Genomic DNA, 71,713 nt, shown 5'->3' on the forward strand with positions numbered 1-71,713 from the left:
AATAAGGCAGTTAATAAATTAGTTATATATAAAATTACCATATAGAAATCAATAGCTTTTCTACAGATCAGTGATAATTTATTAGAATATGTCATGGGAAAAAAATCAATTCACAATTGCTGCAAAATCTATAAAGAAGCAAGAAATAAACTTGACAAGAAACATGAAAATCCTATATGAATAAAATTACGGAGTTTTACTCTAAGATATAAAAGAAGAGCCAAATAAATGAAGACATGTGGGAGACCATTTATTTTAAAGATGTCATTTCTACGCAGATTAATCTATTTTTAAATGAAATTTGGCAGGTTGACCAAAAAATGTCAGGATAGCCAAGAATATTGACCAAGTAGGAGGAAGGACTTACCTTATCAGATATCAAAATATGCTTTAAAGTATTATTGACTTCAAAATATACGAGCATTAAAAAAAATAGGGAGTCTAGCTCTGGCTGGTGTGGCTCAGTGGATTGAGCGCTGGCCTGCAAACCAAAGGGTTGCTGGTTCAATTCCCAGTCAGGGCACATGCCTGGGTTGAAGGCTAGGTCCCCAGTGGAGAGTGCAAGAGAAGCAACCACACACTGATATTTTTCTCCCTCTTCACCTTTCTCTAAAAATAAATAAATAATTAATTAATTAATTAAAAACAATAGAATCCACGGCCAGATTCCTTTTTTAAAAATTTATTTATTTATCTTTAGAAGGGAAGGGAAAGAGAGGAGAGAAACATCAATGTATGGTTGCCTCTGGTGCATCCCCTGCTGGGATCTGGCCCACAACCCAGGCGTGTGCCCCAGTGGGGAATCAAACCGCCATCCTTCAGTTCACAGACCCGTGCTCAATCCACTGACCTACACCAGCCAGGGCTAGGGCCAGATTCTTTCTCTCTCTCCCTCACATATCTCATCTCTCTCTATGTATATATTTTATTTATCTATCAGAATTTAACACATGAAAAAAAGATGACATTTTAAATTAAAGAAGGAAATAATGACTAGAACAAATGTTGGGACAACTGGCTATCCATTTGGGAAAAATAATATATTCTAACGCCACAGCATTTGTCTTTCTCTCTCTGAGTTATTTCAGTTAGCATAATACCCTCAATGTATTATGAGGTATTGACATAATACCTTTACAGTCCATGTTGGTGCAAACGGTGGGTTTCATTCTTTTTTAGAGCTGAGTAGTATTCCATTCTGTTTATACATATCTTTTTGAATTACCATTTTCATTTTCTTCAGATAAATACCCAGAAGTGGAATTGCTGGATTGTATGGTAGTTCTATTTTAAATTTTGATTTATTTTTAGAGAAGGAAAGAGAGGAAGAGAAACACTGGTCAGTTGCCTCTTGCACACACCCCAACTGGGGACCTGGCCTGAAATCGAGGCATGTGCCTTGAGGAACCAGGAATCAAACTGGCGACCTTTTGTTTTATGGGACAACGCCCAACTAACTGAACCTTGGCAGTCAGGGCCTATTTTTAATTTTTCTGATGAACCTCCATACTGGTTTCCGTAGTGGCTATACCAATTTACATTCCCACCAAGAGTGTGCAAGGGTTCCCTTTTCTCTCATCCTCACCAACGCATGTGATCTCTTGTCTTCTTGATAGTCAGTCTAACAGGTGTGAAGTGATATCTCACTGGGGTTTCGAGTTTATAGGCTTTTCCCTTGACTTATTCAGTTTTCCTGGGAAAGATTTTCCACTCTACAGACTGGGAGATATAAACTTGGCTGCCAGCATTCTCAAAACTGAGTGAGAAAAGGAGGCAGAGGGTATCATCATTCAGTATACAGACATTCACCTAATCTTCTGCTGGAGCCTAGTTTGCCAGAGGATTGCAAGAAACAGGACAAAGGACTATAAGCTGGAATTGATTGAACAAGGTGGGTGTTAAAAGATGGAGTCAGAGTCGGTGATGGGCATGCAGACAATCAGGATTTGTAGACGTGTCAGGAACTCTGAATAAGCTGGAAAACCATTAAAGTTACTGAGCTGAAGTAATAGAGCCTTGAGCTTTAAAAGAATCACCATAGACTATGGGGCGGTGAGAGTGATTTAGGTTGAATTGTGTCCACCTCCCCCCCCAAAAAGAGATGTTGAAATCCTAACCCCCAGTATATCAGATTGTGACTTCATTTGGAAATAGAGTATTTGCAGATGGAGTCAGGTTAAGAGGAGGTCATTAGAATGAGTTCTAATCCAGTATGACTGATGTCCTTATGCAAAGGGGAAAATCAGACACATACACAGACATAGGTGGATGAAAGACTGTAAAGTGACACTGGGAAAACACCTGGTGGAGACGGAGGTTGGAGTGCTGCATCTACAGGCCCAGGGACATCAAAGGATGCCCACAAAATGCCTGAAGCTAGGAAGAGGCAGCGATGGCTTCCCCTGCGGGCTTCAGACGGAGCATGGCCCCGAGGACACCTTCCGGTCTCCAGAACCGTGAGACAATAAATTTCTGTAGTTTTCAGCCTCCCAGTTTTTGACATTTCGTTACAGTCACCCCAGAAAACTAATACAGGGAGCAGAGGCAGGACTAGGAAACAGCAAACAAGCTATTGCAGTGACCCAGGTGAATGCTGACGTTGGCCTAGGTGAAGGCAGTAGCTGTGGACTCTGGGTATGTTTTGAAGACAAAATCTGCTGATGGGTTGAATATGGGGCTATGTTTAAAAAGGAGAGGCATTAAGGATAATTGCAAACTTTTAGTGCTGTTAGTGCCCCAGACTGCATCTCTGTGCCTGGGGCCTTTCCCAGAAGTTTAAAAGGAAAGCCATGCCAACAATTTCTACTTTAGACTGGAAGTGCTGGGAAAATAACCCTACCTAAGGGAAGCCCTCCACCAGAGATTTGCAGGAGTTGGTGTATAAATACCTTAGCTCCCTTGTCCCTTGGATAGGATAATTCTTACACATTGTTTTACACTGTTTCCCACAGGATAAACTGCAAACAATCAGCTGGTTTAATAACACATCTTTATTGGATGCCTTGTCTTTTAACATATTTTTTATTTTTTAATTGATTTGAGAGAGAAAGAAAGGGAGGGGGAGAGAGACAGATTGATTGTTTTTGTTCTGCTTACGTATGCATTCACTGGCATTCATTTTTCTGTGGCTGTTCCCTTACTCCAGAGAACAATCCCTCATTTTCATGCCTAGGGGAGGTATAGCCTAGCCACCAAATACACTATGCAGAATGGGCGAATGTGGATAGAGAAGTGTGCTTTCTCCTTGTTCAATAGGCAGACTTCCAATGAATCTTCCTTTTTCTGGTAAGGCACCTCTCTGGTCCATTGCTCCACAGAATAAACCTCCAGACTCCTGCCAGGGAGGTGCAATCCCCTTACAGGTTCAAGATTGTAGAGGGGACCTGAAGGCTAATGAAACTTTGTAGAGCCTTTTATCCAATCCCCTGCCTTCATCCCATTCTTCTCCCTGGATCTTCTTCCTTCCTGGGCTTCTGGGTCCTCTAGAACTAGAGCTTAGCTGGAGTTTCGTGGCAGGAAGTGGCTTGCTTCTCATTAGCACCACCTCTGCAGACACTTGGTATGCAGCTTTCTCAGCTCTGCTAATTTCTCCACTTGGCTTTCCATCTTATCCTCTGATGTCTCCTCTCCCACTCTCTTTATCCTTGTGGGTTCATTTACTTGCTCTTATTTTTGTGGGGCTCCGAGAAGGAAAAGAGATAAACCTACATGTTCAAACTACTACTTTTCCTTCTCAACAAAGATATTTGGAGACCATCAAATGGATAGCACTATTCTAGGCTCTGGGACCAGAATCTCAGGGGACCTTCAGGAGAACTCCAAGCCACCTTCCTTGGAGTTCTTGGTGTCTCCAGGGTATCTCATTTTCTTTTTCCCAGAGGCTAGAACTGGGCCAGAACCATTTCTGCCTGATCCATTCATCCAATTTTCCAGCTACCTGACTGTGGAGGCATTTTCTATTTGCCAAGGAGCCCACTCAGGTCGACTCCTCCCTGTTGTTAAGCCTTATATGCCCATGATAGCCGCACAGGAGGATGTATCCATAACTGTGTTAAGTCCCAAAAGGCTGGCAGTTATGAAAAGGACTCTCTAAGTTCTACGGGGAAAATATTTGGAAACACTGGGCTGACAGTATGTGTATGGAGTGGGTAGGGGTGATCTGGGCCACAAATTTTAATTTATATTTTCCACACATCCTGTTGTTTCTGAATCTGCCAAAGATAGTGCTAATGATAATTGAAAACATTTTAATATTGTTTCTTTGGAGCCAGTACTTTCTATATGAACTTTTAAATAAATAATTATATATTAACTGCCTAATCCTTAGCCATCCTACGAAGTAGGTAGTACCATTATCTCCAATTTACCATTAAAGAACCTGAAGCACAAAGGAGTTCATTACAAGCCTAACACGAAGGGAGGTGAATCTAGGCTGTCTGACTCCAGAGTCCAAATGCTTAGCCACGACACATGCAACCGCTTTTAGAGCCAGGCTGTATTTCACTTTCTTTAACTCATTAGATGAAGATTTTAGGATACCAAGCCTCAGAATCCAATCAGAGTCTTCCCATACAATTTATTTGTTTATTTATTTATTTATCTATCTGTTTATTTATTTATGATTTGAGAGAGAGAGAGAGAAATGTCAGTTTGTTGTTACACTTGGTTGCACATTCATTGGCTGCTCCTTGCATGTTCCGTGACTGGAGACCGAACCCACAACCTTGGTGTGTCAGGATGAGGCTCTAACCAACTGAGCTACCTGGCCAGGGCCTCCATACCATTTACTTATTATTAGGTTGAACGCCCAGACCATATGTCGATGGTAACCTCACTGAGGTTAGCCTTCTGTTTAAAAATAGGATCCTCTAACCATCTAACCAGTCCTGAATCCCAAGGTGGTGCTGCTTCTCTGCAGTTGGGGTCGGCGATGTGGCCGAGGCCTGCGACCTTGCAGCAGACTCTCTGGGTCCTGAGGCACTAGGACTGGGTTGCAGTTCCAACAATAGGGAAGGGTCATTCTGGTCACTTTCTTTTTTTTTTTTTAAGGAATTTTCATTGCCTTAGTGTTTTTTTTTTAAGATTTTATTTATTTATCTTTAGAGGGAAAGGGAAGGAGAGAAGGAGAGAAATATCAATGTATGGTTGCACTTGTGAGTCCCCTGCTGGGAACTGGCCTGCAACTCAGGCATGTGCCCTGACTGGGAATCGAACCGCGATCGTGTGGTTCGCAGGCCCGTGCTCAGTCCACTGAGCTACACCAGCCAGGGCTGGTCACTTTCATTATTTTCCCAGGGGCAGAGTTTGTGGGCCCATAGTGAAATCTATCACAATTCCTTTTTTCCTATTTGGGATATAGAGGGAAAAGTCTTTTATTCATCTATTTATGGATGTGTCCATTAAAAAAAATGGTGAGCAGGGGTACGGCCAACCTTACTTGAAGATACCATAGCCAGCTTGCAAAAACTGGAGCAGGGCAGCAGGGTGGAAGGAGATCTCTGCAGGCAAAGAAAATCTGGCCTGAGACTAAATCTCCAGTAACTCCCAGATCTAGCAGCCAAATTCTAAAGTGGAGAGAGATCTTTCACAGTTTAGAAATCTGGGAACTGGCTTGAAGCACAGTGTTTACTAAAACATTGCTGATGCTCAGAGTCTAAGCTCTGCTGAAGGGAAAGTCCTTATCCACCCCCAAACTGTTTGAAACCAACCAACCAAACAAGCAAAAACAAACAAACAAAAAAAACACTTGAAACCAGTAGTGAAGTGATTCCGACTAAAACTGCAACAAAGCTCAAACCCCACTCAGCTACAGGGTAGGGTGACTAATTTCCACCATGCTAATGACCTGACAAACACAGGTTTGCTCTTTTCTATTTATGTTGGTTTCTGCAGGTCTTTTTTACAAACACATATAATTATATATTCTGAGATACATGTAGAACCGAAAAAAAAAAGAACCATGGTTAAGAATGGAAAATTGCTAGAAGCAGATAAAGTAGTAGCTCAGATTTAAAATAATCAAACTCTTTTTTATATTATTTTTAATTATATTTTATTGATTATACTATTAAAATTGCCCCGATTTTTCCTCCTTCCCTCCCTCAACCCAGCACCCCCATCTCCCTCAGTCCATGTCCACACCATTGTTCATGTCCATGGGTCATGTGTATAACATAATCAAACTCATTTTTTTAAGGATTTTATTTATATATTTTTAGAGAGAGAGGAAGGGAGGGAAAAAGGAAGGGAGAGAAACATCAATGTGTGGCTGCTTCTCACACACCCCCTACTGGCGACTTGGCCCACAACCCAGGCACGTGTCCTAACTGGGATTCAAACCAGTAACCCATTGGTTTTCAGGCTGGTATGCAATCCACTGAGCCACACTAGACAGGGCAGAATGATCAAACTTTTTTAAAACAGTTATTATAAATATGTAAAAGTTCTAGTGGAATAGGTGTATAAAATGCATGCCCGGGTGGGGATTTCTACAGAGAGGTGGAAACTTTAAAAAAGAATCAAATGGAAGTTCTAGGAATGAAAAATAAAATGTAAGAAATGAATGATTTTCAGTGGGCTAAACAGCACACTGAACCCCACAGAGGAAGGAGTCAGCTGCCTGAAGACAGGCCAGTATTATCCAAATTAAATTATCCAAATTATCCAAATTAAAATACATTGAAAAAAAGGTTAAAAGTATAAGATAGAGTGTCCAAGAACCGAGACAATATTAATGTTCTAACATATGTGTAACTGGAGTCCCAGACGGAGAAAATCAACAACAAAAAAAGTACTTGAAAAAATAATATCCGAGAGTTTTCTAAAATAGATAAAAGATAAAAGACACAGATCCAAGAAGTGTGCTATAACCCTTCAGATCGCTGGCAGGATAAATATATATGAAACCACACTTAGACACAATGATGTCAAACGACTGACAACCGAAGATAAAGACAACCTTGTAAAAGCAGACAGAGAAAAGGCATTGCAGGCAGGGGCAAGGATGCAAAGGATGGATGCCATCAGAAATGGGGGCCAAAGACCATAACCCCAGCTTTAAAGTGACAGAAGAGCAAAACGTCCTTCAACAATGAAGATAAAAATAAAAACATTTGCAGGTAGACAAGAGCTGAGAGAATCTGTTTCAGGAAGACCTGCATTGCAAGAAAGTCTAGGAGCTGATGGAAAATGATACCAGACAAAAATTCAGATCTGCAGGAAGAAATGAAGAGCAGAAACAGTAAGTGTCTGGATTCAGTATTAAAGACCTTTTCAGACATGCTCTCTGACTATATTTATAGATGTGTATGTTATGGGTTGTGTATAATGTATTGTGGGACTTATAACTATATAACAAGGACTCTAAGGTCAGGGGTGTGTAAATGAAATTATACTCTAGCAAGTTTTCTTACATTATTCATAAATGAGTACAATACCTGGCTGGTGTAGCTCAGTGGATTGAACGTGGGCCTATGAACCACATGATCGCGGTTCAATTCCCAGTCAGGGCACATGCCTGGGTTGCAGGCCAGTTCCCAGCAGGGGACTCACGAGAGGCAACCACACATTGATATTCCTCTCCCTCTCTCCTTCCCTTCCCCTCTAAAAATAAATAAATAAGTAAAATTTTAAAAAATTTAAAAAAAATAAATGAGTACAATATTGTTTGGAGGTAGACTGGGATAGCCATTCCTTGATTAGTAGTGATAATGCATAAGTCTCACTTGCTTCCATGGGAGGGAAATATTAAAGCACATCTGTGACACGTGTTTCATGTTGTGATTCTTCCAAGTATTGCTGGTAGCATCTGCCTTGTTTATCAAATACATATCCTTATGTTGGGAGCTCACATCTAACAGCCTCCTAAAAACTTGGCATTTCTAACAGAGTTGATAACTTTTTTAAAAAGATTTTATTTATTTATCTTTAGAGGGGAAGGGAAGGAGAGAGGGAGAGAAATATCAATGTATCGGTGCCTCTCGTGCATCCCCTGCCGGGAACTGGCCTGCAACCCAGGCATGTGCCCCGACTGGGAATTGAACTGCGATCGTGTGGTTCACAGGCCCGCACTCAATCCACTGAGCCACACCAGCCAGGGCCAGAGTTGATATCTTTTAATAAGATAACAAGGTCACACATCTTCAAACATAAAAAAGAGATATCCAAGAACAGTGAAAATAACACTGGACTTGGAGTCAGAAAGACTAGAGCTGAATCTCAGCTAAACTAGTTAGTTAGCTATACGATCCTAAATAATAAACCTCTCTTCCTTCTTTGGGTCTTAGTTTCCCTCTATAAACATGGGGATTATAATAGTATTGACTTTGTAGCTTTGTTGTGCTCATTAAATATTGTATAAGAAGGGTCTAGTCTCGTGCCTGGCATATCAATTCCTTCTCAGAAGTAATAGCTGAATCTGATCTGGTGTTATGCACTGGGAAAGCAAGAGGTAGCAGGGAAAACCCTGTAGCTCAGAGGGAGGAAACAAAAGTATTAATAGACAGAAAAGAAGGATTAAGACTGAGAGCTCCTTGAAGACAGACATCTTTATTTCTTTATCACCTCTGTTCTTTGACTATAACTAAATGCTGTGCTTAGAAAAAGTTTGTTGATTTAAAATGGTCTTGGCAGGCGGGAAGAGCAAGAGAATTCTAGTAAGTAGTAGCCCAAATGTTGCTCCTAGTGTTTGGTGACTGGAAGAGGGGAAGCCCTTGTTTAGGCTCGGACCAGTCTTTCTGCGTCCATTTCATCATTCCATCTTCTGGTTTAATGGTGGTAAAGGAATTAGCACTTTTCAGTGCCCACTACATGCCAATCAGTGAGTTACCATGTCAGTTCATCATTGTTTCATTTGGGGAAAATTCAGTCTGAGAAGGGACAGTGACTTCCCCACAGTTAAGAGACGGACAAATGGGTCTCTTGATCCCAGGGTTGAAGCAGGTTCCCTGGCGCCATGTTGTGCCTCTGACTTGCGCCTCACCTGGACCGTAGCGACAATCTCCTCACTGGTGCTCCCGTCCCCAATGCTTCTCTCCCCAACCCATTTCCAGACGGCAGTAAGCTAACTTCCTAAAACATCACATCGTCTGCCTTGACTCAACATCAGGTGGCTCCTCTTTTAATTAATATGAGTGCCGATGATTGGTTTTGCATTTAATAGTGGCAAGAATCAAATTGCTATGTGATCTTAGGAAATTATCTTTTGTTGCAAACTGACTCAAGACAATTTGCTCATTTACTAATCATATTGCATTAATAAGCACTTATTGAGTGGCGGTTTTGAATTATTTTATATTATTTTTTATCACCGTTTATCCCCTCTATACCTTCTTCCACCCCCTCTCACCCCCTCTCCTCCCACAACCACCACACTGTTTGTTGTCCATGTGGACGAGTTCCTTCTCTTTTGTCTTCTTTCTGCTCAATCCCTCTACCCCTCCAGCTCCCACCGAGTGGGTTTTTGTTTGGTTGTTGTTATTGCAGGGGTGAGGGTCAGAGAGCAGCAGCTTCCAAAGTGAGGGATGGGCCACATCTTCCTTCCCCAAGCCTTACTACCAAGCCGTGTGTAGTGTTACAGAGAAGGCAAGTCCCACACGGAAATCTGCCACATGCTCAAATAGTTATAAACCAGCGGGCAAAACCAGTCATACAATTTGTAAGCCCAATGAAATCCCAGCTCTCGGAATTTTTAGACACTTTGCCAAGTATTTTGCATGAAAGGTTTACTTTAGGTAAATAAGACAATGTTCTAGCAGCAGGGTTTTAGTCAGAATATTTGTAACGCACAGGCTAGTCGGAATCAGGTAACAGGACCCTCCACTAAACGGGGAGGAAAGGACGGAATAGATTTTAGCCCATAACATCTCTCTGAAGAGCCTCGTTGCTGGGCTCACTAGATTCTCTTCTCTCAGTCAGACAATTCAATATGGTTCTTCCAGCCAAATCACATATGTTGAATCCATTTGTTTCACCCATACCTAACACCTAACCATATTTAAGAGCTTTCTAGTGTAGGCTGGGGATAAAAACAGTTGAAGTTCTTGCTGTAGTTGCTACTGGAATATGGATGATTGATTGGAATTTCTCAGATACTAACAAACCACTTCTAGAGTGTATATTTCTTATTAGGTACTTCATACGTTAACTAGCCTCTAAGGTTTACACTAAAAGTAGTTAACCAACACGTATATAAAACTTTTTAGTCCCACCCTGACCATCGTGGCTCAGTTGGTTGGGTGTTGCACTGGAACACCAAAGGTCCCGGGGTTGATTCCTGGTCAGGGCACATGCCTGGGGTGCAGGTTCGGTCCTGGTCGAGGTGTGTTGAGAGGCAACCAATCGACGTTTCTCTCTCACATCAATGTTTTTCTCCCTCTCATTCTCCCTCCCTTCCTCTATCTCTAAAAATAAATAAATAGAATCTTAAAAAAATACTTTCTAGTCTGAAATATTTTAATATATATGGTTAACATATAATTATACATTGTTATAATATTTAATATAAGTAAATTATAGACAACACAACACCTTCTTCAAGNTCGGTTGGGTGTTGCACTGGAAAGCCAAAGGTCCCGGGGTTGATTCCTGGTCAGGGCACATGCCTGGGGTGCAGGTTCGGTCCTGGTCGAGGTGTGTCGAGAGGCAACCAATCGACGTTTCTCTCTCACATCAATGTTTTTCTCCCTCTCATTCTCCCTCCCTTCCTCTATCTCTAAAAATAAATAAATAGAATCTTAAAAAAATACTTTCTAGTCTGAAATATTTTAATATATATGGTTAACATATAATTATACATTGTTATAATATTTAATATAAGTAAATTATAGACAACACAACACCTTCTTCAAGGTTTTATTTTATGGGAAAAGATAGGGTGAGCTGACTTCTAAAGTTTGTCCCATGATCCTATTAAGGCAACTATAAGGATCTGGGTTAGGATCATGGAAAAACTTACCGATAGTTGCTAGAATGTTATCAAGCATAAAAATCACTTTTTTCTTAGGATACTCTAATATTTTCTTTAAAGAATTTTTCTAAAATAGCAGCTCTTCTCTTTAGTTCCTAATCACAACTGCCATCCTCTATCCCTCTTTTTAAAAATAAACATGTTTTAAATTATTGAGGTGGAGTTGACATATAACACATTAGTTTCAAGTACATAACATAATCACTCAATATTTGTACATATTGTGATATGGTTGCCACAACAAGTCTAGGTAACATCTGTCACCATAGAGTTACAGAATGTCTGTCTTGTAATGAGAACATGTAAGATCTACTGTCTTAGCAACTTTGACATATGCAGTACAGTATTATTACCCATAGTCACCAGGCTGTACAGTACATCCCCACGACTTGTTCTATGACTGGATGTTTGCACTTTTGACCCCCTTCGCCCATTTTGCCCACACGCCATCCCCTGCCTCTGGCAACATCAATCTACTCCCAGTATCTGTGTGCTCAGTTTGTTTTTAGATTCCACGTATAAGTCAAGTCATGTGGTATTTGTCTTAATCTGTCTGACTTATTTCGTTTAGCACAATGTCCTCAAGGTTCATCCCTGGTGTTGCAAATGGCAAGATTTCATTCTTTTTTATGGCTGAAAACATTACACACACATGTATATGTATACATCACATGTACATATGATACATCACATATATGATACACATGTATATAACACATCTTCTTTATTCACACATATGCATATATCATACATGTATATACCATATGTACACACATATATGTATATATCATATCTTCTTTATTCACTCATCAATTGATGGATAATTAGATTGTTTTCATATCTTGGCTATTATAAATAATACTGCAATGAAATAGGGGTGCACATATCTTTTCAAGTTAATGTTTTTCTTATCTTCTGATATATACCCAGAGATGAAATTGCTGGATCATATGGTAGTCCTATTTTCAATTTTTTGAGAAACTTCCAACTGTTTTCCACAGTGGCTGCACCGATTTACATTCCCATCAACAGTACAAAAGGGCTCCCTTTTCTCCACATCCTCACCCACACTCCTTATTTCTTGTCTTTCAATCATAGCCATTTTAACAGGTGTGAGGTGATTTCTCATTGTGGTTCTGATTTGCATTTTCCTCATAATTAGCGAATTTGAGCACTTTTTCAGGTAAGTACTTATTGGCCACCTGTATGTCTTCTTTAGAAAAATTTCTATTCCATTCTTCTGCCCATTTTTAAATTTGATTTTATTTTGCTATTGAGTTGTAGGAGGTCCTTCAATATTTTAGATACTATTTGAAAATATTTTCTCCCATTAAGTGGCTTGGCTTTTCATTTTGTTGATGGTTCCTTTGCTTTGCAGAAGCTTTTTAGTTTGATGTAATTCCACTTGCTTATTTTTGCTTTTGTTGCCTTTGGGTTAGGTGTCAGATTAAGAAAAAAAAAACATTGCCAAGACTGATGTCAAGGAGCTTACTGCCTGTTTTCTTCTAGAAATTTTATGGTTTCAGGTCTAATGTTCAAGTCTTCAATCCATTTTGACTTAATTTTTTGGTGTGGTGTATAGTAGTACAGTTTTATTCTTATGTATTTAGCTGTCCAGCTTTCCAAACACCACTTATTGAAGAGACTGTTCTTTTCCCATTGTATATTCCTAGCTTGTTTATTGTAAATTAATTGACCCTATGTACATGAGTTAGTTTTTGGGCTCTATACTCATTTTTTTAAACATTTATTTTCTTTAAAAAAAGTCCTCACAGAAGATATGTTATTTTTATAATTGATTTTAGAGGAAGGGAAGGAGAGAAACATTAATGTGAGGGAGAAACCTTAATTGGTTGCCTCTTATGAGCACCACAACCAGGGATTGAACCCACAACCTAGATATGTGTCCTGACCAGGGATCAAACACACAACCTTTTGGTGTACAGAACAATGCTTAACCAACTAAGCCACCTAGCTAGGGCTTGGCCCTCTATTCTGTTCCATTTATCTATGTGTCTGTTTTTATGCCAATACCATACTGCTTTCATTACTGTAACTTTGTAGTATAGTTTCAAATCAGGGACTATTATGCCTCCAGCTTTGTTATTCTTTCTCTAGATAGCTTTGGCTATTTGAGGTCTATACGCAAACCCCTTAACATTCTTTATTTTTCTTCAAAACATTTACTTGTTTACTTGCTTATTGTCTGTCCTCTGCTACAAGAATATAATCTCCATAAGAGTAGAAACTTTGTTTAAAACTGTATCTTCTATGCCTGACCCATGGTAGGAGCTTGTTTCACTGGTCTATTGCTGCTTAGCAAACCACACTGAAATGTAGTGGCTCATTCATTTACCCACAATCCCATAATTTAGCTAGGCTTAGTTGGTCAGTTCTTCCCTTTGTGTCGCCTTCAGTCACTCACATGGCTGCATTCATCTGGAGGCTCAGTGTGGTTGAATAGTCCAAGATGGTCAAGTCCGGCAGTTAGCCGTTGGCTGAAGTGCCTGAATCTCTTCTGTGTGGCCCATCCAACAACATACTTTGGGTTTCTTAAATAGTGGCAGCAGTGTTCTCAAGGTGAAAGCTACAAAGCTCCTTGAAGCTTAGCCTCAGAAGCTGTATATACAATGTTACTTTCACTATATTCTTTTGATCAAAACAAGTAAAAATGACAGCCCAGATTTAAGAGACAGAATGATACAGGAGGTGAGCAAATCATATTGAAAAAGGGAGAACACAGCCCTGGCTGGTGTAGTTCAGTGGATTGAGCATGGGCCTGCGGGCCTGCGAACCAGACAATCACAGTTCGATTCCCAGTCAGGGCCCATGCCTGGGTTGCAGGCCAGTTCCCGGCAGGGGCCAGTTCCCAGCAAGGGATGCACGAGAAGCAACCATACATTGATGTTTCTCTTCCTCTCTCCTTCCCTTCCCCTCTAAAGATAAATAAATAAATATTTAAAATAAATAAATAAATGATTTGCTTTTAAAAAAAAGGGAGAACACAGAGAGCTGTGATAATTCTAACAAGCTATCACGCTGCTCAGTAAAGGTTTATGGAGTGAATGAATGACTATATTATGGGTATATCTTGTCTAAAGTTCCATACTTCATATTCAAAATCTGCTATAATTTTGCTTCAAGAGCATAGATCTTGTATCTTTCCCCTGGCACTCATCAAAATCTGCTTTGTAATTTATTTATTTGTGTACGTTTCATCCCCCGAGGATTGTAACTGTTTTGTTCTCTCTATATATCCCATTATCCAGCACGAATTCAGGCTCCAAAGAGCTATTATAGATCCTTACTGAGTTAAATTTAATTGAAAAACTTGACATTTTATGCCCTACCTTCCGTTCCATCATTATAAAGCCACTAGTTGAACAATTCCCTGAAAATCTTACCATCATTCATGTCTCCATGGTGCTTTTCCTCATTTCATTTTCTCCGCCTAAAATACACTCCCTCTTTCTCTGTGCTTATTTCAGTGCTTCTCACTGACGTTTAGCAACCTTGGCCCTACTCCCTAAATTCCAATAGTGGGAGGGTCATTCTGACAATCGTGTTATATCCCCTGGTTGAAAACCACTAGTAAAACCATCCTTTAGTCCTGCAGGTGGGAACAATATGATACTGTCTAGTACCACCTCCTGTCTTAGGGTTGTTTCCCTCACTCCAACTACACCGTGCTTGAAGGAGTTACTGTACCCTACATGATCCTGCCCTTCCAGGTGCGGTTGAATTATCTGGCAAATCCTAAAGGAGGTCAAGCATTAACATTCAATTAAAAATTTAATACAAAGCAGGAGTGGAGCAAAAACCTTCTGTCCTGTGATAGAATCCACTACCCTCAAACATACATATATGGGTAGAGTTTCCCTAGACTGGTTAAGGCACATGTAATTGACACATAACTGACCAAGTCCCGAGGATGCTAAAGCATCTACATAAACACCACTGGCACCACCAAGCCATTCGTTTCTATAGGACTTCAGGCAAACGTTGCGGCATGAAAACACGGGTTTTTACCAAAAAATAAAAATAGAAAAGCCTGAGGGGGAAAAATTGAATTAAGCAAGGCAGGGGAAATTCTCTTATACATTTTCCTTTTCCAGAAAGGAAAAGGGAATTAAAGAGAAAACATATAAATAAAATTTTTAAAGCTGCTGAATGAAGGTTTAGGTGCTGAATGAGTGGCAGCTTGGAGATGGAAAGGAGAGACGAGCCTGTGCCTGGGAATCAGCTCTTCCGTCACCAGAGTTGCTGAGAGAGAGCGTTCCGATTTGGACTACAGGTGGACAGGGGTGAGCTAGGGAGGGGGAAACTTCTAGTCCATGTATTTGTACCATGCTGGAGTGAGTCTGCATTTGGACTTAGTGACCTATATTAGCAATTTTGGTGAATGGCACCATCCTCTGTCTACTCAACTAATCCGGAAACCTCAGAGTCACACCAACCCCACTGGTTTTTGCCCCTCAAGGTTAGTCTTCCAACAAAGCCCTGTCAATTTTGCCTCTTTTTTCCAATCCATCTCCTCCTCCTTATAATCTCCCACCTCGATAACTGGTCTTCCTGCCTCCAGTCTAATCCCCTTCCAAATCCATCCTTCAGACGCTACCAGAATAATCTTTCACAAACATGTATCTAACCATGTTGCTCTCCATCTTAACAACCCTCCCACCCCCCAGCTGCTCAGTTCATAGTGTCTAAAAACCAAATTCTAAGTGTCTAAAACCTAAATTCTAAGCACAGCATTCTAGACTCTTTCTCTCCTGTTTAACATTCGAGCCTCCGTTTTGGCCATCCCCACCTCCACCACACACACATACACACCCTTTGCTCTAGTCATACTGACCTACTTTTGGTTCCCCAAACCCAACAGGCTTTATCAAGCCCCTGCACATACCTGGAATGCCTTCTCCTCCCTGTGCCAGCCTGGAGAACTCCAGTTCATCTTGGAAACTCAGTTCATGGGCCCCTGACTTACCCCAGGCAAAGTCAGTTGCCCCTCTCTCCGGGTTCCACAGCTCCTTGTACACACTTCTACTATTACACAGGCTGGCTTGCTTGCCTGTCTCCAGCCAGCCACAGACACCTCTCGGAGAATAAGACTGTATTTTATTTATCTTTATATCCTCCATGTCTAGCATAGGCTTCAGGTTTGTTAAATGAGTGGGTGAATATTTTACAGGTACTCTAAGTTGCCGAGAGTTGCAGTAAAGAAGATTCTGCATACAAGAAGCTGATAGTTTGTGTGCTGTCATGCCCTGGCAAAAGGCCCTGGTGGGTTTTTTTTTCAGTTTTGTTTTTTAGGCCATGGTATTTTAATCATTTATTACATAATTATTTATTAAGTACCCAGTATGTGTCAGGTCCTGTGCCATTTTTAAAGGTCAGTGAATACTACATTAAGCAAGAAAAACAGCCCTGGCCTTCGAGGAGGGCAGTCTCCAAAAGAAGCTTTATAATGTTATGGAATCATGGTATGAATTTTTTAAAGCTCATTCTGGAAGGTGCAATGATTTCACTGTATGGAAAGTTTAAAGAACTCTGAATAATTTTTAGATTAAAAAAAGGAGTTTTTAAGCGTAGGAGAAGTGACATGACAAAGATCTGTCACAAGGTGGCAGTATTTCCCTAGGACTAAAGATTAAGTGACCTAGGACTTGAGAAAAGCAAGGAGTTCTCACACCTCCCTCCAGAGGAATAGTAGTACTAAAAATTTAACATAGTAACTTTTCTCAATTTTCAGAAAAGGCCAACTAAAAGGTATGAATTAATCAATGTTTTCCCTCCAAACTTTCATAAGCTTTTGGAATCTGTTTTTATTTGCCTTCAAGCAAATATAAATAGAATTTTGGAATGGGTTGAACGTGTTAAATTACATGCCTTATTACTTCAGAGACATGTAACATCAGAATTGCCTTTTTATATTGATTTTGGATGATATAATTAAAGATCCTACTAGTGAAAATGTTTCCTAATTTATATGACTAGAGCGAAAGTAAGGTACTCTAGTATTGTCTGGGATTAGTCTGACTCTGTACCTTTTATTCTTTTTCCTGCCTCATCCAAAGAGCCTAGGAGAGGGATGAGTGGGTGTTTTCTGCATCCTCGAATTAACCTTTATCTGAGTAGCTCGTAGCTCACACAACTTGCCTTTTTTTGATGTTCACTGGTATGAGTGCCATGTACAAGAAGGAACGGCTAGGATGTAGTTGCTCCGGGATGGAGGTCCTGGAGGAAATCCTCCCGGGCACCTAGTACAGGATATGGTCCAGGACAGGAATGCCTTCTGGTACTCAGGGATCTTCTCACAGCATACTTCCTGCCTGGAACGGGAACTTACTCCTCAATTTGCTTCTTGATGGAAGCTATGGCGCTGCAACGGGGTCAAAGGTCAAAGGCCACCATTTAAATGAATGTCTTTCAAGGCCAGAGTACCTGATACCCCGGCGGCCAGAACACCTCCAGCCTCCCGCAGGTTTAGTTGACAGAGGAGCCGGGTTGCACCGACCCAACCCACATTACACTTGTGCGGCCCGGACGAAGACGCTTCGTGATTGGTTGGGCGGTGTGGGGGCGTGGCCTCATGTAGAAAGCCACCTCTGGATTGGTAGAAGTCGTCAAGGGCCGGACCTCCACTCTGAGTAGGCGCGAAAGCTCCAAAGTCGCTGCGGGGCTGGGGACGGCGAGGGTAGCTGCGCAGCGGCTGAGGACACTGGCGATCTGTATAGTCCCGAGCCGAGCGCTGGAGAGGCCGGAGTTATGACCAGCGAAGTGGCTTCTGAGGTGTGTTCGTGCACAGGGCTCCACCCGCGTTTGCGGGGGTCGGGCTCCGGCGGAGTGGGGTGGGGTGGGGCTGGGGTCGAGCCCAGCGGAACGGGTTTCTGAGTNTCTTGATGGAAGCTACCGCGCTGCAACGGGGTCAAAGGTCAAAGGCCACCATTTAAATGAATGTCTTTCAAGGCCGGAGTACCTGATACCCCGGCGGCCAGAACACCTCCAGCCTCCCGCAGGTTTAGTTGACAGAGGAGCCGGGTTGCACCGACCCAACCCACATTACACTTGTGTGGCCCGGACGAAGACGCTTCGTGATTGGTTGGGCGGTGTGGGGGCGTGGCCTCATGTAGAAAGCCACCTCTGGATTGGTAGAAGTCGTCAAGGGCCGGACCTCCACTCTGAGTAGGCGCGAAAGCTCCAAAGTCGCTGCGGGGCAGGGGACGGCGAGGGTAGCTGCGCAGCGGCTGAGGACACTGGCGATCTGTATAGTCCCGAGCCGAGCGCTGGAGAGGCCGGAGTTATGACCAGCGAAGTGGCTTCTGAGGTGTGTTCGTGCACAGGGCTCCACCCGCGTTTGCGGGGGTCGGGCTCCGGCGGAGTGGGGTGGGGTGGGGCTGGGGTCGAGCCCAGCGGAACGGGTTTCTGAGTCTGGCAGGACTACAGCTCCCGGCGTGCACCGGGCGTCTCAACCTCGCTGCTCGGGGAGATAGTTGCCCCCTACTCCGGGCCCCGCAATCTCGTGGTCTAGCCCCGGCGCTGGGCTTCCCGCGCGTCGGTGTCCCAAGCCGTCTTGCTCCTTGTCTTTGCGGCGCGCGCGCAGCCCGCCGCCCAACTCCTCCTCACCCTGTCCCGCCCGCTCTCACCTTTGGCGCGTTTCCTGCTGTAGGAGTTCTTCCTCTTACAGCGTCCCCAAACCGAGGAAGGCCCGAGCCTACCCTGGTTGCTGGGAGGCAGGGCAGCGCAAGATTCTCAGGAAATGGACGGCGGGGGTCTAAGGGAGTTCGCAATTGGGTCTGGAAGGGGCCTTTGAGGTCATCGCGTGGGGCCCTAGGAAGGGGCTGTACCAGTCTCGGGGCCTCCCGGATGGTGGCTTGCTAGGCTAGCTGGCGGAATTGGGCATAGAAGGTACTTCTGCTGGGAACAGCCCTGTGTTCTTTTCTGGGGTGGGATTAGGGTGAGATGCTTACTGTCTTTGGGAGCAAAATTTAGGGAGACACACAAAAAACTCACTAGCCAAGATGATATTTTAAAGCAACATTTAAAAACATAAGAATTGGTGCAAAAATATCCCGTCACTTGATATTGAATAAAATACCAAACTTCTAATTCTGGCCCTGATTTCAATAAAACTTTACTTACAAAAGCAAGTGACTGACCTCATGAGCCTCAGTTTGCCAATTTGAGTTTGTCAAAAATTTTACATATTTTTAAAAAATTATCTTGATTACTAAAATTTTTAAAGACTTTTTCTTCTCACCCTGTTCCTGGTCCTGTCTTTTAACTGTTGCTGGTACTGCTGCCAACTGCTTAGAATAAAATGATTAACGACATCTTATATTGAGCTCTGTGGTTACCTACGTTCAGTTTAAGGATCCACAAACAGAACTAACAGCCTTACTGCTTTGAATTGTTGAGAGGACCATCAGCACATACATGATTATCCTCAGCGATCATTTAGTATGTGTTATCTTGTTTATTATTTCAATAATTATACCAAGTATTGAAATCAATTTAATAGCTGGAGAAGTCATCAGTGTGAGGCCTCATGCCCTATTACATGACAGATGTTAATATTTTCCCCTTTATTACGTTGATTCAGAGCCCTAAGAACACCCAGGAGGTTGGAGACCTGTCAGCTAGGGCACCTTGGTCGCTAACTGGTCACTTAGATTGTTTTACTTGTGACTTTTTTTGCTTGGAAATTTTCAAATATGCAAATGTAGAAGGGCTCGTATAATGAACCTATATCTAACTTCAAATTATCAAATCATGCCAATCTTATTTCATTTATACCCCCATCCATTTCCCCCTCACTGCATTATCTGGAACCAAATTCTAGATATTTCATCCACAAATATTTTATTATGCATCTCTAAAAGGTAATGGTGTTCCAAAAAGGATAACCGCAATTTTACTACAACATCCAAAAATTTAGAATTATTGCTTGATATTAAATATCTAGTCAGACTGCAGAAGCGTTCAGGTTTCCTTGACATATATACTTTCAGTTTGTTTGCATTAGGATCCGAAGAAAGTCTACATATTTCAATTGTTGATGTGTGTATCTTAACTCTTTTTTTCCTTTTTAGATTTTATTTATTTTTAGAGAGAGAAAGGGAGGAAGAACGAGAGGGAGAGGTACATCAATTGGTTGCCTCTCACATGCCCCCAATTGGGAACCTGGCCTGCAACCCAGGCGTGTGCCCTGACTGGTAACAGAACCAGTAACCATTTGGTTTTCAGACCTGCATTCAATCCACTGAGTCACACCAGCCAGGGTTACATCTTAACTCATTATAGGTCCCCCTCCCTCTCCTGTTTTCTTCAAATTATTGTTAAAGAAACCACATGGGGTGGGGCAGGTAGAAGAGGGTAAAGGGGGAATAAATAATGACAGAAGGAGACTTGACTTGGGGTGGTAAACACAAAATATTGTGCAGCATAAAGATGACATTTTATAGAATTGGACACTTGAAACCTATATCATTTTATTAACCAGTGTCACCCTAGTAAATTCATTTTTAAAAAAGAAGCTGTATAGGTGGTTTTATAGCATGTCCCACACCTGGATTGCATCTCTGTGATGTTATTTAACCTAGCATTTGGATATACTGAGAAACAGTTCCCACAGAAAAGGCATAATAAATGCTTGATTTTTTTTCACTTATTTATCATTACTGAAGTCCCTCCTTATCTGCAGGGGAATGTTCTAAGACCCCCCCAGTGGGTGCTTGAAACTGCACATATTTCCTAACCCTATATATACTGTTTTTTCCTATACATACCTTTGATAAAGTTTAATTTGTAATTAGGCCAGTAAGAGATGAACGACAATAACTAATACTAAAATAGAGCAATTATAGTAACATACTGTATTAAAAGTTATGTGAATGTGGTCTCTCTCAAAATATCTTACCTAACCAACCCTGGTTATATTGCAGGAAATGGCTGGTTGTCACTTGTCTCAAGGGATCCCTTGCTGAAGTCTCCGCATAGGCTCAGTGCTCTCTGCCACAACATGATGCCATCTGTCAGAACACATTTTCTGTTCGCATCTTCCATCTGCAAATTTAGTGCCTTTCCATCTTAAAGCACTTGGCCATGACTTTTGCAATTTGAAGTATGACAGCAAAACTAAGATGAATATCCCTTCTTTATAATTTCACAGATAGAAGACTCATTCTTAGGAGATTCCTTTTTACTGTAGATCTTAGCAACTTCAGCATAAGATTTATTTTCTTTCTCCTAATTAAGCCAGGAACTTTCACCTTTTCACTTAAAGGAAGAACTTTATGGTTTCTCTTAGGTATATCTGAATTGCCAGCATCACTAGTCTTGTGCCATTTACTAAGTAAAATAAAGGTTCCTTGAACTGTGATGCTGTGACAGTCAATCTGATAACGGAGGCAGCTACTGACTAACAGGTGGATAATATATTCAGCATGGATACACTGAACAAAGGGATGATTCATGTCCTGAGTGGAACAAAGTAGGATGGTGTGAGATTTCATCATGCTACTCAGAATGGCTTGCAATTTCAAAGTTATGAATTGTTTATTTCTGGCATTTTCCACTTAATATTTTCTGACCACGATTGACCATGGGTAACTAAAATTATGGAAAATGAAACTGGATAAGGGGGAACAACTGTATTGACAATAAAGAGTTGGTTCCATAGAACCCTTCAAAGGTGAATGGTGGTTTCTTTTGTCCAGTAATTTTTAAAAATTATTTTATTTTATTTTTAGAGAGAAGAATGGGGGGAGAAAGAAAGGGAGAGAAACATCAATGTGTGCCTGCCTCTTTAGTGCTCCCTACTGGGGACCTGGCCTGCAACCCAGGCATGTGCCCTGACGCGGAACAGGGTGTCACTCACTCTACTGAGCCACACCAACTGGGGCATTTGTCCAGGAATTCTTAATGTCATCCCTTCATTGAATCATTGAATTTATTTTTTTTCCTTATTTCAGCCTGATGATCCCATAATGGTTTGTGTATAATTATGTACTTACAGCTTCTGTCACCTCCTGGTTAATGCAAAGTATATTCTTATTTTCTAGGTGAACCTAGAAATCAGTGATCCAAAACTTATTTCACAAGAAGAAGTAGATAGTCCCTCAGACAGTGGACAGGGCAGCTGTGAAGCAGTTGAACCCTTAAGTGAAAGAGGTTTGTCATGGCACTTTTATTTTTAGAAATAGAATGTGGGGGCCTGGGTCGTTAGTAGATTGAATTAATTTCATTATTCTCTCGGTTTATTAAATTATTAATACCCAATTTTATTGTTTGCTTTATTGCAACAGCAAAATAATCATGGTTGCACCCTTTTGAAAATAATCATTTCTGTAATATTATTGAATGTGTAAAATGTTTAGAAGCTACCACATTGCCTGGTTGAATGCTTTCATTCTATAATAAAAGGGTGTTTAACACCTGCAAGAAAGATTAGAACAACTTTTCCCGCTGTAGAGATACATAATTACATTTCTTAGCCCTTTTTCCAGGGGAAATCTTTTTTGAAGGTACTTTTAGATTTACTTTGCTACAATCAGTTCTTACTGGTAGTTACGTAATTTTCCAGGTGATAGATCACTTGGATAATTAATTATGTTTACTGGGACGAGGAAAAAGGCCAAATGAAAGTATACTTTAAAAAAAAAACCGTGTTCCCTTCAGATTCAGATGAAGAGATATTTGTGAATAAGAAATTGAAAAGCAGGAAGGTGCTACAGGACAGTGACTCTGAAAGAGAGGAGACAAACGGTTCTCCAGAGAAAGCTACCTGCGACAGTGCTGACGATGAAAATAAAGAGAACTTATATGCTGGAAAAAATGGGAAAGTTGGAAGGATTTATAAAACCCTGGCAGACAGTGATGAAAGTGACATCGAGGAGTCTCTGTACCAGGAAAATTTTGAAACCCAGGTGACAGCTTCCTTAGAGCTGAGCCTCCAGTCTGAAAATTCTGTGGGCTTCACAGCTGACAGAAAGATTTACAGAAAACCCACGCATGACAAAGAAGGAAGTGGAGGAAAAGCAAAAGTAAAATCAAAGAGAAGACTCGAGAAAGAGGAGAAAAAGATGGAAAAAATGAGGCAGCTAAAAAAGAAGGACACAAAAAATGAGGTACGTTTTAAAAAACAGTTTGCTCTTTCTAAGGCAGATTAACATGTTGGAAAATGTTTTTTGTTTTCGAAGTTTTTCTGCACTCAGAATATAGCTTTGAGTTGATTGTTTTTGCATTACAAGCAATGAGGTATGTCCTTTAAAACTTGGTCTCATTCTCCATTTCAGACACATGGAGGACACGTCCAAAAAAATGGGTTTCTGATTTTCTTTGTGAGCACATGGGGCTGCTTCTGATCTGATGAAATCTAAATTTCAAAGAAGGATTTTTGCATATATTCATTAGTCAGAAGTCTTATTTGCTGACTGGAAAAACTGTCCTCAAGTTTTATAAACTAGTTGCTTAATGCATATTTAATTGACTTTTCAAAGACACCGTTTTTTAAGTTAGTTTTGAATAGTTGCGTAAAATCACAGCATAGACTTCAAGGGATGACTGGGTTAGGAACCAGTGAGTGTGTTCTAGAATGTCATATATTTGTCTGTTGATGAAACAGGGACTTTTTGTGGCCTGATCCAAATTGCTTTATGATGTTGTGCAATACTGGATTTTGAAATGATTGGATTTTGCTCTTTCTTTATGGATTATCCAGGAAGAAGTGAAACAGCCATTTAATGATAGTGGCTGTCTTCTTGTGGATGGAGACCTTTTTGAAACTGGGTTGGAGGAGGAAAATAACTCTCCACTGGAAGATGAAGAGTCAATAGAATCCATAAGGGCAGCTGTGAAAAACAAAGTAAAAAAGCACAAGGCAAGTAAAATATTACTGCAGTAAGTGCTAACTTGTTGCTTCTAACCTTTGCTTTATTATCTGATTTACTGTTGCAACCTTTTTTTTTTCAGTTGAAGAAAAACACGTATCAATTGATTTAAGTTTTTCAGACATTAACTTTGGAGTCATACAGTACAACTGATAGACATGCTAACTTGTTTGGAAACTAGTACCTTGATTGCCCTCATGGAAATGTTGGGGGAAAAAATAAGATACTTTATGTTGTATAAGATAAATAATGGGACAGAAATATATATTTTGTAATCATGTGGCCTCTAAGAAGTGAACCAATAGGGTTTCAGGAAGGGTGTCAAAGAGACACAACAGAGCATCTTTGTCCTGAGAGTTTGGGACTATAATTGTTCTTCTTAAGATTGTCTTTAGCTGCCCGGGAGTTACTGTCTCTCCTTAGGGAAAGATGTAATACAGAAGTATAAGAAATGAGGGCCCAAACTCCATTTGAGACATCTGTTTTCTAGGCATTACAGCGTGCTGTGTTTAAAGTTTTCTGTTTGGTCATTATTGATAGTTATTAATGTAGTACAGGTAATGATTTAATGTTGGAGCACAAAAGCAATCTCTGAGTAAGCAGCATCCTTTTATTTCATTTTCCTTTAACTTGCCATCTCTTTTAGAAAAAGCAACTATCTTTGGAGAGTGGGGTTTCTGCATTTGAAGAAGAAAGCGAGTTATCAAAAGGCACCGGGAGGAAGGTAAGGTAGAGCCCTTTTAGTGGCCAGGCTGGTCTCTTTCCTTAGGAGATTTTGAATTTCACGGGGATAAATATTTTACCATGTTTATCGTATTTTCCTGGTACCCAAGGTAATGCTTTGTACATAGCAGGGACACAAATGTGGATTGAATTGAATTAATTCTATGTGATTTACAAATACGAGTAAATGAGTTTCTTGGGTTTTATATTGTGTTGAGCTTCTTTGTGCTTACTATCACCTCTCCATCCTCTTTTCTTGGAGAGAGCAAACTCTCTCTGAATATTTATCTATAGCATTCATGTAGTCTCACTTTTTGTTTTCTTTAAGGAAAGGAAGGCAGCCAAGTTAAGTAAGGAAGCATTAAAAAAACTGCACAGTGAGACTCAGCGCCTTATTCGAGGTAATGCAAATCAGCACAGTAAACCTTGCGGCAAATCACAGTATTTCTTTGTAAACTCAATTTAGATGTCGGGGATTCTTGTTTAACACTCCTAATATGAATTGGGCTACAATTTTAAGTTTAGAATTGATCTCGGTGGATGGCTATTGTGCTGAAGCCCCTGGGACGTTACTACAAAATGAGAAAATTTTCAGAACTGTAGAGGTGGTAAGGAAGGAGGGTTTTTTCCAAATGTTTTTTTTGTGAACCGGCTGTATCAGGATCCTTTTGGGAACTTTACAAATATGTAAATTCTTAGGCTTCACAGAAAATCTGATTCAACAGGCTTGAAATGCAGTCCAAGAATCTGTATTTTTTAAAAGCTTCCTAAACCAGTTTGATTTCACAGCTAGGTTAAAAAGCCCCTGGTTTTCAGGGGGTTCTTTTGTGCTTAGATCCTGTCTTTACTAACGCCAGGGTTGTTTTCTGTTTCTGGTGATGATTTTGGCTGTACTATTTAGTGAACTGAATATGAAGTGACATTTCAGAATATGCAGTAAATAGATTTGTTTGTTTTGTTCCCTTTTTTAGAGTCTGCCCTTAATCTTCCATATCATGTGCCTGAGAATAAAACCATTCATGATTTCTTCAAACGCAAACCCCGGCCCACTTGCCAGGGAAATGCCATGGCACTGCTGAAGTAAGAACCCTCTTTCCTGTGATTATAATTTTCATAAGCATTCCATTTTGTAGCAAACAAGAAGTTCTGATTTCTTACACCATTCAAACTGATTTAAGTGATTCATTCTGTGCTAATGGATGAGGATGTTTCACATTTGGGATAATTTTCAACTCCAGCTCCTTTCCCCTTCTCTAGGTCATCCAAGTATCAGTTAAGCCACCACAAAGAAATCATAGCCACTGCAAACACAACTGAGATGAATAGTGACCATCAGAGCAAAGATTCTGAGCCGACAACAGGTGCAGGATATGAAGTGGAAACTAATGCATTCCCTTCAGTTTCAAAGGAACCCCAGGTGACTATTGGATCAGATGAGTCTTGCAGTAAAGATCTGATGGGAAGTGAAGAGCTAGAAATTCAGGAGAAAGACAAGCAGAATGATGCCAGACCTTCACCTGGGGACAGCTCAGTGGCACAGCAGGAATCCAGCCTCCTTGGGAACAAGGACGATGACGGGTATCAAAGTGGAGGGCTTGTGCCACCTGAATATGGTGCCCTGGGTGGAGTAGAAGTAGAACAAACACAAGAAGAAGCAGACGAGAAGGTGGAAGAGCCGAGGCAGCAAACTAAATCAGCAGCAACTGTGCCACCTGAAAAAACGAGGAAGTTCACTCTGGATAGACTTAAGCAATTGGGAGTAGATGTTTTTGTTAAACCTCGGCTGGGTGCTGATGAAGGTTCCTTTGTGATACTTGAAGAACCTGAAACCAATAGAGGTAATCTTTTGAGTTGTGGGGGGCCTCACCAAAGTAATTTATTCTAGAAGCTTTCAATTACATGCCACTTTGGATGACAGGGAACACAAGAGGAACCAATAACCACATATGTAGGCACATCTTGTTTTATTGTGTGTGGCCTTATTGCACTTCACGTATGTTGCATTTTTTTACAAGTTGAAGACAGGCTCTTCCACCAGCAAAAAGATGATGACTCATTTTGTTGCAATACTTGCTATATTGTAGTGGTCTGGAACCAAACCTGCACTGTCTCTGAGGTATGCTTGTACCAGATATAGGTAGGATCCCATTTTGATAAATTTGGTAGTGTGTCAGAATATTCTAAACCTTGTGTAAGGTAGAAGCCTATTGATAGGCTAATGTGCAGAAGAGGTACATTGCTATTGTATTATGGTATGACATTCATAAAAACATGACTGCTCAGTTTTTCAGTTAAAGAGAAATATTTGGGTTCAGGAAATGCCTGTAAAACTGATTTTTTTACTCATTCAACAGATATTAAACATGCAAGATTCTGTAGGGCATACCAAGGGAAATCTGACACTTACTCTGCACTGAAGCTACTTACTCTGTAGCTGGGCAGACATGTATGTGAGAGAGAAAGCGGCATGTGGCATCTTTTACAGTGAACCTGCATCACTGATCATTGGGAAAAAATAAATAATGTGACGAAAAGAGAAAAGTATTCTTTACTGAAAGAAACATTTAAAGTCCTGGCTGCTGTGGCTCGGTGGATGTAGTGCCGGCTTATGAATCAAAGGGTTGCTGGTTCAATTCCCAGGTAGGCCACATGCCTGGGCCAGGTCCCCGGTAGAAGGCACCCAGGACGCAACCATGCATTGATGTTTTTCTCCCTCTCTTTCTCCTTCCCTTCCCCTCCCTCTAAAGATTAAATAAAATCTTTTTTTTAAAGAGACATTTAGAATAAAGGACTATTAGTGTTCAGAGGAAGGATAAGTTTCTGCTACTAGATGGTGAAAGGAAGGCCTGAAGAATAGGTGGATGTGATTGCTTCTTCACTGCCTTCCCCTGTATATTTTGAGTAGGGTCTTCTGGCTTGTTCCCTACTCTATCCCTTGGGCTTCCACAGTGGATGATACATTGTAGGCATTCATATTTTTTGAATGAATGAATGTTTCTTCCTAATAGAACTCCAGTATTACCATATCAGGTAAACTTCCTGACTCAGGTAGAATTGGGTGTTGCCTCTACATTAAAGCAGTGTGGCATAAAATTAAGAGTTTAAGCTTTATAGCAAGACCAGAATTTGAACCTAGACCATGCTACTTACTGTTTAAACTTGAGTATGCTGTTGGCTCATCTAAGCCATCTTTAAAAAAAGAAAAGAAAATACCACTATCTAGTTCGCAAGGCTCTTGTAAGGATTCCATGAAATCATGTAAACTATTAGATAGCATAAAGAAGCACTGATATAGTGGCTGCTATTTTTACTAATTTTGTTAGTGAAATCAATCTATCGAGACTTACTAAACAGTTTATGGTTGTCAAGTGCTGTCAGCCACAGTATTTGGTGTGTAAAGTGTGCTCAGTGAGTCATTGTTGATTGAATGGAGGGACTTTGTGGAAGTGGAAAGGACGTTTTTGGAAGGCACAGAAAGAATGGGAAGTATTGGGAGGTTGTGTAAGCCCTTTTGATCAGAGCAGAAGGTGGGAGGGAAGACGTGTGGGACAGAACTAGCAGTGCTTCATTGTCAGAGAAGTGTAGGGATGAGCTGTTGCCTAGAACACGGAGGGAAAGTTTTGTTATGTCGAACCAGAAGTTATCTGAATAGATCCAGGCTAAGATATGGGGAAGAAACATTTTCTGAGTACTTACTATACTAGACACTGTTAAATTTGTTTGTTTGTTTGTTCCCCCCTTTTTTTGTTTTATGGGACCAGAGGTTAAACTAAACAGTCCTGGACTGAGAGACAGGAAAGGGAAGAAACCTGTTTTTTTGAGTACCTAATATGTAGATTCTTCATTAATTGTCTTGTATGCAAGTTGGGTTTGTGTTCCAGGAGCAAGTGGGATTTCCTTTCTGTTTGTATTAAGTATAATAGTTTCACCAAAAAATTTTTCCAACTCTGGTGCTGAGTTACTAGTACATCACTGACTGGATTGTTGTCATCTTCTTTTTTCAATTTTTTAATTGACCTTGCCCATATGTAGTAAGCTTTCTAATCAGTAGTGAAATGTTCAAAATAGGACATGTTTTGAAGGAAGACTGAAATCAATGAAATACGAAGCCCTTGAATAATTGGGAGTTATGGTATTTTTTCTATCATTTGATGCTTATTTTTCTTAAGATTTTATTTATGTATTTTTAGAGAAAGAGGAAGGGAGAAAGGGAGGGAGAGAAACATTGGTGCAATAGATGTCAATTGGTTGCTTCTCACACACCCCCAACTCAGGCATGTGCCCTGACCAGGAATTGAACCAGCGAACTTTGTGTAGGCACTCAGTCCACTGAGCCACACCAGCCAGGGCTGATATTTATTTTTTTAAATCCTCATCCAAGGATATGGTTATCGAATTTTTTTTCCTTTTTAGCAACAGAAGGGGAAAGAGAAGCATTTATCATTTGCCTCCCGTCCATGCCCCGAATGGGGATTAAACCTGCAACCTAGGTATGAGCCCTGACTGGGAATTAAACCTGCAACCTTTTGGTGTGTGGGAAGATGCTCCAACCAATTGAGCCCCCCAGCCAGTGCCATTTGATATTTTTTATAAAAGAATTGTGCATATTTAGAAACTGTGGTTGTAAATGTCTACCCTAAAATGATTTTCAAAGTATACTAAGAAAGAACAGCTGCAGCAGTCCATTAGTTTTCGTTAAGATATATCAATTCACACTGGTGTTCATAGCAAAAGAGTGTTTGGTGATTCTTTGTGGGTTTTTTCCCCCTACAACTTTGTTGAGCTTAAAAAACTTAGTTTATAATTCCTCACTGAAATCTTAAAGGAAAGGGTTTGAGCATGGCGGACTGACATACTGGTTGACACTTGGGTTTAGAACTGGAAGCCCTGAAGCGGCGTTTCTGGAAGCACGCTAATCCAGCAGCCAAACCCAGGGCTGGTCAGAAGGTAAATGTGAACATCATCGTGAAAGATGTGGGCACGGACGGGAAGGAAGAGCTAAAGGCTGACGTGGTGCCCGTGACTTTGGCAGCTGAGAAGCTGGATGGAGTGAGCCACACAAAACCAGGTATTCAAGTTTTGTTATTATTATTATTATTATTATTTTGGCTTTGCACTTTGTACTCTGACAGGTCTTTATGGCAACTGACAACCCTATAGTGAAAGAATCTTTTTTCTTGGAGACTTTGGAGAGGGAGCAACAATACCTCTAGCATGATTCACGTGTAGCGTTGCCTAGAGGTGTGGGATGGGTGACACGACTTCTGTCCTTAAAATAGCCTTGTCTTATTTTTAAAAGCTAAATATCTAGTGTAGAAAATGTATTAGAATATAAACAGAGAATTCTGCAGTCCTCTCTGAAAGATCACTTCCATAACCATTTTGTGTATCTGTCCTTTTAGACTCTTCTTACACGTATAGAAGTATGTATATGTGTATTTTTTTAAAGCACAGTAATGTGATTATTCCATTCTGCTTTGTAATCTGCTTTTTTGTTTTTACACTGTATTAGGGACAGGTCTGTTGTTTCCACTCCCACTTTGAATATATGGGTAATATGTCACGTAGGAAAAATGTAGAACCTCGAAGAAAGGGTATAAAATGAAAAATTAGTCATCCCAAGAGCACCTGTTAACAATCTTTTGTTTGTCCTAAAAATTCATATGCACATACCATTGCATGTTTGTGTGTGCGTGAGAGATTAATATGTATTCTCTGCCAGGCATTGCTCTAGGTGCTTTACAGTAAATAGCATTAACATCCTCATTGTATATACATGGAAATGATACACGAAGCATTTACATACCACTCTCAAATGCTGGAACCATTATCCTAATCCAGACCACCTAACTCCAAAGCTCAGGTACACATTTATGTTGCTTTTGAATGTTTTTTAACAGCTGCATAATATTTCATTGTATGAATATAACATGATTTTTTTTAAAAAGACTTCATATATTTTTAGAGAGAGGGGAAGGGGAAGAGAAAGAGAGGGAAAGAAATACCAGTGTGTGGTTGCCTTTCACACACCCCCCTACTGGGGACCTGGCCCACAACCCAGGCATGTGCCCTGACTGGGAATTGAACCTGTAGCCCTTTGCTTCGCAGGCCAGCAATCCACCGAGCCCCACCAGCCAGGGCTGTTTCTCTCTCTCTCTCTTTTTTAAATAGATAAATGTGTCGGTTTTTTCTTCATAGCTTCTGGGCCAGAGATTTTTAACTGATGTGTTTTTTTTTTAAGAGAAAGAGGAAGAGAGAAGATTTATTATTCCCCTTATTTATGCATTCATTGGTTGGTTCTTGTATGTGCCTTGACCAGGGATCAAACTGGCAACCTTGATGTATCAGCACAATGCTCTAATCAACTGAGCTACCTGGCCAGGGCCTCCCTGGAGACTTTTGAAGTCCCACCCCCGCCCTTTCTTCTGCCCTTTAATAATTTTAATCTCTGCGTAGTATATTATCTCAGGGTGTAGAACATAGTTTTGGAAGCTCTCTTTTAAATTTGAAGTCAAACCCCATTTGTTCAAGTAACAAAAGCGTAGAGTACTGAGGTCTCTGCTTTTTCTTTTGGAGCGTGACTAGAATACTTCGGAGTGGCACACTTCCAATTATTGTCATGTGTGGTCAGCCCTTCCGCCTAAAACATGTCTTCCTGTTTCTGTTCAGGTGAAAAGCTTCAGGCGCTGAAAGCTAAACTGCAAGAGGCAATGAAACTCCGAAGGTTTGAGGAACGCCAGAAGCGCCAGGCATTGTTTAATTTGGATAATGAAGCTGGATTTGAAGAAGAGGAGGAAGAGGAAGAAATGACTGATGAGTCTGAGGAAGATGGAGAAGGGGAGGAAGAGGAAAAATTAGAGGAAGAAGAGGAGAAAGAAGAGGAGGAGGAGGAGGAGGAAGAAGAGAAAGAAGAGGAGGAAGAAGGCAATCAAGAGGTTTCTGGCAACACTTATGCTATTTTGTTACTTGGTCCTGATGAATAAGGAACAGACAAGAATCATATATGAATAGGAGTGTAATAAGCGTGTTCAGTTGTCTGAGAGATTTTAGGGGCAGCGATGAGTGCAGCTAGCTCTCGTGTACCTCCCTCTTAGTGCGTTCAGTCCAGTCGGCAGTTCATGGAGCCCTGGCTTGTGTTAGTTTACGTGATGTAACAGTGTTCTAATGTGAAATGGCTTCGCACGAACAGGGCCTTTTATCCTTGTTGTTTATTTAGGTTTCTCTGTTCAGAATACAAATTGGTTTTAACCCTGGCCAGGTCAACGAGGCCTGGAATCACTTCTCAGGCAGGCCGAGACCTTCCTGAGTTAATTACATTATACCAGTTTGGGGAGAGTAAGAGGTAAGAAGAGTACAGAAGAGCTGTAGAAGTGTCGGGGGAAGTTGTGCTATTGATTACAGAGGGACTGGACCTCCTTCCGGTTTCCCTTTTCAGATATAAACTGTGACTTAGCAGCCAGGTTGCAGGCCAACTGTGTTTCTCGAAATTGTTTTGACATGTGTTATTTTATTTGGGGGTGGCACGATTGATACAGATTGCAGAATTCCTTCTTGGTAATGAAGAAGTAGGAACTAAAGGTGAGAAAGAAGTGGATAAAGAGAATAACGATGACAGGAGTGAAATTGGCAAGTCCGTCCTCAAGCCTCTCTCATCAGATTCTACCGCTCTCCTGTTTAAAGACAGCTCTTCCAGGGTGGGGTAAGTCATTCTCTCTAAGGAAAGATAAGATTCCCTTGGATTTGCCCCTCTGGTAAGAAGCAGAAAGAGACACTCAAACAATTTACCTTCTTATTTTGTAGTTACTTTCCCAGTGAAGAAAAATCAGAAACAGATGAAAACTCAGACAGAAGGCCTAGCAAACTGGGTAAGTAGTGACTCTTAGGTAGAACTTGACTTTTCTTCGATCTTTTACCTTTGATACTTAAGGACTCCAATTACTTAAGGTTCTATTTTTTTAACTCTAGTGGACTTTCCCAGTCCTGCATGTGGCGATGAAAGCAGTTTATGAATCAGAATATTTTTCTTGGTCCAGTTTTTTAAAACTTATATGCAGTTTCTTAATAGTTGATCATGAGCATCTAAGAGGTCCATAGTGAGTTTGCGTTGATTGCGTGACCCATGACACATTCCATGTAGATCAAAGGGAGATGTGTGAGTGATTAGATGGTGGAGAGAGGGAGCATAAGCATTCATAGTGAGAAGCCCTGATTGTGTAATGCTATCTCAGCACTGTAATTTACCTTTAAGTTAATGTTCCGGAACATATAATTTGAGAGATTTGCCTATGAATGTTACCTGACAGTTTCATTCTCAACTTTTTTTCTAAACAAATCCACTGTATTCTAGAATCACACACTTAAAAGTTATTCCTGTTTCTCCAGATGAAGATGATTCATGCTCCTTGCTAACAAAGGAGAGCAGCCACAACAGCAGCTTCGAGTTGATCGGCTCCACAATTCCATCCTATCAGCCTTGCAACAGACACACAGGCCCTGGGACTGGTTTTGTCCCTACAGCAGCAGGATTCAGGTCTCCTTCTCCTGGGCTATTTCGAGCCAGTTTGGTTAGCTCCGCTTCTAAGGTAAGATGGTGATGATTTCTGATCTCCTCCCCCTTTTGCTTCCCACAGTGCTAAAAAAAAGTGTGTCCAAGCCAACCAACTCCCACCACATTATGTATGTTCAGTTTAAAAATCCATCCCCTTTGTGTATTAAAAACAAGCTTCATCCAGTATTCTTACTTTCTTGGAGATACTTTTCTTTAGGCTTCTCTTGTCTACACATTAGCCTCCTCGACTGCAGTTGCCTGAGAGCAATTAAATATTGCACATAGCAACTTCTGTTGTTGTCATGACAGTGAATGACATTTTTAAACTGCTGTGTTTTTGTTTGGTTTTACTTTGGTGCCAGAGTTCAGGAAAGCTGTCTGAGCCTTCACTCCCCATAGAGGATTCCCAGGATCTGTATAATGCCTCCCCAGAGCCCAAGACACTTTTCCTAGGAGCAGGAGACTTCCAGTTCTGTTTAGAAGATGACACTCAGAGCCAACTGTTGGATGCAGATGGGTAGGTGGTTTTATGTTTGTGGGTGGGGTGGTGCTGGGTCCTGCTTAATTTTATTTAAAAATAAAGTCAGCTTCTGTCACTCCATCTGTGCTTTCTCTTGTGAGAAAGAAAAGGTGTACAGACCATTAGTATTATATTCTACAAGTTTCAACCAAGTCTCTATGGAAAGTAAAATGTAAATAGCCCTTGCTGACACCCTTCAATCTTTACATCATTTGAAATGCATACCAGGGGGACCCCCCAAAAATGGAATTTATTTATAAACAATTGTGTATTTATTCTTGCATATTTAAACTTTAGTTTACTTTTACCATTTAATATAATACACCTATGGAGATGTTTTTTCCACTGTTCAAAATCGTTTTTGAACTCATCAGTTTTGGTACCTTTTAGTGCTTCTGCTGTTTTTCATTTCACCTCTTCCACATCAGCAAAATGTTTCCCTTTGAGGACTTTTTTTACCTGGGGAAACAAAAAGTCACTTGGGTGAGATCAGGTGAATAGGGAGGGTGAGGCATGGGGGTCACGCTGCTTTTGGTCAAAACCTGCTGAGCGCTCAGAGCAGTGTGGCAGCTGTGCTTGTAAATCACCGGTGATGAAATGGCCAGAGGCCTGAAGGAGTCTCCAAAATCAGTTCTCTGAAGCTCAGTGCAGCTTCTCACAACAGTGTCAGCTCCTACTCTGTTGTAGATGGGTCTCTAGAACACTCACCTAGCAGGAGAGGTCTATACTACAAGGTGCCTGCCCTCCAGAAGATAATTTCATTTTTTAGGGGGGTCTCCCCTCATAGCTCTTGTAAAAGCATTAAATTTTCATGTATCCGTCCTACTATGTTATGATTGTTGGGGGGGATTGAGAATTGATAGACCTTCCCTGTCTGGGTAGCTCCGTTGGTTAGAGCAACATTCCAATATGCCAAGGTTGCAGGTTTGATCTCTTATTAGGACACATATAAGAACCAACCAGTGGCCCTGGCTGGTGTGGCTCAGTGGATTGAATGCTGGCCTGTGAACCAAAGAGTTGCTGGTTTTATTCCCATCCAGGGCTCATGCCTGGGTTGCCAGCCAGGTCCCCAGTAGGGGGCGTGTGAGAGACAACCACACATTGATTGTGGTTGTCTCTCCCTCTCTTTCTTTTTCCCTTCTCCTCTCTCTAAAAACAAAATCTTTTTTCAAAAAAGAGAATCAACCAATGAATGAATATATAAATAAATGGAACAACAAATTGGTGTTCCTGTCTCTGCCTCAAATCCATAAATAAATTTTAAAAAGAGAGAATTGACATACCTGTGGCACATTACATGGGACGCAACACCAAGTACTACTCTAGCAACATCTGAAGCCAAAATTATCCTTTACCCTTTACCCTTTATCTTTTTTTTTCCCAGAGAGTAAAGATTTTATTCATTCTCCAGGAAAGGAGAGGGGCATAGTGTGGACCAGTATTGAAGGTGGAGCTTTGAGCTTTTATTGAATGATAATTGGAATATGAAAGGGTTGGGGGTGCTATTGTGAAGCTCTTGGGCTGTTGGGGGCATTGTAACATGACTTTGCAATTTGTTCCATTGTTACCTTCTGCTTGGGGCTGTGGGGAGCAGTTAGTCATGTTCTGTTCTTGCTTTCCAGTGATTTCCAGTCACATTGCTCCAGGGGAAAAAAATAAGTATTTTTTTTTAAGATTTTATTTTTTTACTTACTTTTAAAGAGAGTTGGGAAAGGAGGGAAACACTGATGTGTGAGAGAAATGGCAGCGAAGGCCACACGCCTCCAACTGGGGACCTGGCTTGCAACCCAGACATGTGCCCTGACTGGAAATTGAACAGCAACCTTTTGGTTCACAGGCCAGCATTCAATCCACTGAGCCACACCAGCCAGGGCGAGAAAAATAAGTTTTCTTATCAATCACTGGTCACGCAGGGTGGTGCGGAAGCAGCCATCTGAGGAGTCCAGAGAGGCGGAGGATTAGAATCCTCCAAACCTCACAGACAGGGTTACGGGGTCAACCTGGGTCCAGCTTCCACTGCCCACTGCTCCCCTAGTCGCAAGTCTCAGGAGGTGGAGGAGAGGAAGAAATAGAGAATGCTCCCACGCAGGCCACTAAAATGTTAGGGTGGTCAGTGACACAGGCTGTGAAAGAATTCACAAAGAGAAGAAAATGCGGAGTAAAGATTTTATTTGCTCTCCAAGAAAGGAAAGGGTCATGGTGTGGAGAGACATACCAGCCTACCTGTTTTGTTTTGTTTTTTTAAGATTTTATTTTTCCTTTATATTTATTTTATTTTTTAAAAGATTTTATTTATTTATCTTTAGAGGGGAAGGGAAGGAGAGAAGGAGAGAAATATCAATGTATGGTTGCTTCTTGTGTGTCCCCTGCTGCGAACTGGCCTATAACCCAGGCATGTGCCCTGACTGGGAATCGAACCACAATTGTGTGGTTCGCTGGCCCGCGCTAAATCCACTGAGCTACACCGGCCAGGGCTTTTTTATTTATATTTAGAGAGAGAGGAAGGGAAGGAGAGAAACATCAATATGTGGTTGCCTCTTGTGTGCCCCCAAGTGGGGACTTGACATGCAACCCAGGCATGTGCCCTGACTGGGAATCAAACCAGTGACACTTTGGTTCACAGCCCACGCTCAATCCACTGAGCTACACCAGCCAGGGCCAGCCTACCTGTTTTTAAAATTGAATTTCTTGGGGTGATATTGGTTAATAAAATGATACGGATTTCAGATACTCAGTTCTGTAATACATCATTTGTATATTGTATTGTGTGTTCACCACCCCAAGTCAAATCTTCCATCACCATTTATCCCCTCTTTATTCTCCTCTACCTCCCCCCATTCTCTTGTCCCCTTTACCTTTTGAATAGCATTTATTCTTTTGTAAAACTTTCCCCTTTAGATTATCACAAGGCTAAAGGTTTATTAATCTTTTGTGTTTTGGTTTGGGATTCAGCTTCTAACTTTGTGATTGGAATGAGTTGAGTTCCCCACCCCCCACTACTTTGTTTTTTCGCTAGAGCATTTCTTATACTCTTCATTGTGCTTGTAGGTTCTTAAACATTAGAAACCACAGGAATCAGTACCAAGCTCTGAAGCCTCGATTGCCATTGGCCAGTATGGATGAGAATGCCATGGATGCTAACATGGATGAACTGTTGGATTTGTGTACTGGAAAATTCACATCTCAGGCTGAAAAAGCTCTGCCCGGGCAAAGCGACAAGAAAGAGAACATGGAGGAGCTTCTGAATCTTTGTTCAGGAAAATTCACCTCTCAGGGTAAATATCCAACAAAGTGCATTAGGCTCACCACAGCCAAATATCCTGTGTCCTTGAAAAGAAGCCCTTACTCTTGGGTAAAAATTTACAGAGGACAGGGTGTGATGGATTCTTGCATGTAGATTGAATTCGCTGCTTAGCTCCCTGACATTTAGAGGCCTCACTTTCTTAGGATGGTAAAGTGTAGACTCAAGATTGCTCTTAATATTTGTGCAAAGCTTAGAAGAATGTCTGGTGTGTAGTAAATTTCATACAAATCCTAATTTACTATTCCTACCTGTACACCCTGCTAGAATGTAAGCTCTGTGGAAGTTGGAGTCTTTGTTTTGTTCACTACTGTATCCCTGGTGCATGGCACATAGTAATCACTCAATAAGAATTTGTCAAATGAATGAATGAATGAATGAATTGCTGGTGAGTTCTTTTTGACAAGTGTACCTTAGAACTGTATTGAGCTGGTGTATCTTTATTTTATTATTTTTTAAAATATTTTTTAAAATTTCTTTTTAGAGAGAGAGGAAGGGAGGGAGGGAGAAAGAGGGAGAGAAATATCTATGTGCATAACAAACATCCATCAGTTGCCCCTTGAATACCCCCCAACCAGAGACCTGGCCCACAACCCAGGCATGTGCCCTGACTGGAATCGAACTGCCTGCCACCCTTCAGTCTGTGGTGCGATGCCCAACCCACTGAGCCACACCAGTCAGGGCAAGCTGGCATGTTGTTAGATGGCTGGGAAAAGAAGTACAAGCTGTTCTTCCTTGGTGATAAGTCTTTTTCTTTTTTGTGGTGTAGATGACTCCACTCTGACTCCATCAGATTTAAATAAGCAGGAGAAGGAGAGCAGCATGGGTGATCCTTTGGAAGAAGCACTTGCTCTTTGTTCAGGCTCTTTCCCAACAGACAGGTAAGTCTTGGTGATTGGCAGAAACTTGAGAAGGCCAGGTCTTCTGATAAAATTTCGGAGTCAGGTTCTTTGGGCTTAGTAATAACTGGCTATCTTAGGGGCTGCATATCCTATCTGAGAGCAGTGCAGTGCATCTGGATCTCATACTTGCATGTAAGCAAACCATAATTCTTTCATTTGGTTGGTGGAAAACAGGGTTTTTAAAAAGGCAAGAATTAGCACGTGAAAGTGCTCAACATCACTAATAATTAGGGAAATGCAAATCAAAATCACAATAAAATAGAACCTCACACCCATTAGAATGGCTATTATCAAAAAACAAAATAGGGGCCCTGGCTGGTGTAGCTCAGTGGGTTGAACGCAGGCCTATGAACCAAAAGGTTGCTGGTTCAATTCCCAGTCAGGGCATAGGCCTGGGTTGTGGGCCAGGTCCCCAGTAAGGGGCATGTGAGAGGCAACCACACATTGATGTTTCTCTCCCTTTCTTCTTCCTTTCCCCCCTCTCTAAAAATAATAAATAAAATATTTTTTAAAATAGGGTGTTGGTGAGGATATAGAGAAATTGGAATCTTTGTCCTTTGTAGGAAGGTAAAAATGAGTGGAAAACAAAATAGCAGTTCCTCAAAAAAAAAGTTCAAAACAGAATGGGATTGAGCAGTTCCTCCACTTTTGGGTTTATATACAAAGAAGTGAAAACAGGGACTCATATATATGTATGCACATGTTCATAGCAGCATTATTTTTAATAGTCAAAAGGTAGAAGCACCCCAATTAGATATAAAATGTGTTGTCTGTATGTATATCCAAATACACCATGGGATATTATTCAGCCTTAACAAGGAAGGAAATTGTGATAAATGCTACAGCATGGATGAACTGTGAGGATGTTATGCTAAGTGAAATAAGCCAATCATAAAAATATAAATACTGCAAGATTCCAGTTGTATGAGGTACTTAGAACAGTAAACTTCACAGAGAAAGTGCAGTAGGATGGTGGTTGCCAGAGGCTGTGGGGACAGGAGAACAAGGAGTTGTTTAAAGGGTGTATACAGTTTTGCAAGCTGAAAACAGTTGTGCAAACAAACTGGTTGCACAACAGTGTGAATGTACTTGACACTGTACTCTTAAAAATGCTTAATATGGAAAGTTTTATGTTCTATGTATTGTATCACAATTTTAAAAACATTTTAAAGGCAAGAGATCTTGTTTCCTGTTTCTTAAAGAGATGTTGGTACCAATAAGATGTTTTCAGTTCTTGTAGTTTGCTTGCAACTACTTATCTATTAATTTGTGGATTTGCATTTTAGAGAAGAAGAAGGTGACGAGGAAGAATTTGGAGACTTTCGGCTTGTCCCAAATGATAATGAGTTTGATAGTGATGAGGTGAGTTTGAAGGGAGCCGAGTAACCATAACTGAGCTTTGCGAATCGCTACTGTGTGTTTTGTTTTCTCAGTCTGAGTTCTTGAAAATTCCAAGTTTGGCATCTTATCAGAAGCAGTATCCTGAATGAAATGTTTGGGCAGAAGTTTATAAATCCTGTGTCAATGGAGGACACAGATTTGTTCTGTTTAACTTTGGGCGTGATCCGATGTGATTTTGCAGGAGGAACACAATGACTCCCATGATGAAAATGAGGCGCTGGAAGACCACGAAGACGACGATGAAGAAGAACTCCTGAGGCGGTCTGAGAAGTTGAAAAGGCAAATGTAGGTGTTATGTCCGTTCCTTCGGTCGCCAGAAGTTCTAACAGTGGCATGGTAGCTTGCCACCTTTTTACCTAAACTTGCTGGTTCTGTTTTTGCTTTTTGTGGTTAGCACGGATTTAATAAAATCCATTCACATGTTATCGCTTGAGTGTTCAAAGATGGTCAGTCCTCCTTACATGATGTCTGTACTGAACATCTCTAGATCATTCTGCTGTTTCTCACATGCTGGATATTCTCTTTACCTTCAAGTGCGGTCTGACTACAGCTGTGTGTTGTGTTACAACCATATTTCTTGTTCTAGATGCGGAATATACTACTTAGAATGTAGCCAAAGGTCCTAAGAGCCGAGTCACTGTAGATCCTAAGGATCTGGTAGTTACCTGCAGTTCCCTGGGCCTTTGTTCCTGTGAATTGCTGTCATTGCAGGTTTTTCCGTCCTAGTTTTGGGCAAAAGACCCCCACTTATTTTTAATATTATTATTTTTAATCTTCACCTGAGGATGTGTTTATTATTTTAGAGAGAGAGAGGGATGAGAGAAACATCGATCGGCTGCCTCCCAATATACACCCTGACTGGGGATCGAACCCTCATCCATTTGGTATACCGGACAGTGCTCCAGCCAACTGAGCCATGCAGCCAGGGCCCCATTTATTTTTTGATGTTCTGTTGTACTGACCATGAAAGAAAACCATTTATTTTAGAATATTGAAAAGAATATCAAAAGATTAAATTAAAAGTCATTCTTGTTCATCATCCAGAATCTTTATGAAAATGTTGATGGTGGTTATGACTTCATCATCTTTTTTATGTATATATATTTTATATAGTTGGAATCTGTACAATTTTCTATATCTACAATTTTGCTTTCTTTCCCACTTAGCATATCCATAATCAGTTTCCCACGATATTACAAGTTTTATAAAGAACATTTTAATAGGTATTCAATGTTATATGTGGATGATTTTTGGAATTCAAGTATAGGATGTCATATTGATCCCTATTAGATTTATATTATTGTTTTTATCCCATCATTCATTCTATTAAGATCAGGTTTGGTTTCTTACTTATCACCTGTTGAATTAACTTATCTCTTAAAAATTTTTATTTGGTTATTTATTTTTAGAAAGAGGGGACGGGGAGAAAGAGAGGGAGAGAAACATCTTTGATCAGTTGCCTCTCGCGTGCTTCTAACCAGGGACCAGCCTGCAACCCAGGCACATGGCCCTGACCAGGAATCAACCTGTGACCTTCCAGTTTGCAGATGACGCCCAACCCCCTGAGCCGTACCAGTTAGGGCTATTTCATACAGCTTTAGGACATCTATAGATTTTTCTAAGGCAGTGGTTCTTCAACCTTATTTAACTGCAGAGTCCATATGAAATCTTTTTTATTTTTTAAGATTTTATTTATTTTTAGAGGGGAAAGGAAGGAGAGAGAGAGAAATATCAATGTATGGTTGCCTCTGGTGAGTCCCCTGCCGGGAACTGGCCTGCAACCCAGGCATGTGCCCTGACTGGGAATTGAACCGCGATCGTGTGGTTCGCAGGCCCGCGCTCAATCCACTGAGCTACATACACCAGCCAGGGCCATATGAAATCTTATAAGGAAGGACAGCTAAAGGTTGAACTCCTCAGAGAGAGTGGATGGGAAGATTGGGAAACTTAGAGGCTGGTACCCCCTGAAGGAATTCCCCATAAACCCTAGTATTTTGAGAAACTCAGCCTTAAAAAAAATTAACAAGTCTTTGCTAAAAATCAGCCTTTGGAAAGCCATCAAACTTCTGCCACTAGTGGCTGTAGATAATAGGACTGTGAACGTAGAGTGACAGCAGATTTGCTCTCAGTGGGAACTGAAGTCTGGAAAACTAACTAGCAGTGGTTCCAAGCTACCAGTAGCTCTGAGACTCAGGTGTACCTGGAACTTGGGGGTCAGGATTTGGTGGACTGTGAGGGATCCAAGTCTATTTCCTTTCTGTACCACTCTGTCTCTAAAACTGGTGAGCTTAAACACAAAACAAGACAGCTTGAACCTTCTAGCAGGTGTGTTTCAAATGTACAGAGAAGATTGAGAGTTCTAGCTTTAAAGTCATCAACCTAATTGAATTCAGGCTCTGCTGCCTTCTAGCTGTGTGGCCCTGGGTACGTTGTTTAGTTTCTGAGTCTCTGTTCATTCAACTATAAATTGACTAAAATAATAGTGCTCCCTCCTAAGATAATGCAATGATGTCTGTAAAGCACAGTTCCTGGCACACACTATTAAGAAATGATAGACTTAAGTATTGTCAAAATATATTACTATAAAGTTAAACATTATTAGAGGTGATTCTATGTTCTGTTTTTCTCATTGCTTTCATATTCTTTTTTATTTTTATTTTTAATTTTTAAAAAATATTTTTTTATTTATTTTTAGAGAGGGGAAGGGAGGGAAAAGAGAGGGAGAGAAACATCAATGTGTGGTTGCCTCTTGAGTGCCCCTACAGGGGACCTGGCCTACAACCCCGTCATGTACGATGACTGGGAACTGAACCAGTGACCCTTTGGTTCACAGACCAGCACTCAAATCCACTGAGCATACCAGCCAGGGCCCATCTTCTTTTTTATTTTTATTTTTTATTGATTTTAATTAGAGAAAGGGAGGGAGGGAAGAGAGAGAAACATTGATTTGTTGTTCCACTTATTTACGCATTCATCAGTGGCTTCTTGTATGTGCCCTGGCTGGAGATCAAACCTGCAGCCTTGACGCATCAACCTTGGCTTATTGGGACAATGCTCTAACCAACCGAACCGCCCAGCCAGGGCTTCCATACTCTGCGTGTATATTCATTGTTGCATCTTCTGTTCTTCCAAATTATTTTCCAGGAGATTGAAGAAATACCTGGAGGATGAGGCAGAGGTGTCAGGGAGTGATGTGGGCAGTGAAGACGAGTATGATGGTGAAGAGATTAATGAATATGAAGAGGAGGTAATTGATGAAGTACTTCCTTCTGACGAGGAGCTACAGAATCAAGTCAAGAAAATACACATGTCAGTATCCCAACAAGCCCTCCTTAGTAATGGGGTGTATGTTCCTGTGGCCACTAAACCAGCGAGAGTCGGCCTCGATCTGAATGCCGTGCTTCTGTTGTAGGAAAACGATGTTGGATGATGATAAGCGACAGCTGCGTTTATACCAAGAGAGGTACCTTGCTGATGGGGATCTGCACAGTGATGGTCCCGGACGAACGAGGAAATTCCGATGGAAAAACATAGGTATCTTGGTCGTTGCCTGCCTGCCTGCCTTCCTTCCTTCCTTCCTTCCTTCCTTCCTTCCTTCCTTCCTTCCTTTTCTTTCAATTTTACTTATTTATAGTGAAAGGGGGAGGGAGGGAGAAAGAGAAGAAGAGAAGCATTGATAAGTTGTCTCTGGCACACCTCCACTGTCAAGCTGGTGACCCTTCCCTCTGTGGAATAACACCCAACCCACCAAGCCATGCTGGTCACCTTTAGAAGCAAATGATATAATGTGCATGTTTGTCCAGTTTAAAATAACCAGTGGAAATCAAAACCATAGCAGGCTGTTACGGAGGACCTGCTTGTAACCATTATTTTCTATTAGTGGATGAGAAAAGTTTGGGTCAGTATAAGGTAAGTGATAAAAGAGTTCATTCGCATCTGTGCAGCTGCAGAATGCTGATAGTCGGAACTCTTTGCTTTAGATGACGCTTCCCAGATGGACTTGTTCCACAGAGACTCTGATGATGAACAGATCGAGGAACAGCTTGACGAGTCTGAAGCCAGATGGAGGAAGGAGCGAATCCAGCGAGAGCAGTGGCTTCGGGACCAGGTGGGAAGTTCGAGAGAAGTTCATTTCTTTTGACACTGGTGTCAGAGGAGAGGACCTAGACACCTGTCTCGTCACAGTGGTTTCCAAAGCTTGGGCAACATACTGCTGTTCCTTTTAATCTTTGAATTTTCTTTTGTGCTTTGAGAAGGTTTACCATGGGCATTTCTTCATATTTGTCCAAAATCAGTTTTTCTTTCTTCTTTTTTTTTTAACTAGAGCAATAAAGGGGTACAAAAAGGAAACAAATGATATCCCAGGTACCTTAGCTTCACAGTCCAGGCTGTACCACCTACTTTGGGGCTTCTTTTGATGCTGTCTGATTTTTATTTTCAGGCACAGCAGGGGAAAATGGTAACTGAAGAAGAAGAAGAAATTGGGGAAGACAGTCAGTTTATGATGCTCGCCAAGAAAGTTACAGCCAAAGCCCTGCAGAAAAATGGTGAGCTCTTGGTCCTGCTCAGGGTCTGGTTCCCTAGATTATTAGTGCTGGAGCCTCGGAGGTGACTCCACCCTTCGGGGGCTGTTGCGGCTGAGTCACAGGCCTGTGTCTAATATTACCTTAAAGAGGTGTGGAGAGACGTTGTTCTTGGAACAGAGTCTCTTGGGCTGTGGGAGTTGTACTTCCGAGCACGGGTGGCTGGCTTTGCTGTATGTTCTAAGACAGTTCAAAGGAGTGCATTCTGGATTTTTTATTTAGTTGCCCAGGATTAAATACCTAAGTGCTAGAGCTGGAATTTGAACCTAGATGAAGCTACCTCCAGAGCTGAGGCTCTGAAACACTACTCCACACTCATACCATTCTTAGTTTTTCTTATTGCTGTTAACGACGGGTCAGGGAGTTCAACTTGGTTTCAGTTGTCTTGCAGCCACTTGCTGTGGTTTCAAGTTACCACACAAAATAAGCAGAGTTCCCATGGCTTTAGTTTATTGGCTTAATTAAAGGCTTCTCACCTTGTTTAGATTTAAAAGTATCCTACCCAGTTTTGCCCAGAACAAGCCTCTGTCTTTTTTCCTTTTTAGCTAGTCATGCTGTGGTCATTCAAGAATCAGTGTCTTTACTCAGAAATCCTTTTGAAGCCATCAGACCAGGAGGTACCCACCAGGTTGGTCGCAGACGTTGTTAGCCTGACATCGTGACCTGCTGGGTTATAGAAGCCCAGTCAAGCTAAGGGCATACTCTCACTAGGGGAGGGAGGTGGCTGTAGGAAACGGAAGTGGGTGGCAAAGGACCCTGCTGTTTCTCTTCTACTGAGCGGGCTGGGATGTGTCCCCTCAGCAACGGGGGCTGGGGGGCGGGGGGCAGGATTCTTTCTTTGGCCCTTGGACTCTGTCACCAGTGCCTCTTCCTTCCTCAGCCCAAGACAGGCTCGCTGCTAAACCAGCCCAAAGCTGTACTTCAGAAACTGGCTGCGCTCTCTGACCTCAACCCCAGTGCTCCCCGAAATTCAAGAAACTTTGTCTTCCATACACTTTCTCCTGTCAAGGCTGAGGCAGCAAAGGAATCGACTAAGCCTCAGGTAGGGGATTTGAGAACTGATTTGATGGCTTTGCAGAGCAGTATTTATTATTTACTTATTTATTTATTTATTTATTTATTTAAAGAATATGAATTTCCGGCTTAAAGGCTTCTGCTGGGGTGTTAATCTTGTAGTCCTCAGCAAGGTGCAAGGGGATTGCTACCCCCAGTAGGCGGTCAGTTTTGACACTTGCCTGGAAAGTTTCTATTTCTTTGCTTTTTTTCTCTTGTTAATCGTCTGTGACTTAACTTTGAGCTGCTGAAGAGCTAATTGAAAGTGAGCACTTGTGTGAGGGTGTGAAGCTGGCCTGACTCTCTCTCTGCTCTCTAGGTGAGGAGAAAGGGTCCATCCTTCATGAGAACTCCTTCGCCTAAGCGCCTCAAAACTGGTGATAGCACTTCAGGATTGAAGCAAAGCATCTTCAAGTTCTTAGAAAGCTAACTCCATCGGGGTGCCAGCACCTACTTTGAGAACTTCGTGGCATTGAAGCTGGGATTGAAGCTCACATAGATGATTCTTCCCATCCTTTGTAATCAATGCCTTAAGATTGCCAACAGAGATCCAGTTCTTTGCACTTCCTGGCTCTGGACCTCTCTTTTCTTTCCTAGTATTATTCCCTAGGTTGGCCACTAACCTTAACTCTGCAGTATTTTCAACACTGACTCATGGGACGCTTGGGTGAAGATTTCCTTCCTTCATGAAATACTTGATATTTTATCCTAACAGCTTGTTGGGTTTATAACTCTTCGTGAAAGCAGTGGTTGGAGGAGGGGGAGAGGGAGGAGGAAAAACTTGGCATTTCAGAAACTTACAGAAAGCAGTGGACGTCAATACCAGCGTGACTCCTTCACACCCCTCGGATCAGTACCAGGGAGACCAGGACTCTGTGAAAGACGTACCTTAGACTAGAGGACCCAGGAACCAAACAGTTGGGCTGTTTATTAGTCTTGCCCTTTCCATTTTCCTGTATTCCTCTTCCTGAAACAACCTCCAAGGGTCCAGTTAACTTTTGCTTCCTTTATAAGGATTCACACTGGTACCCGAGTTAGAAAGACCTTGGTCCCAATTTTCTGGTGTATGAGGACGCAGATAAAGGGTTATACCCAGTGTCTGTCCACATGACATAGCCCATGGGATGAGACCCCTCTCCTGGGACCAGATTCTCAATTTGAAACACTGTTGCTCAAGGGTCTCCCTTCTCCTGATGAAAAGAAATGTAACCATGATTTATTGCCTTCAAGTGGGTGGAGTGCACTGACCCAATGAGGCAGAGGGCAACTTAATACTTCATTACTTACTTTGAAGGAAGACCACCATGGAGTGTAATCGAAACATTGTTAAGAGAATTGCCCCTACACTACCGAGAGGCACTTGCGTGTCAGACAGGTGTTCCTCAGGACTGCGCACCAGTGCGGCTGTGGGTAGAACGCCCGTGTGAATGGTGTGGTTTCAGTGTCAGGGGCCGGACTTGGGAAGGTGGGCGAATTGTGCCAATTTTTTATTGACAGGCGGGGAACACGTGGTTTTCCCCAGTTGTTTCTAATACACAGATGCTGACTTTGACAGACTTTATATTTGTATATTTGTAATCTTGTAATGGGGAAAATGTACATGAAGATGTTTTAACCTGTATGTAGGTTTTCAATAAATCTCAGCGCCTTGAAGGCAGGAATTTCTGTCCAGATCGAGTGCTCATTTTCAGGTCAGTGCCTGTCTAATGTTGAGGAACATCTTGTTTTCAGGGTGTCCCTGCGGGAAGCCCTCGGGGGCTGGAGTGAGAGGCTGCTGCGTTTGTCCCTCACTGGGCTCTCAACTTCGGGGAGCTTATTGGGGCATTGGCGAGTTAGCTTGCAGAGTGGTTTGGGTTCGGTGCGGGGGAGGAGAGCTTACGTAAATGGTACCTCTTTTTACAGCCCTTCGGCAGCCACAGGCTCAAGATGAGTTATTGCCCCTTTCAGATCTTCCGTTTATATCTATAAAATGAGGGTGGTAATTCATGCTTGTCTGTGTTGTTGTGAAGCGTAAGTTGGAAAGTGGATGTGAGTGCATTATGTCAATGGCCAGTGTCCACTGCAGCGTGTTTTCTAGACCACGTCCTAAAGGGCCGTTGTCTCCTAGGATTCTCCAACTTAACATCCTTAAAAATGTGATTTCCCCCCTAAAAACCCGCTCTGCCTCCTGCGTTTCCTGTTTCATCCACATAGCCACTCAGGCTGCAAACCTGAAGGCCATTTTTTTTTTCATTTCATGTTACTTCTTCAGATCTGAATTGAAAAGATTTTCTTTCGTTGTTGTTGAGGTATAAGATTATATTAGTTTCTCAGGTGTACAACATAATGCTTTTGTAAGTGAGCAAACTGTCCATGTTTGGGAGCCTGTCCATGTGTTACCTTGATACATGACCGAACCACTAGTGTTGAAGCAAACAGGTTTTTATTAACAGGATTTGAACTGCTGGGGGAGGGGGGCTGGGAGCACTAAACTGCCCGGGAGACACACTATAAACACAAAACAAAGCCAGGCTTATGCAGAGCAGGTGATGGAAAAGTTAGAAGACTTTAGGCCAGAAAAGTCTGTGGCCCCAGATGGTCCCCATCTAAGGAGCACTGTGCACAGGGTGACAAGTGACGCGGGGAAGCCGGTGGCCGACGTGGGAGTCATCTCTGCGAACCGAGGACACACAGGGGGCGGATTCTGGATGGAATGCTACACCTGTCTTCTCAATAATGCAGCTCTGCTCCGTCTGTCATCGGGGCTTCTTGATAAGCTCCGCAGACATACCAGTGCAGCTTTCAGAGGACATGTTAAACCCATCTTGGAGGGAGAAATCTTAGAATCTTGTGATACAGGAAATGGTTGAGGGTCTCAAAGCAGATTGGAATAGAACCAAGATGTTCTGGGAGCCCTCTTGAAGTGAATATGGTATGGGGTTTGTTTTTTATTTTTATTAAAACCGATCCCTGTTTAAATTTGACTTAGGAATTAAACATTTAAAAGCGCTTGCTATGTGTGGGACAGTGTGCAAGGCAATGAGGATGATGCAGACTAGTTCTGCATGAAGGGNCCGGGAGACACACTATAAACGCAAAACAAAACCAGGCTTATGCAGAGCAGGTGATGGAAAAGTTAGAAGACTTTAGGCCAGAAAAGTCTGCGGCCCCAGATGGTCCCCATCTAAGGAGCACTGTGCACAGGGTGACAAGTGACGCGGGGAAGCCGGTGGCCGACATGTGGGAGTCATCTCTGCGAACCGAGGACACACAGGGGGCGGATTCTGGATGGAATGCTACACCTGTCTTCTCAATAATGCAGCTCTGCTCCATCTGTCATCGGGGCTTCTTGATAAGCTCCGCAGACATACCACTGCAGCTTTCAGAGGACATGTTAAACCCATCTTGGAGGGAGAAATCTTAGAATCTTGTGATACAGGAAATGGTTGAGGGTCTCAAAGCAGATTGGAACAGAACCAAGATGTTCTGGGAGCCCTCTTGAAGTGAATATGGTATGGGGTTTGTTTTTTATTTTTATTAAAACCGATCCCTGTTTAAATTTGACTTAGGAATTAAACATTTAAAAGCGCTTGCTATGTGTGGGACAGTGTGCAAGGCAATGAGGATGATGCAGACTAGTTCTGCATGAAGGGAATGTGTACTTAAGGGATAGAAAGCCATCCATTCATAAATTGCAAAACTGTAAGCACTGGTATAAGTGACTGTTCAGTGAGCATAGGAGAGGAGTTAATTTTGGTGGAATAATTGTGGGAAGCCTCATGGGAGAAATGGCGATCGAATAGTTCACTGGATTTTCATAGAAGCACAAGGAATACAGACCAAAGGAATAGCTGAAGGGAATGTACATGTATGCAAAAGCTTGTGACAGACTTATAAGTTAGCAAATTGTCTGGGATCAGCAAGTAGTCTGGAGCGGCTACTGGAGTAGAGAGCCTTTGCGTGTGGCTGCACGTGGATGAGTGTGAAGACTGGGAGACCAGAGTGATTGTGGGAGGTTGGAAGATTAGCCTAGGGGATGGGTTATGAAGACCTTGGAACTAAAAATGTACGTTTGTTTTCTAGTCTACAGAAAATGGGGCAGGGATGGGGACCAGGTGGCGAATGTGAACACAGTAATGCTGGTGGAAATGTGGTCAGTGGTGTAAGGATGGGGGGGCAGACAGCAGTGGAATGATGGTCATAATGAATCACCTGAATGATGAGGCCTGAAAGAAGACGAAGTTGGATATTTCACACATAGGCTCTCTTGTACCTCTGATTAAATCCTGAAGGTCGCAGAAGAAGAAAGCTGACGGTGGTGAGACCTTCAGCTGGTGCCTGATGGGTGAAGATGTGATTAAATAAGAAAGGACACAAACTTGGACAAGTGGGTACAAGATGAGAAGGAAGATAGTAACTTAGCTTTTGACATTTGAAGCTGGATGTGCACCTTTCCAAAGAAGGAGGAAGGCAGAAATGGATCTCAGAAAAGACTCTGGTCTTCTCCCAAGGTTTTCAGGCCCCTGGGTAAGAGTGAAAGTGGAGGACCACATAGCATATGTTCAGTATTTCAAAGTAATAAATCAAGCCACAGACTGTTAAATAAAATACAGTCTAACCTCCTATTGTGACAGTATTGCCCACCTTGAAGGCCAAGTCTGAAGTAGAATTCTGTGCTAACATGTGCTGGCAGTAGCTTAGGAAGGGGCCCCCCATGCCCATTTCTTCCCACCCGGCCCTGTCCATGCAGGGCACAGCCCCAGGTGTGCTTCTGGGAGACCCCAGCGTGCAAACTCCAGCCCTGTGCACACCCCCACTGCCTGTAGCCCCCTTTCTTACGAATGACCAGTCCTTGGCCACCTTGGGGACCTGGGGTCCATTGTGCACAGCAGGAGTGTGGTCCCAAAGTCAAGAAGAAGACACTTGGGCCCGGGAAGGAGACTCAGCAAGATTCAAATAAGGAATTCTGAGGTCCCAGGTGCCCCAAGTGTGGTTGGGATGGAAAGGAGCAGGCTCCAGGGCAGCGCGTCCTGTTGGGACTGCCAACTACTCACCCTGTAGGGGCAGAGCAGGTGTCTCAAGTCTGGAGTCCAGAAGAGGATTCCCATACCCTGGTCTAAAGGCGGTGGTGAGGAGAGAGTGAACGACACAGTGTGTGGAGAGAGAACAGAGGTGGAGAAATGGCACCCACGCTTAAGAGGAAAATAACATGGAGCCTGAAGATAGAACGAGAGCAGAGACCAAGGTAGAATGTGCAGCGTACACTACTAAAGAAGTTTATCAGAAGAAAGGGGCAGCTGGAGGAAGAGCTCATGGTGGATAAAGAATAAAGTTCTTGCCCTGGCTGGTGTAGCTCAGTGGATTGAGCGTGGGCCTGCGAACCACACGATCGCGGTTCAATTCCCAGTCAGGGCACATGCCTGAGTTGCAGGCCATTTCCCGGCAGGAGACTCACAAGAGGCAACCATACATTGATATTTCTCTCCTTCTCTCCTTCCCTTCCTCTCTAAAAAAATAAATAAATAAAATTAAAAAAGAATAAAGTTCTTAATTGTATATAAATATAAAAAATGTATCTATTAGCGGTCAGCTGTTCTTGAAGTGTCCTATTCCAATTGTATAAGGTCACCAAAATGAGTTCAAGGTTCTAAAACAGAGTAACGCTTAAAACAAGGAGTGTAACTGATGCAGTCTAGATTGATAAACACAAAGAAAGGGAAAAATGTAAACGAGGTCAGAAATATAGAATTATTTTGTGAAAAAAGTCTATATTGACCACCATTTGTGCCAACTTTCATGAATAAAGTTCGGATATAGAAGAGAGCTTCAATGCAGGATAGTTTATGGCATTTCTGTCAATACCCTACTGTTGATCTTTCCAGTGTTTTGCCTGATTTTATATGTGAATCAGGAGTGTCGGTGCTTCTGGGAAGGGGACACAGGGCAGGTGTATTCGCTGAGCCTAGCGCTGGGCTGCGTAAAGGTGTACTTCACACAGAGGAGTGTGAAGTACACCTTTGTGTGGGGCATCCACAGCCTCACTCAGTGCATTAGATGAGAGTCAAATGTGTAATAACAAAAGACGCCAGAGAATCATCCATAGGGAATTAATTGTATTCTAGTGACAAAGAAAACCGATCAGTGTGGCTGGGCCACGAGCCCAAAGATCCCAGGGTTTTAGTTTGGTTTCCCCCCTCTACTGTTTGAAAACTGGGACGATACTCTACTCACAGCCTTAATTTCCTCCTTTATCTGTGTTGGACTGTGGGGTTGCTCTCCCTCCAAGCTCTGGAATCGATTGCTCCTGCAATTTCTTTCTTGGAAAGGTAATATAATTAAAATGATGAAATCAGTGCTGGAGGACAGAGCAGGGCGAGTCCTGGGACTCCGCTGCCCACGCACACTTCCCGTCCCATTTCTGACTCTTTCAAAAGGCCCCGAAGTGTCTCTGGGTTGCAGAGTTGGAAAGTATTGGAACTAGGTGATCTCCAAGATCCATTCCAAGTACAAAACCCTGTGACTCCACTGAGCCAGGCACAGCTTTGCAGAGGAGGTCGGGCCGGAGTGGGCCTTTGAAACTAGGCCATATATTTGGATTAGTGGGTAGGAAGAGGGAAGATACTTCAAACAGGAAGAGGGGCATAAGAAAGGGAACAGTGGAAGGGATAACACTGGTTTCCTCGGCAGAGGATGTGTGGAATAATAAAGAGGCTTTTCCAAGTGAACTGCAGGGACTGTGAGGTAGAGCAGTGGGAAATAAAATGTGAGTATTTGCTTTCCAATAGAGGGAAACGCTATTCCTGGAGACTCCGTCTAACTTAAAACTCGAGTAATTCAAACCAAGTTTTCCCAAGGATGGAACACATTTTTGGAATATATACATTGATCGCTATTTTAGTGTATATTTGTGCTGAAGTTACTTTTTACGTTTTTTTCCCCTTATTTTTCTGAGGGCCCCTTCCCAAGTTCATGTTGGTGGTGGTTTGGTATCGGTAGCGCTGTGTGCCATCTCATTTCTACTCCACAGTTATTGATTTGGGGCTTGTTTTGAACACTAACTTAAAGCAGGGCCATTTAATGAATGTGGACAATGTCACAAAAAGATTAGAAAATGAGATTCGAAATGATAATCGCAGCGCTTGCTCGGATCATAACACCAGAAGCCACTTTCAGAAATCCTGATGCAAGGGATCGAGAGAGCTTCTCATACTCCTGACTAATTCCCGTGCGAATTTCCTAAGTCATTCTTTCACGTCACAAATATTTTGGAACCTCTTAAAGCTGTAGACTGAAACATAAAAATTGAGTTACTTAGAGAGAGTTCGTTTCTAAAAGCTTCAGTGCGAATGAGTTAGAGTTTCAGACTGAGATAAGGGAACACTTAAGAATTATTCAATAGCATCTTTGCCTGTTGACAAATATAATGAATGAAAATATGCTTTTAGATGGCGTGTTCTATTTTCTTAGCAAAATATGTGAGTTATAACTGGAATTCTGTGGTGTGGAACAACGATCAACTTGAATTAGGAAATTTAATTAAATGTGGGACAGTGGGGAATCTGTGAGGGGAGGTAAAGAGAACGCGAACGCTCACACTCTGTAGCATGTGCAGTGTTTACCAAAACATGCCAAGTATTGAATTTCCGTATACCATGTGATAAAGTACAATACGAAAATTCAGCTTCTGCCTTAGTCATCCATTCATGGCCACTCTATCAGCTTGGGACGTTAAAGAAATACTTTAGTGACACCGCAACAATTGCAGCCAACCATCTTTTCCGGGTTATGTGCAAAGTAAATAGTGACTAGGAAAAAATTTTTCAGTGAGAGAACTTCTTCTAAGAGTGGTAACTGTAACTTTTGGTATAGGGAGAGGACACGAAATTAAATTGCTGGGCTGTTAATGAATTTGGGGTTTGTTTGGGTGTTGTATCTTTTCTCCAGGAGGATGTGCTGCCTGTCTTTTAGCACAGAAAAAAATAATAAGGGTTCTTTTCACTGGGGCACAAATATTAAAAGAGATATTTGTGGATTGGAAAATGTATCTGCTGCCCACCAAGAGAAGGGTTTCTCTGAGGACAAGGAAGTGTCTTCTATGAAGAGGAGGTGACGGAGGGATTTCATACCAAGAGATTTTGCCATAGAAGAATAAGGACTTTTATTATTCAATGTTAGTTTGTTCATATTTTTCCAAAGTAATTGTATGTCTTCATGCCCCTTTCCTTGCTTATCTGTGTCCTTTCTGTTTCAGACAGAGCAAGTAGAAAGCTCATTCAGTGCTCGTTCTTGTTGCCAATTACATAATATTCTTTTCTTTTTTTTTTTTAGCTTTGTTAGCTGTGTAGAAATTTTGGTTTTTGTTTAGTTTTGGTCTGATTTGCTTTATGTCCTCTCTAAACTGCATCATTAATTATTTTATTACATCTCTTTATTAGTAGTAATATTCTTCTGCTGAAATTCACTTTCCCTGATATTAATATGGTCTCTCTTAATTTTTTTCTTAGCACAAGAATGGCATATATTTTCAAACATTTTACTTTAAACTATTGGAGTATTTTATATCTGATATGGGTTCCCTGTGGATAACTTACAGTTTCTTCTTGCTTTATTAACATTTTAACTGGTGATCTTTGCTTTTATTTGAGATATTTAATTGCATTTTAGTTTATTTTTATTTTTATTTATTTTTTAATATATTTTATTGATTATACCATTACAGTTGTTCTATTCCCCCCCTTCATTCCCCTCCACCCACACACTCCCTCCCCCACCATTCTACCCCCCCCTTCGTTTATAACCACAATAATATTCTATAAAATATTCAAAAATATAAGAGGATTGCTGGATTCTTTATATATTATTTTCTTGAATTTAAAAAAAATGTTGCTTATATTTCCTCAACTTGACACATGGATTCATCTTGGGGAGAATGTTCATTGTCACTCTGATTGTAACCCCAGCTTGCTAGTGGTCAGGTTCTATTAGAGCCACAGTAGATTTAAGAAAATCAGAAAATCCCTGACCGGTGTGGCTCAATGGGTCAGGCGCCATCCCATAAACCAGAGGGTGGCCAGTTCGATTCCTGGTCAGGGCATGTGCCTGGGTTGCAGGTTTGGTCCCTGGTCAGGGTATATACAAGAGGCAACCAATTGATGTTTCTCTCCCTCTTTCTTTCCCCTCCATTTCCCTCTCTCTCTTAAAAAAAAAAAAAGATGACCTGCTTATTTTAGTTCTTTAGCTTTTCCACTTAGAACTTAGCCTTTTATTTTTTTTTCACTGAGGTTGCTTTCACTGTAATAATTTTACAGATCTAGGCAAAAAAAGATTCCAAATAGCTTCATTTTTCATAGATGATTTTTGTCCCTGTCCAGCCAGGCCTCTGTTGTCCTGAGCTCTGGGCTGTGATTGTGAATTTGTCACATCATTGTCCCCACTGCTTTTACCATCACAGTCACCCCCTGTTAGGGATGCTCATTTCCAATGAGAAGGGCTGGGGGGGAGTCAGGAAAATATTTTCCTCATAACCAAGGAGCAAATTGGCTTATACCCCAAAAACCTATCACACCTGAGCCCAGAGAAGGAGGCAAACACACCCCTGGGCTCATTTCATTAAAAAAAAAAAAGTCAGCAGTGTTCATTTAACCTTGTTCCGCCAGACTGGTGGTAGCCCGGCCATGTCATTAGAGCCCAGCTCGGGACTGGTCGGACAGTGAGATTTTAATCCTGTCCCCAGCACTTCCTGTCTAGGTAATGTTAAACCTAGTCTTTCGTGTTAAAAATAGGAAGGAAGATCTACAGTCCTCCTTACAAAAAATGGGGGAATGTCATTCCTTCTGATTAATAATAAGCTCCCTGTCTCCACATCCCTGTAAACTGAGCCTTCATCACCACGCACTTTACCTTCGCACCTTTCTCCTCCTCCCACTAGGATGAAAAGAAAATGCACGTACACCAGCAGGAAAGAAGATCCTGGTATGGCAAAGACGAGTCAAGACCTAAAACAACTGGCCTCATGGAAAAATGTAAAGTTTTATTTAAAAAAAAAAAACCGAGCAGGGGAATGCAAAGTTTGGATAATCCCATTCAAGAAAAAACTATGGGATGTGGTCTATGTATTATGACCAAATTCTAAAGGAGAAAATTAGGAGGAACAGAAGGATGGGGGTACAGTTTTATGGTTGAATATTGAACTTTTCTTAAGTTTAGATGAGATGGTCCCACATGGTTAAGGAACTAAAGAATGATTTACACTAAAAAACTCAGTCAAAAGTAACTTCCTTTTGCCAGGAAGTTACTGTATTATCTTGAAAAAATCTCATCTTATAACCTTAAAATCTTACATTGGAAATATTTGTTATTTCCTTGCCAGAACACTTAGCTTGATTATTGCATAAATAATGGAACAATAAGTGATCACGAAAATAAAATACATGACTGAAACTGGGGTTTCCATTTTGGTAATAGGTGATACTCCTGATGACGCTTCAGAAAAGCTCAAAAAACTAACAAAGGTACACTTTTTCAGAATACGTATGAATTACCTAATTTCTTTGAGTGCAACAGTTGAATTTACTCATATCTTAAAAATACTTGTTTGAAGACAAAGCTTGGACATAATTTTAAGAAATTGGAAATAAAATCAGTATCGCCAGTTTTCCCAGTTCAACCAAATAAGTGGGAAAAATCACAGGTGTAATAAAAATATATATTCCAAGACTCAGATATCATTTTTACCAGTATTGGCTGCTGTTCTCCGTCCGGGACAGGTCTGTAGGAGGTGGTTTCCAAGCTGTCTATTTTGGTCTGATGAGCCTTATGCAGAGTTGCTCTTCTCTCAGTGTTTCCTACGCTAATTAAAATCTGAAAACAAACAAAGCCAGAACCTAGAAATGAGGGCCTCTTATTTAAGCAACAGGAAAATATGGTCAGTGCTAGAGAAAAATGTTGATTTTTTAAAAATAGGTTTAATCCTTTTTCTCACGGATAAAGGTACTCAGTTGATTCAGCATGTGTTTTTCTCAGTTAGTAATGAGCATTTTAATATGTGAATTACTTAGATTTATGAGAAGAATAATGTTCTCTGACATCTCATTTATTTTTGATATGAGATTGTTTACTGAATTGCTTCATCCGGGACTATGCGGTCATAGACTAAACACCTTCTGAGAACTGGCTTCAACGCCAAATTCCAGGTTCCAGAGAAAGGAGCTTTGTGTTTTGCGTTTTTCTCCTCCCATAGTAATTAATATCTTAGTTCATGTTCACAACTCTTGACAGTAGGTATGGCAAGGGTTGTATTCTTCTCATTTCACAGATATAATAACCAAGCACCAAGGTAGTGGCCGAAAGTTCCCCCTTTGCATGGCTTATTCCAAAGAGGAAAAGATACTGATTTGTCCTTAGTCAAGTGGTTGGAATCCGCAGGGTTGGGGCCGGATCTGGTCTCAGACATAACAGTGGTGTCAGACATGGGGAGAGAGGCCAAATGCCACTGACCCTGAGCCTATGAGACTCTCATCCAGGTCTGCACTGGCAACACCCTTTGCTTTTGGGTGAAGATACTGTTCAGAACTCAACAATAGAGCTTAGGGATGCAAAGTCAACTGGCCAGTGGTCGCTCCCTAACTCACCCTCCCCGCAGTTCCCACTAATGGACCTGTGGGCAGTCAGTGAGAAATAGGAAGGTACTTCCCCGTCACTCGCTTGGATGGACCTTCATTCTACTTCTAGGCTCTGAGAGAAATGTCTGCTGGCCAGAAGAATCTTTTCATGCTCTTTTGGTAGGGACAGTCTTAACAGCCATGCATGGAAGGCCCTTCAGGAGGGGACACTTTTCCCTCTCCAAGCATCTTGATGTCTCCTCATGGAATTTCTTGTCCTCTTTCAAGATACCGTGTCTTCTTGAACCTCATTGATAATGGTGAACATTTAAAAATTTAGCTTTTTTTCTACTAAATAACACTTGTGAATATTCTTATGAGATTCTGGGGTGACAGTCTATGTTTTTCATTTCCATCATTTTTCCATAATGGGCCCATGGTCTGCTCTAAGCAGAAAAGCGGGCTGCAGTTTGTCCTCTGAGGCACACACGCTTCAGCCAACCAGAGCACCTTCTCTCTGCCTCTTCTGTCTCAGGACTCACCTGTCAGAGACCAGTCGGGAAATGGCATTGACCCCGCATGGTCAGGAGCTCAGTAGCTTAAGACTGGCCCCATGTGAGATGCTGGTTTCAAGTCCAGCTTCCCAGGCTGCTTGCAGTTCTGTCCACCTGTCTTGACTCCAACTTCAGGGACCCCACGATCCATCTTCTCCTTTGGTAATTCTGTGGCACCGCTCCAGCACCCCCTGAAAGTGCTGTGCGTAAGATTTCAGTTTTATTCTGCAGGGCACAGCCAGACGAACAGTGGAGCTGGGTCCAGAGCAGCCCTGCCCTCTCTGGCGGGCTGCCCACCCAGCACAAGATCTGCCCGCCCCTCCGCAGTCTCCCGGGGCCTTGTTGTCTCCAAGTTTTTATCTGGCAGGTCATGATGGAGGTGCAGTTGACTAAATAATTGGCCATGTGGTTAAATGAAATCTCCAGTTCCTTTCCCCTCTCCAGAGGTCAGGGAGTGAGGTGCCAGGTGTTATTTCTGACCAGCCCCTCCCTAGAAACTAAGAGCTTACCAGAGTCACCTCCTCAGCATAAACTCAGGGAAGGCAGGAAGGGGCTCATGATGAACAACAAAACCACTCCCAGCGGTTTTAGGAGCTCTGTGGCAAGAACTGAGGACAAAGACCAAACCTGTACCTATGTTTTCGTTACATCACAGAGAAAATACTCTGAATTTATTTATGGTCTAGCTAGTATCATGCTTAGCAGCAGTAGGAGGCATATGATAATCATATATATATTTATATTTATATTTTATTGATTATATCATTACAGTTGTTCTATTCCCCCCTCCATTCCCCTCTACCCGCACACTCCCTCCCCCACCATTCTCCCCCACTTTAGTTTATGACCACGTGTCTCAAGTTCTTTAGATTCTATATTTCCCCTACTATTCTTGCCCTCCCCCTATCTATTTTCTACCTACCGTCTATGCTGTTTTCTGTACCTTCTCCCTCCTTCTCTGCCTCCCACTCCCCTGTTGCTAACCCTCCATGTGTTCTTCATTTCTATGGTTCCACTCCTGATCTAGCTGTCCTCTTGGGTTGCTTTTGTTTTAGGTGTGGTTGTTAATAACTGTGAGTTTGCTGTCCTTTCACTGTTCATATTTTTCATCTTCTTTTTCTTATATAAGTCCCTTTAGCATTTCATATAATAAGGGCTTGGTGATGATGAACTCCTTGAACTTGACCTTATCTGAGAAGCACTTTATCTGTCCTTCCATTCTAAATGAAAGCTTTGCTGGATAAAGCAATCTTGGCTGTAGGTCTTTGGATTTCATGACTTGGAATACTTCTTTCCAGCCCCTTCTTGCCTGGAAGGTCTCTTTTGAGAAATCCGCTGACAGTCTGATGGGTACTCCTTTGTAGGTGACTGTCCCCTTATGTCTTGCTGCTTCTAGGATTCTCTCCTTCATTTTAATCTTGGCTAATGTAATGATGATGTGCCTTGGTGTGTTCCTTCTTGGGTCCAACTTCTTTGGCACTCTCTGAGCTTCCTGGATTTCCTGGAAGTCTATTTCCTTTGCCAGACTGGGGAAGTTCTCCTTTATTATTTGTTCAAATAAGTGTTCCACTCGTGGTTGTTTCCTTCCCCCTTCTGGTACCCCTATAATCCGGATGTTGGAACGTTTAAAGATGTCCTGGAGGTTCCTAAGCCTCTTCTCATTTTTTTTAATTCTCATTTCTTCATTCCTTTCTGGTTGGATGTTTTGTTCTTCCTTCTGGTCCATTCCATTGATTTGAGTCCCAGTTTCCTTTCCATCACTATTGGTTTCCTGGACATCTCCCTTCATTTTAATTAGTTTAGCCTTCACCAGTTCTGTGAGCATCCTGATAAACAGTGTCTTAACTGTGCATCTGAGAGGCTGGCAATCTCTTGGTCGCTTAGAGTTATGGGCTCTGGGACTTTGAGTTCTTCTTGCACCATCTTTTGCGCTGTTCATGCCTGTTCCGTAGCAGGATCGGAGCCCTAAGGTGTTCACCAGAGCAGGGCAACTCAGTCACTGGGTTGTGACACTGTATGTGGGGGCGGGGTCAAAGAGGAACAATTGTGTCCCGACTGCCGCCTGCTGCCGCGGCCCCCAGAAACCCAACGACTGAAGTTTGGTTCAGAACTTGAAACCAGCAAAATTCGAGTGGTTTCTCAACTTGGCAGATCCCACCCAAAACCACTTGTAGGAAATCTTCATTTGCTAACTACAAATAAGCAGTTTCGTGTGTGAACTGGCGATGACCAGTTTTGCCCAATTTGCTTAGGCTTGTATCTAGCTGTGGGCCAAACTATAGCATTTTGGAAAATACAAAATAGAGGTACAAATCATGGGGGCATGTTATAGGATGGATTTATCAGCTAACTCGGGATGAATAAGATTTGAATCCTAGTTTGTAAAGAAACATAACAAAACTGAACTTTTCCCATGTCCTTATAGAGGTTTTTCATGCTGATTAATTAAAAGAATAAGACTGAGGTGAGTTAGAGGTGTCCACTTACTTAAAAGATCAAAATGCTTTTTAAATCTTTTAGAAGCTTCCATATAGGCAATCAGGGTAGCTACTCAACGTAATTTAGGCCTGCCATTATTAAAGTAAGTTAATTAAGACTTCATTATGACAATAACGTTAACAGGTTGAATGGGTAATATTGGGAACTAAAACAGAGACATTGCTTGAGCTTCTGGGAAAAAAAGTCGACACTATTTACGAAGCACTATTGCTGTTACCCTCTAGTTTCTGCAAATTAGTAAGGTTTATTTTGACTAATTAAATAGTGAGGGCTAGTCTTTCTTTCATAAAGTTTGAGGTTTGAGGGGGTGCAAAGGCCAGGAGTGGTGACATCGTAAAAAGAAAGGTTGTATCAATTTGATGTCAAATCCTGGCTCGTCCATTTATCCGTTACCTCCTGGCACTGACCTGCCCACCTGTAAACAGGAGAAACCAGCTGCCTTGCTGGTTGCTGGGCCAAGGTTCCAGCGTGACACCTGGAAGTCGGCAGGCGCTCAGTGAAGGCCAGTCCTGCAACAGCCGGAGAGGCGCAGTGTTCCGGCCTTGGTGACACGGTTCCCTGGTGTCGGGAACAGAAAAATGGCGCTCATCAGCCCCTGGGCACCTGGACTTGATGGTTTCAAGGCTCCTTCCAACACCAGTCTGTTTCTCTCTGACTCCCCCTCACCCAGGGGTGGGTCCAGAACGTCTTTAAGGGAGTGCGCCCGAGACTCATGCAGCGTTGTGTTGACACGAGCTGCGTAATCCAACCAGCCCTTAAACACAGCTGCTCCAGTCAGCTGAGGATCTGCGTGTGTGAGTTGGATGTAGGTTAACGCCTCCAGGAAAAGAGTCCCGATTTTAATGAGACCTGAGGAGAACCCAGAAGGAGGCTTAGTGATATGTGTTCCCCTCTCAGAAATACCTAGAAAGACACATTTTGGATATTTCAGTGCTGATGGAAAGGATTGTAGTTGAAGGAGAAACTGGAGTTTGTTTGTGTAAAGCCTCTTTTAAAGCATGAGATCAAAGCTGTCGAAATGGAGGGGACCCTCAGAGGAACCAGTAACAGGACACATCTCCCCTCTTCTCACAGCCCCAGGACAAACCTGACCCATCAGTCAATCCAGCCTTCCCAGCCCTGAGCTCTCGCTGGGCCTCACAGTACATCACAGTGAACCCCTCTGTCTGTGGGGTGCCCGCAGATCTATGGGTGGTCACAAGCAGACTTTTGTTTTTAATTTAGGTCATTCTTCCACTTATGTAACGTATTTATGTCACATATTTATCAGCTGCATCCCCGTCGTTATTAGAAAAATAAATGTAGGTCACACTAGTCTCTTCATTATGAATACTTCTCAAAGGAGACATTCTCAAAGAGGCTTATCTTTGGTAACTGGTATAATTTACCCCAATTGCTGCCATGACTAGTGTGTATGTGTCACGAACATACTAACGTGATCAGGGAAATCCTAGATCCTAGGATTCCTTGGAATCCTAGATTCTTGGCAAGTATCCACTCACTAACAAAAATGTATTTTGTATTAAAATGAGAATTTCTTTTTTTAAAGTATATTTTTAAGTGTATCTTCTTTTTTTTAAGTATATTTTATTGATTGATTTCTAGAGAGGGGGAATGGAGGGAGAGAGACAGGGAGAGAAGCATCGATGTGTGAGAGAAACAGCAAACGGCTGTCAGTTGCCTCTCATACGCCCCCTACTGGGGACCCGGCCGAAACCCAGGCATGTGCCCTGACCAGGAACCGAACCAGTGACCCTTCAGTCCGCAGGCCGGCGCTCAATCCACTGAGCCACACCAGCCAGGACTAACTGTACCGTGGGACTGAGTGATCTCTGGGCTGTGGGATTATGAGATTTGATCCTTCCCTCCTTTGGTTTACTTGTATTTTCTAACTTTCCCACACTGATCAGGAACTGCTTTTGCAATGAAACGTGATTTCTATTAAAAATGTAGTTTAAATGGTCTAAAACCATAACCATATCATTTTGGAAGGAGGCACCGAGGAGAACTTACCTGTAAGAGATTACAGAGTGGGTGAGGCAAAGATGGTTCACAGATTTTGATGCTGAGTCATGGTGCCTGAAAAATGCTAATCAGTTAGGTGGGAAATGCTGAGTCATGGCGCAAAAATGCTATGTCATGGCTACCTGAAAATGCTGAGTTGTTTTAGATAGCCATGAGTCAGCATTTTCGAGGCACCAGGATTCAGCATTTCATATAACATTTCATATAACATCAGCATTTTTCTGGCTAATGCAAAATTCTCCACGTGTTAGCTTAGCTCTAACTTCCTCAGAGATGACTTACTTCCATTACCATCCCTTTCTTAAATCGGTCACCTAGGTTAGTTTACGAATACTTTTTTTAAAAAATCACTATTTGCCACCTTAATGTTTGTTTAGGTCTTTCTTCCTCACTAGACTTAATTCTGTGAAAGCAGAGACCATGCCTGTTTTGCTACAAGATGCATGCTTTGGGTAGTGCTGTCCGAAGCCTAGAGGCGCTAACGGTGAAAAGCTTGGGATGGCCTACAAAGAAGCATTATTGTGTGGAACAGAATAGAGATGGTTGCTACGTGAGACCTTCAGCCCTTGCTCTGCCACTTATAAGTGACAGGGCCTTGGATAACTCATTGTCTTTGAACTTTTTTCTTCAACTGGAAAATCAGGCTAAAGTGAAAAGGCTTGGTTTGGCTCACAGGGCTTATGGTTAGGATCGGAGGAACAAATGAACGTGAACTTGTAGAGACTGAGCCAAGGCTGGCTAACCCACTGCCAAGGAAGGGTTGGTGCTGATGCCCCCTTAAGGTCTGGTTCAGTGGGAAAGAGGCGGAGCCTCACCAGGCTGCACAATACCAGCCCATGGACCTGCCTCAGCACCAGGGATGGCTAGCTGAGTGCTGGGACTTGTGAGTGGTCAGGACGGAGGGCTGCTTATGGGCCTGGACTCTCACAGTGAGCTGGGCAAACAGACACAGCCTTGCGTATGGCTGATGTCACCTGGAATTTTACGTAGGTGCCAGGTCTCTGCACCTAGCAGTTGTATTGGTCTGTACAGTCCATGTCCTTTCCATTCCCTCTTTCTGTCCTCTCTTCTCTCACCTTAAAGGTTTTTCATTTTCGGTTTATTGATCTACGTCTTCCCTGTGGTGGGAATCCTAATGGGAAAAGGGGGGTTGAAGTAGCGACAGCCTAAGGGCGACTGGCAGAAACCATGGGGCTGGATGCCTGGGTTCTTTCCCTTTATTTTAGCGGGAGCCACAGCCTAGCATTCTTGATGGCTGATGCACTAGGGGTGGGGTGAAGAGGCAGCCCCAGCTCCAGGCTGGAGAATCGCTGGGCCCAGTCGAGGGGTGGACAGTGCTGGGCAGGGCTGGTTGGGAGTGAGTCATGACGGGTTTCTTTTATCCTCTGTCCCTCTTTTTCTCAGAGGCTGAAGGAAGGAAAAAAGCTGACTGCCCACCCCTCTCTTTGTGTGTCTTGTCTAATTTAACTTATGTTATTTATCAAGTAGACAGGTTATTTGGAAACCAGATGGACCCAGGCAAAAAATCATCTGGGTTTTCCAAATGTGAAAAATTAGGTTCTGGGGGCCTAGGAGAGGCACTGTGTGTGTGTGTGTGTGTGTGTGTGTGTGGTTGGGAGGGGGTGAGGAGTGTTGAGGGTACTTTATGTCTCTGTAGTCAGACCCAGAAATTGCTCCATGATACCCAAGCTTTCCCCCTCCTTCTTTTCCCTTCAAGTTCTTTATGATTAGAATCTAAATGAGAAAACTAAAAGCTTTACGTTGGTGGCTGGGAGTGCTGAAAGGTTTAATTGGCCAGAATAAGAACATGTCAGGGCTATAACAGAGCAGCAGCTGACAGCTTTCTCGATCTCTCCATCTCGCCTCCTACAGAACCGGTGGGTTAGCAAGGTAGAGAGAGGTTTCTGGAGCAGAAACCGCCACCTCGGTCCCCTCCGTGTTAGATCCCAAACTGATCTCTGCAGTTATAGCAGTTAGACGTTAAGGGAAGAACTTACCATTTTGTAACTTTCTGATGATCAGACGGCTGAAGAACACTGGGGAAGAAGGGTTGTCTCCCCCTTAAATATCCAGGGAGGGGCTAGCTGGGTGGTCACAACCAGGGATGTTTAAAGCCTGCGGTTCTGTTAACTCTGGGCAGCAACATTACGAGGAAGGAATTAACGCAGGAAGCTGTGGAGGTACGACCCTTGGCTGCAGTAAAGGAAATGTTCTGGCTGAGAGCAGAGGCCGGTTTCCCTGCAGAGGCACACGCGCACACAGAACAGAGCCAAGACGCTGTCTGGCCCGAGGAATCCGGCAGCGGCCATCGCACTTGTCCCATTGTAATTGTCATTTTTTTTTAAGTGCCACTGGACTGTGAAAGCCACTTAGTAATTAGATCTCATCTGAATAATCTGAGTTAATACTAGCTCCACGGTGGTGAGGATTAAGTAAAAGAGAATTGTAAAGTGTCTGCCTCTAGGCCGAGCACATAGTGAACCTCAATGAGTGTGTGTTGAATAAATGACCATTTCCAAAGGTCGGTGTGTAACAGCTTGGATAACCGAGACTTATGGGCTGTCTCACTGGGCCTGGAGCCTGCCCAAGCCACAATCTTACCCCGCCCTCCATTTAACACATGCTAAATGAGTATCTGTGGCCCCCCACCCCCGTTCAAGGAAGGCCATGTTGGCCCAGCCACTGCCTGGGCGTGCTGTCTGTGGACCACCTTCAGCAGTCAGCCCCCTTGGGGATTGCCCCAGCTGCAGAGAACACCTTGCCCAAGGTCATGCCCCTCTCCAGCACAGCCCACATCCAACGACAACACCGGTATAAACGCCTGGCCATCTCAGCTCATTTTGAGACAATTCCGATGGGCCATTCTAGCTTCAGTGCTCCCCCAGGAGTTAACTAAGGCTATCATGGGCTTGTCCCTTCCCATCTACAGATGTTGATCCAAAGGGCAGTTTTCAAAAAAATTATTTCTTTATTTTCAGAGAGAGGGGAAGGGAGAAAGAGAGGGAGAGAAACATCCATGTGTGGTTGCCTCTCACACGCCCGCCACTGGGGACCCGGCCCGCAACCCAGGCATGTGCCCCCACCGGGAACCAAACCAGTTCACAGATTGGTGCTCAATCCACTGAGCCACACCAGCCAGGGCCAAAGGGCACTTCTTAATAAACATCCTGGGTGCTAAACTGTCTGGGTCTGCTTCCTGGGGAATCCAGCCTGCAAGTGTGCTAGTCCTGGTGGCCAAGGCTTTTGGACAAGAGATCCATTTGCACTTTCCAGTATTTGTTTCCAGCACAGGAGGTATGGGTGCTGTCTTTTTATGTCCACCAGAGGGCAGCAGTATCAAAGCAACCTGCCCTCCTGAGGTTCAGCAGACTGGTCTGGGGCCTTTTCCTGTCTGCTCTCATTTCCCACCACCAGTATCAGTATTAGGCAGGCTGACCTCCCTTAGTGTTGTCCACCTTCCCAAGGGAAGAAGATTTTCCGAAACTGTCCAGGCCTTAGTTTTGTCGGTCTTGACCCCCGCCACCTGCAGCACTGAAGGCCAGTCTGTCTTCCTATTGCAGCCCCCTCCACCCCCAACCCCCACAGCTGGGCAAACTCCTTACCCAGAATCTCCCAGCCCACCACATTTGCCACCCACAATACATTTGTTTTCTGTGTGACAAGGTAATTATGAGCTTGGGGCCAGGAGGCCCGGGGGCCAGTCTGAGGATGGTCACTTCAATCTGGTTCTCCCTGTTCTACTAACATTATTGATTTTTAGTTTTATTTATTATGATGATTTTCTGTGTGATCTGGCCCTGGTGACATGAGGTATAGAGGCGAGAGGGCAAAACACATTTATTCTTGTCACGATTTAGCTTCTTGTAACCACCTACCCACCCGACATTTTTCTTTTAATCTGCAGACTTTAGTACCTTTGTTTACCTGTCTTCATCCTCTCCCCTAGTCCCAAAGTTGTCCCGAAGATTCTTCCAGAAATGGGAGCCAGATGTGGCTAAAGGGGGGGGGGCTGGGGCGAGGGGTGAGGACAGCAGACTTGGTACCTTTTGTTAGTGGCCATTAACCCATCTAGCAGCCCTTTACTGCATTCCAGTCACCTGTCAGTTATTTCCAGGCTGAATTCCCCAACTCCCTGCTTCTTTCTCATTCCTTCCCCCAGGTAGTCCTGAAACGGGCCAAGCTTTCTTTTTTTCCCCCTCTCTCTTTTTTCCTATATCGGTTTCCCTGGCTGTGAAATGGATGAGAGAAAAACCTGATCAGGAAGCTTTTGGAAGGAGAGGGATTGACATGGGATGGACCCAATTCAAAGTTGGCCTGCCTGACCTTCAGGCTACCAAGGCCTCCCATAACTTACACGGATTCCTTATGGGGAAGAGAAAAGGCAGGCTTTAGGCAATAAATTACAAGTAGGAGGGGGGCGCTCTTCACTGGGATATTTGTCATGGGAATCAGCTGAGGCCAAGGGCAATTTGTGGGGCCATGTTCCCCCAGCCTGTGTTCTCTGTGCGTGCCAGGAGAATGAATAAATCATTGTTCAGGGGCGGGATGCAGCTGCTGGGCTCCTCCCCTCGGCACATGCCCAGACTCCAGATCCTCCATTGAGAGCTGCTGGAGCAAAGCGGTTTATACACCCAGCTCCCCAAATCCTATTGAGGCCTCCCCTTCTGCACGAGCCACCAGCTTCAAGCCCATTCAGGCAGGCCCTTTGTGCTGGAGGTTAAGTGGTTACGTGTGGGGGACACCCAGAAAGGACCTGTCAGGTCCTGAAAGGCTGTGCTGATACCGAGCCCTCCTACTGATGAATGGGGTGGGTGGAGGAGAGGTGGGCGGCCAGAGGATGGGGTAGGGGAGAAGGCATGGGGATTACGGAGCCCACAGAGGCAGCTGCTAGGAAGGGGGCGGAACAGGCACCCCTTCTTTCATTTCTCCTTCAGATCCAATTTTCTGTCTGGCTCACTCACTTTGCTGTGGGCTCTGGGGTGTTCAAACAGCCTTGGGACCTGGCCTCTGGCTTTCCTGGTCTGGTGGAAGGGAGGTTTAGGGAGCACCATTTACCACTTGGGTGCCTTGGGGAGAAAGAGTTCTTTTCATTCTTCCAGGAGCTCCAAAACACCCCTCAGTTTCCCCTTTTCCCTTCAGGAGTGGGAGGAAAAGGTTGGGGCGGGATTCACCTCCTAGGATCATGTGGTACAGTGGGTTTGCAACTGTGTCCCACTAAAGCTTTAAAAACTTCCTGGGAGGCCCCTCAAGAGCTGTTTGGGGTAGAGGGCTTGGAGATCTCACACTGGGTATATTGGAAATATTTGCCTGAAAATAAAAGATTCCAAGCCTCTAAATTTTTTTTTTTAAACTTCAGATTGGATGTGTGCCCTGCTCATTTTATAGCTGAGGAAATAGCCACCCTGGTGGTGGAGAATGGACTTGTCTTACCTAACGTGGTTGCACAGCAATTTCTTGATAGACTAGCGTGGCACTGCACCTTTAAGAGGCAGAGGAGAACTGGGTGGACAAAACATCCAGGTCTCCAGCTTTGTAGGCCTGTCTTTCCCAAGATGAGCCCACAATTCTGGGGAGTGATTTTCCTTCTGATCTGCCTTCAGGGCTCCGCGGTCCATCAAAGGTCCTGCAGGACTGGACCTGGTCCTGGGCGTCCAACTAAGGATGTTCACCAGATAACGTTCTTTAACAATGCTCAAGGCATATTGTCTTTAGTTGACCTAAAAGGGCTAAAATTATTTGAAGAATAAAGCAGGTAGCAATGTGGCTGGTACTGCAGGACTGGGAGCCTGTGCTTTGTTCTCAGGTGGAGCATTTAGCCGACCCCTGTTCTTTCCTTGCTACCCCCAGCTCCTGGGAATGGTGGTCAGCACCTTTCACCTCTGGGCCCACTTCATCCTTCAGGTTCATCTCCCACCCCTATTGCCCACCCACCCCCCATACCAGTCACACTGGCCTTGCCTGCGTTGTCTCCACACACACTCCACACACAGTCTCCTCCGCCTTCTGCTTTCTCTTACTCGGCCTTCAAAGCCGGGCTCAAATCCCACCCCTGCACGGCCTTCCCTACCGTATCCTGTGCTCATTCCTTTTCCTCCCGGCCCTGTTGCAGGGCCCATCACCTTGTCTAGTCCACTCTTTTTCTGCTTCCCTGTTTACACAGGGAGCTCCCCAGGGCCACCACCGGTTCCGATTCTGCCCTGCTCCCTAGCACAGGACCTGGCACAGGGTAAGCACGCCACCCCCTTGTGCTGGATGTGGATGAAGGGACGGGAAGCGGCAGGTCCTTGGCATTGAAACACCCTGGCAGTACCTACCCCTTTCTTCCCAGGAACAGTGACATTGAAAAATTATCCATCTATGGAGGAATTCATGCCTGTCCCATTTACTGGAGCAGAAGTCCCTTTCATCTTCCCTTGTCTAGTTGCCTGACACCTAGGCCCCCAGGGCCCGGAGTTGGCCACTCTCTGCCAGCCTCTCCTGGCTTTGACATCTGTTTGCTCGACAGGGTATCCATTCACTGCCCACTGCTGGATCTTCGCGGTGGGCTGGCCTGCTGCAGAGCCCTGTTCCATCTCCGGTGACTTCAGTGTCCCTGCCAGTCAAATCCCTCCAATCTAGTAGCTACAGATACCCCTTCACCTGGGGTGACTGATTCCCTGGTCTCCTGACGGAGAATGCTTCTGGTGAAGGAATAAGAGACATCTACACATTTGCTTTTCTGTGGTTATATAAACATGGATGCCTCTGCTTTCCTGGGCTTTTTTGTTCTCCAGGTTCCCAGCTCCCTGAATATTATGGAGTGGGCGGGAATCATTATTTGAGTATTTACTGCATTAATTATATAGTGCTAGAGTATCCCGTACAACATTGCCCCTGACTAAGAAAAGAAGCTGAGGCTAGCCCTAGCCGGGTGGTTCAGTTGGTTGGAGCATTGTCCCGTACACCAAAAGCTTGCATGTTCGAATCCCAGTCAGCGCACACACCTAGGTTGTGGGTTTGATCCCTGGTCAGGTCAGGGCATGCACAAAAGGTAACCAATCCATGTTTCTCTCTGACATCGGTGCTTCCCTTTCTCTCTCAAATTAATAAACATATTCTTTAAAGTGAATAGACCATTAAAAAGAAAAGAGAGGCTACAGTCTGATGCCCTTGGAATTCACTGGACTGAACGGGTATCATATTATTTATTTTATTTTTTATCCTCACCCAAAGATACTTTTTTCACTGCTTTTGGAGAATGAGAGAGAAAAAGCATAAGAGAGACGTTAGCAAGCTGCCTTCTCCTGCGGCTCTGACACTCTAGCTTCTGCAGGTCAGGGGGAAGAATGTTTCCAACCAGGGCACCCGAGGACGGTTGCACTGCGTTGATGTAGGTTGGACCGGGAGCTGCCATCAAGGGCAAACAGAGTTGCTACTATTGAATGAGGACTGAGAGGTGCATGAGAGGGACCCAGGGGTGCTCTGTTAGTCCTGGTTCTTTCGATTGTCAGGGAAAGAAATTCCACGCAAGTTAGGCTTGGCAAAACGAGGGCCTTCTTGGAAGGTTTACAAAGGCCTCGGGAAACGGGGACTGGAACCTCACCAGGATTCTGGTTTTTGTCTCTGCTTCTGTGTGTCGGCATCATTTTCCCCTGCTGCAAACCGACTCTACTCGCCAAGATAAGTGATTGCTATAGCCCTAGGCTTGGGGCTTGCCTGCTTTGTCTTCCTTTCATTTTATTTCAGCAAGGCCCAGAGAAGAACTGACTCACCTGGAGCAGGCAGTCTTATCCTTGGACTCAGCAGGCTCCCGTTTAATCCCGGTGGTTAAAGCTGGGGTCGGGTGGGGGGTCGGGTGGGGGGCCGGGGTAAGGGGTGAGGGGGCGTGGCGAGGAGGGACTGAGCTGAAGGAAAAGTGGGGAGGAGCTGTTCTGGGCCCACCAAACGAACAATCAGGTGATATTATGGCTGGATGGCATGGGAAGATCTGCATAACACCAAAGCTCAGAGCCTTTAGAAGTGAGGATTTGGGTCACCTCATAAGTAAGAAAACTCTGTGGCGTGGGGGACTTGCAGTAGATAAAGGAAAAGGGAAGAGTAATTTAGCCCAGGACCTGGCGTCGGACAGAACTGGGGCTGAGGTCTCCACTTGTATTTTCCAAGCTGGGGGAGTAGCCCAAGTGTGAATTATTTTTGCCTTCTCCCTTCATTTCCTTTTCCCTCTTAAAACAGGATTTGTCATAATCATAAGATGGCATTTTTTCCTCTCCCATTTCCCTCATATTTTAAAAGATTTTATTTATTTATTTTTAGAGGGGAAGAGAAGGAGGGAGAAATATTAATGTATGGTTCCTTCTCATGGGTCCCCTGCTGGGAACTGGCCTGCAACCTAGGCATGTGCTCTTGTTACCAAAGAAGGGGGTCCGAGGGGGGGCAATACTTGGCCCACCGAGAGATGCCAAAAACTGCTTCAGAAAACAGAGGCCCCTCCCAAGGACGATATACTAATATCTGTTGTGCTCTTCTGTCCGCCGCCAATTGGAAAGATGTCTCTCAATGCCAGAGATTTGTGAAAAGGAAACAAAATGTTTATTTAATGCTATTCAGGCCTAATGCCCTCATTAAAATATTAAAGTCTTTAAGGGTATACACCCACACACACACACAGCGCTCCCTTCTCCACTGTCCCAACTCCGGGTACCGTAAATCAGGAAAAGAGCACACGTCCGTTTTTCAGGTCGCTGGCACGTGAGCTGTGTCTCCTGTCCAGGCAAGATCTCCAATTAATCCAAAGTCATGCGGCACCTTCCACTGGCAAGAGTTCTTTGTACCAAGGTCCAGTCAAAGTCTCTCTTGCTTTCCAGGCCACTCGGCCAAAGGGAGCACCCCAAAGCCGCATGGGCCTCTTCTACCAAAGCCGCACTCCACCGAAAGCGCGTCTTTCTTCTTCACCTAGCCGCAGGGATCTCCATTCTGGCAAAGTTGTGTGGTCTTCCCTTTCACCTGGCCAAGAGGGGGTCCTCACTCTGCTAAAGCCACATGCCTCTCCTGCAGGCACTCTTTCAGAGAAGCAGCCCCCAGTTCCAGCCTGGGTAGCGGCCACTGCTCCCTCGCCCAAAACTTGGCCACAGCTATTTAACATATCTATGAAACCAGTTAAAGGTTATAGATATGTTATATGACCATTCCAGAGGTTAGCTGCAAAACTGTTGCTATGCAAAACAGCTCTCAATGGCCCTGCTCCATTCGTCCCTTCCCCCAACTGACACCAGGGTGGGGTGAGGACATCTTAATATTTCCTCCAATATTCCTGTACACTTTGAGTTCTGGACACCATTCCAAATCTTTCCTGCCCCCCCCTTTGGCTGCACCCTGTATCACTCTGACTGGGAATCGAACCGCGGTTATTTGGTCCACAGGCCCGCGCTCAATCCACTGAGCTAAACCAGCCAGGGGCCATTTCCCTCATTTTTGTATATAGGATTGGTTGGTGTGATTTAATTTGTATTTAGTCTCTAGGTTGCTGAGTGGTAAGTTGGGATTGAGTTGAAAGTGGAAGAGGATGCCCCAGCATGCAGATCACAGACTTAAATTCTTCCTCATTAAACAAACAAACAAACAAACAAACAAAGCAGCAGAAAGAAAGAAGGAACCCCTACCCTTTACAACAGCATGGATGGAATTGGAGAGCACTATGCTGAGTGAAATAAGCCAGATGGTGAAAGACAAATACCATATGACCTCACCTTTAATAGGAACCTAATCAACAAAACAAACAAGCAAGCAAAATATAGTCAGAGATAGTGAAATTAAGAACAAACAGCAACCAGAGGAGAGATGGTGGGCGGGTGGGGTGTTAATGGGGGGGAAAGGGTGAAGGGTGTCAGGAACAACTATAAAGGACACATGGACAAAACCAAGGGCGGGTGGAATCAGGGAAGGAAGGTGGGGATGGGGGGGAGGGGGGGAGGAGGTGAGGGGAAAAGGCAGAAAACTACTTGAACAACAATAAAATTTATAAGTACTTATATATATGTTTTACAAATATTTACTTAGAAAAAAAGCAAGCAGCCTTGGTTGGCATGGCTCAGTGGATTGAGTGCTGGCCTGTGAACTGAAAGGTTGCTGGTTCAATTCCCAGTTAGGGCACATTCCTGGGTTTTGGGCCAGGTCCCAGGTTGGAGGTGTGA

The 71,713-nt window shown here is 43.0% G+C and overlaps 1 protein-coding gene across 3 annotated transcripts; it reads left to right on the forward strand.

Annotated features, from left to right (window-relative positions):
* Window positions 1–17,610: 17,610 nt before the first annotated feature.
* Window positions 17,611–45,653, forward strand: CLSPN (claspin). Of its 3 annotated transcripts, none has more exons than XM_037061447.1 (25): window positions 17,611–17,758; window positions 22,030–22,138; window positions 22,646–23,094; window positions 23,688–23,846; window positions 24,503–24,580; window positions 24,908–24,980; window positions 25,551–25,659; window positions 25,837–26,417; window positions 29,456–29,647; window positions 31,249–31,514; window positions 32,115–32,278; window positions 32,380–32,444; window positions 32,962–33,161; window positions 33,490–33,644; window positions 36,696–36,922; window positions 37,718–37,829; window positions 39,137–39,212; window positions 39,433–39,536; window positions 42,396–42,560; window positions 42,664–42,785; window positions 43,232–43,359; window positions 43,693–43,798; window positions 44,380–44,462; window positions 44,715–44,876; window positions 45,207–45,653. In XM_037061447.1, the coding sequence occupies exons 1-25, from the start codon at window positions 17,735–17,737 to the stop codon at window positions 45,315–45,317; spliced, it is 4,020 nt and encodes a 1,339-aa protein (XP_036917342.1). In that variant the 5' UTR covers window positions 17,611–17,734; the 3' UTR covers window positions 45,318–45,653. The 3 variants fall into 3 exon arrangements, with proteins under 3 accessions (XP_036917342.1, XP_036917340.1, XP_036917341.1); XM_037061445.1 differs by lacking the exon at window positions 17,611–17,758 and adding an exon at window positions 18,169–18,293 and having other exon boundaries at window positions 44,697–44,876; XM_037061446.1 differs by lacking the exon at window positions 17,611–17,758 and adding an exon at window positions 18,169–18,293.
* The last annotated feature ends 26,060 nt before the right edge of the window (window positions 45,654–71,713 follow it).

Source organism: Sturnira hondurensis, unplaced genomic scaffold (assembly GCF_014824575.4).
Source record: "Sturnira hondurensis isolate 20B ecotype Veracruz unplaced genomic scaffold, ASM1482457v3 Scaffold0013381, whole genome shotgun sequence".
Lineage (NCBI taxonomy): Eukaryota > Metazoa > Chordata > Mammalia > Chiroptera > Phyllostomidae > Sturnira > Sturnira hondurensis.

What these genes read in the sequence shown, in the direction of transcription:
- CLSPN (XM_037061445.1), top strand. Translation starts at nt 18,270, where the DNA reads ATGACCAGCGAAGTGGCTTCTGAG. An exon ending in ACAAAGTAAAAAAGCACAAG is followed by an intron (nt 23,847 to 24,502) that starts GCAAGTAAAATA and finishes CATCTCTTTTAG; the next exon opens with AAAAAGCAACTATCTTTGGA. An exon ending in CAACTGTTGGATGCAGATGG is followed by an intron (nt 33,645 to 36,695) that starts GTAGGTGGTTTT and finishes TTGTGCTTGTAG; the next exon opens with GTTCTTAAACATTAGAAACC.